This window comes from Hemicordylus capensis, chromosome 1 (assembly GCF_027244095.1).
Source record: "Hemicordylus capensis ecotype Gifberg chromosome 1, rHemCap1.1.pri, whole genome shotgun sequence".
NCBI classification, from domain to species: Eukaryota; Metazoa; Chordata; class Lepidosauria; order Squamata; family Cordylidae; genus Hemicordylus; species Hemicordylus capensis.
Window position 1 is genome coordinate 100,100,988 of NC_069657.1, and position 71,798 is coordinate 100,172,785.

General features: G+C 43.4%; 1 protein-coding gene across 2 annotated transcripts; it reads right to left on the reverse strand.

Annotated features, from left to right (window-relative positions):
* Window positions 1–6,789: 6,789 nt before the first annotated feature.
* On the reverse strand, window positions 6,790–60,383 carry TPCN2 (two pore segment channel 2). Of its 2 annotated transcripts, XM_053286652.1 has the most exons (25): window positions 60,100–60,383; window positions 53,131–53,189; window positions 52,599–52,675; window positions 50,834–51,011; window positions 49,320–49,436; window positions 46,561–46,667; window positions 45,445–45,517; window positions 42,514–42,601; window positions 41,448–41,513; window positions 38,818–38,882; window positions 30,772–30,869; window positions 30,591–30,672; window positions 30,381–30,467; window positions 28,567–28,686; window positions 27,545–27,604; window positions 27,325–27,453; window positions 25,175–25,224; window positions 20,241–20,340; window positions 20,044–20,115; window positions 17,185–17,258; window positions 15,276–15,366; window positions 15,052–15,134; window positions 14,492–14,573; window positions 12,892–12,977; window positions 6,790–12,058 (listed from the first exon to the last, which is right to left on the reverse strand). In XM_053286652.1, the coding sequence occupies exons 1-25, from the start codon at window positions 60,266–60,268 to the stop codon at window positions 11,980–11,982; spliced, it is 2,292 nt and encodes a 763-aa protein (XP_053142627.1). In that variant the 5' UTR covers window positions 60,269–60,383; the 3' UTR covers window positions 6,790–11,979. The 2 variants fall into 2 exon arrangements, with proteins under 2 accessions (XP_053142627.1, XP_053142628.1); XM_053286653.1 differs by lacking the exon at window positions 49,320–49,436.
* Between the last annotated feature and the right edge of the window lie 11,415 nt (window positions 60,384–71,798).

Sequence of the window (71,798 nt, forward strand, 5' to 3'; positions counted from 1 at the left end):
AGCCTAAATTGTTCTTTTTTCTTTTTTCAGAAAAGAAAATATTAATTCTTTTTACATGTTTTGTTTCATAGAACAAATACATTAAAATTAATAAAGATTTGAAAAACAGGTTTCAGTTTCCAGAAATTCTGTCAAACAGTTTTTGAGCAGATTAAATGTTTGAAGCTTCTTGGGTTTGTTTGCTTGTTTTAATCAATCAATAGATCATATCAATTATTTCAATACTGGCATTCATCTTCTGGATTAATTTCATTTCAAAAGTCTATAGAAAAGCTTCATGCACAATGCTACTTCCACATCTCAGAATCTTAAAAAATCCTTGTTCCTTGCATGTTTTATTACTAATTTCAGTCACTGAAATGATGCCAACTGTCCCATTTACAGCTTGGCATTGTGCATAGTATGGCATGCAAGGGCATGTACATGAATGTACTCTGTGATATCAGACTAAATGCCATCCAATGGCAGCTTTTCCTGGTTGCAGGATCAGATTTTTTCCCCCATCTTCTGACAAATGCCAAGACCTCTCCCATTGAGTTGACCCTCCAGGCTCCACCCACATAATCCTGAACACTTTTATCAGTGATGTGGAAAGTTTCCTCCAGCAGAATAACACTAGCATGTAGTCCAGCCCTTACATGCTGGAGTCAGGAAACTTTAGGAAATTAATTAGGAAATACATTAAAGTATTAGAGACAGGTCTGAGCATACCTCCCCATAACCTCCAGCTAAATAGAGGTAGTAGGCTTGTGACCCTGCTTCGAGGAGGATAAAACTTTGGGGGTTACCTGCACAGATTGTTTTGTATAAAAATTAGTCATAATCACCATTGAGGCCTAAAGTGCAGAGGTGTAGATCCTCACATTAATGAGACATGAAAACTTGATTTTTATTTATTTATTTATTTATTAAATCAAATTCTCAGGCGTCTGAGAAGCCCTTGTTATCAAGGTATTGGAACAGTTAAGCATTAGATAATCTAAATTGCCTGCCTGTGTCATCTAGACCATCCTTTACCTGAAGTAAAGGCGTTTGTGCTTTTGGAAAAGAAAAATCTCCAATTTTATGAACTTTACTTGGGATCATGACGGTTTGAATCCTAAGAACCACTGCACAAACAGAAATAATGCTGCATAAGGGAGAGAAGCTGATTTTTGCTGGTTCTGCCTTCCCTCTGCAGCCCCTTAAGGTCCGGCCACATCAATTCTTGGCATTGCAAAATGTACATGGGTTCCAGTATGTATGTCTCTTCTGATGATCTGAATGAACAGTGGGACTCTTGCAGAGAAAGGGGTTTTTTCAGGTAATCTGAGCCTAAGCCGTTCAGGGCTTTAACAGTGATAATCAGTACTTTATATTTTGCCCAAAAACATACTGGCAGCCAGTGCAACTGTTTAAGAATAGGCATTATGTAGTCTCTCCAAGTTATCCCAGAGACCAAGCTTGCTGCTGCATTTTGGACTAATTGAAGTTTCCAGACTAGGTGCAATGGCAGCCCTACACAGAGTGCATTGTAGTAGTCCAGCCTGAAGATTACCAGCTGACATACCACCATGCTCTTCAAGGAATTGGCAGAGATGTCATATCAGCTGAAACTAATGAAAAGTGCTTTTGGTCACAGTCCCAACCCGAGACACCAGATCAGGATCCAAAGAGCACTCCTAAACTGTGTTACCTGTTCTTTCTGGAGGAGTATAACCCCATCCAGAACGGGAGATCCTAGTCCATCCTCCACATTGCAACCCCCCATAATGAGTACCTCCATCTTGCTTGAATTCAGCTTATTATCCCACATCCAGCCCATTACTGCTTATAGGCAGGCACCTGGGGAGTTGCCATTTTCTTCTTGGGCAAGGTCTTGGAGAGTGTGGTGATGTCTCAGCTCCAGGCAGCCCTGGATGAATCCAATTACTTGGATCCCTTCCAGTCTGGTTTCCGATCTGAGTACAGGATAGAAACTGCCTTGATCACTCTGGTTGATGACCTATGCGGGGAGAGAAACTGAACATGTGGATTCTCCTGGATCTCTCAGGGGCTTTCGATACCATCAACCATGGTATCCTTCTGGGTTGTCTCTCCGTGTTGGAACTTGGGGGCATGGTTATGCAGCAGCACCACTCCTATCTGAGGATTGCACTCAGAAGGAGGTGCTGGGGGACACCTGCTCCACTCCTTGGCCTATGAGGTGTCACAGGAATCTATTCTGTCCTGTGTGCTGTTTAACATCTACGGAAAACATCTGGGAGAGGTCAACTGTGGGTGTGGGCTGCCGTGGCATCAATATGCTGACACTCAGCAACATGCTGCAGCACCCAGCAATACGCTGATGATACCAAGCACCATCATCTTTTAAATCAACAGACACCAGGGTGGCAGTGGATGCTTTGAACCGGGGTTTGGAGGCTGTTCTGGACTGGATGGGGGCAAAGCTGAAATTTAATCCAGAGAAGATGGAAGTGCTCTGGGTTGGTAAAACTGAGCATCCGAGTAGTGAGGTAAAGCTGGTCTTGGACAGGGTCACACTCCCCCTGAAAGACAAAGGCCACAGCTTGTGGGGTCTTTCTGGACCAGACACTGACCTTGGGCACAGGTGGCGGTGGTGTGCAGAGTACTTTTTACCAGCTATGACTGGTACGCCATCTGCGACCCTACTTGGAGAAGGTGGACCTGACTTCAATCACTCATGCTTTGATAACACCCGGATTGCACTACTGCAATGTGCTCTACATGGGGCTGCCCTTAAAGATGGTTCAGAAGTTTCAGCGAGTTCAGAATGCTGCTGCAAGGATGCTCATGGGCGCAAGTCACTTCATGAGTGTAACATCCATCCTGTGGCAACTTCATTGGTTACCAATCAACTTCTGGGCTAAATTCAAGGTGGTGGTCTTGACTTTTAAAGCTCTATATGGCTTGGGGCTGGAGTACCTGTTGGACTGCATTTGCCCATATGAACCTGCCAGGGCTCTCCGCTCAGCATCTCAAGCCCTGCTCATGGCCCCATCACTAACAGAGATCTGGTTGGCAAGGTCTAGAGACAGGTCCTTTTTGGTTGTGGCCCCTTGACTTTGGAACACCCTCCCCAAAGAATTTTGCCATGCCACCTCAGTGTTTTTTAAAAAACAATTAGAAACACATCTTTTTAAGAGGCTTTTAAATGTTTTATCTGTTGCTTATATCTGGTAGGTTTTTTAGTTCTCAGTTTTTAGCTTTTTATTAATAACTTTTAATTTGAAACTTTTAAAATTGTGTCTTTAAATGTGGTTTTAGCCTGGTCTTTTTAATTTTTTAATTTTATTAATATTTAACTTTACATTACAGTGGTCCCTCGACTTACGTAAATAATCCATTCCGAACGCACGTTCGGAGGTCGAAATTTTCGTAAGTCGAGGAGCGCACCACGGAAGTCTCAAAACACTCGTAATTCGAGGAAGCCGCATCTAAACATTCGTAGGTCAAGTAAGCTGATTCTAAACCGGCAACTACTTCCGGTCTTTTTTGTCACTCGTAACTCGAAAAAAACATAAGTTGAGTAGTTCGTAGGTCGAGGGATTACTGTATATCTATTTTATCAATGTTGTGAGCCCCACCAAACAGCAGTGTACTAGAGGAGCGAAGTATAAATATTTAAAATAAGTAATAACTAGCTTAATCCGCACAGAGCTTCTGAGCGCTTGTACTTGATTGCTCCCCTCACCCCCTGCCACAGCCCCCCTCACCTCAGAGATCTTTCTACCCTCCCCTGAGCCACACTCCTGCTCCTCCTCCTCCATTCTGTTGCTTCCATCCTCTTCACCCCTCTTGGTCACTCCTCCATCCCTCTCATCCCTCTTGGTCACGGCTGCAGCATTGCTGGCGCCTATTGGTCAAGCTGTAGCCCCCTGTCCCCAGAGACCTCCTCACCCAAGCTCTGCTCCTGCTCCTCCCCGCAGCAACAGTTGACCAGACCCTTCCTCGCTGCCACTACCACCATGGCCGTTCATTTCTCTCAGGCCGCTGACAAGCCCGGTCCTCGGCAGTCCCAAACACTCGGCGGCTGCCAACATGCCTGTTTATCCCCCTCAGGCTGCTGACAGGCTCAGGCCTGTCCCTCACCCTTCCTTCTTTCTCTCTTCCCCCCTCTCGCTCCTCCACTTGCTCAACCCCTCCTGTCTTTCTTCCCCTCTCTTCTTCTTCTTTTTTCTTTCTCTCTCTCTCCCTTCCTGGGTTAACAGATATTGTTCATCTTGTTTCTTCATCTAATTCACACAACAGCAGCCTCCTCCTGAAGGGGCTCTTTCCTCCCTCACGACCCCTCTCTTTGCAGACCCCTGCCCACTATCCTTTTATTTTCTATCTACATATTTATTTCTCTAAGGCATACCCGTGGCTAATCCCGTGCGTGGCAGCTCTTACGAGAGTTTGTGAGCAGAAGCACCTGATTGGGCAGCGGGGATTCCATATGCAGATAGGGAGAAGGAGCCTGAGGCACTGTGATGATTGGGCAGTGGAGGTTCCATATGCAGATAGTGTCATAAACCTGTCAGGTTAGTCTCAAGTTATATGACACCCAGGAGGTTGCCAGCATTGGCATTTAGCTTATCATCTGGTGGAGTGGAGAGTAGACAGAAAGACAAAGTAGGTTATCAGGCAAAGCAGTACAAGCAATCCCACAGCAGAGCCAGTTCCAGTTGTAACGATATCTAAGCCAGTCGACCAAGTCCAAATCGAGTTACACAAGTAGAGTACAAACAGTCTGGGGTCAGTGCTCGAGCAAAGCAAGCAGGAACACAGCTGGGTAGTACAACAAACACAGCGTTGCTTCCAGCACTGCGACTGTGGTGTGGCCGTCTTAAATAAGTGGAAACCATGTGCTTTCAATCATTGCTTTCTGACTCAGCAGTTCTCCTTGTTAGCCGAGTAGTTCTGCGCGTGCGTCTCCTAATCTCCTCCTGTCTCTTCGACTGGTGCCTCTCTACAGCTGAGATCAGCTGCGTCTCCTCAACAGGAGCTGTCATACTAGACTCCATCTCTTCCTCAATGTCCCGTGAATCGGCCCCGCTTGCCTCAGCAACTTCTTGTCTTTGAAGCTGCTGCACTCCCTCCTCCACTGTCGCACTGCCTGTCTCCTCCTCATCTTCAGAGTCTGATAGCATGCCCATGACAGACAGCAGGGAGGAGCCTGTGATGGTTAAGGTCAGTTGGAATGCAACTGTTACTGGTTGGAAGATGTTCTTGATTGTAAAAGAGAGGAATCTATCTATATATAAAAGGATAGGACTTTCGCAACAGCTGCCACGCACAGGATTAGCCACAGGTATGTCTTAGAGAGAGAGAGAGACAGACAGAAAATTTCCTGATGATGACGGCTTGTAGAGATAGCACCCAACACCAAATCCCCTGATGACCTCGCCCAGCCATTTCATGTAGAGGTTAAAAAGCATTAGCGACAGAATGGAGCCTTGAGGGATTCCATATAACAATTCCCATTATAGCAACTTTCACCAATCACCACCATCTGAATTCTATACAAGAGATAGGAGCAGAACCACTGCAAAGCAGTGCCTCCTATCCCCAAATCACTCAGGCAATCCAGAAAGATACCATAGTCGATGGTATCAAAAACCACCAAGAGACCCAAAAGAACCAACAGTGTCACACTCCCTTTGTTAATTCCCTGGTGAAGGTCATCTATCAGGCCGACCTAAGGCCATCTCAACCCCATAGCCCACCTAAAGCCAGTTCGAAATGGGTCTAGATAATCAGTTTCCTCCAAGAACACTTGAAGCTGGTGAGCCAACACCCTCTTGATCATCTTACCCAACCATGGAAGGTTGGAGACTGGCCTATAATTATCCATCACCATGGGATTTAGGGCAGGCTTCTGTTTAGAAGTAAGATTCATTAAAATGAAGCATACTTCCAAGTAAACTGGCTCCCAATGGGTTTCTGGGCAAAATACAAAGTGCTAGTTATAACTTACAAAGCCCTAAATGGCTTAGGTCCTGGGTATTTAACAGAGCGTCTTCTTCGCTATGAGCCCCACCGCCCATTGAGGTCATTTGAGGAGGTCCATCTCCAGTTGCCGCCAACTTGTTTGGTGGCTACACAGAGACGGAGCTTCTCGGCTGCTGCCCCGAAATTGTGGAATGCGCTCCCTGCTGGGATACGAGCCTCTCCATCTCTGGCAATTTTTTAAAAACTTCTGAAAACACATCTCTTCAACCAAGCTTTCTCAGCTCTTTAAAAACTTGTTTTTAAATTGTTCTGATTATTTAATTGTTTTATGATGTTTTAAATTGTTAATCATTGTTTTATGCCTTTATAATTTTTGTTTTAATTATTAACTGATTTTAATGGTGTTTTAATGTAAACTGCCCTGAGCCTTTTGGAAGGGCGGTATAAAAGTTTTAATAACAAATAAATAAATAAAATAAACAAACATGCTGTTAATTTTGAGAGCGATCTTCTGTATATGCAGAACAAACAAGAGGAAGCAAGTTCCTCTTTGAAGATAAAACAATATATCTTGTCCTTACTAACTGCGTTCCCACAATTATAGCAATCCTGGTTTTAAAAAGTTAATCAGGATTAGTGAGCAAAGGTGATAGTGTGAACCCAAAATGCCAGGGCAATCCTGATCAAACCACTCTGGTTAACCAGCACTTAACCAAGACAGATTACCAGAATTGAACTGGTCCATAGGGATCTTTCAAAATCCTTAGAAAAATCACAGAATAGTTTTTCAGACTCAAATCAGTATGGGAGAACCCTGCATATTTATCATAAAAGAAAAACAAGAGAGAACTCAAGTTGTCTCAAAAAATATTTTACTGACATCAGTAATTACATTCAAATATTTGTGCTCTCAATAAATGATTTGTATTGATACATTGTAAGACATTTATGGAACACATTCAATCCAACACATAAAATATATATTATTTTCAGTTGTTTCTCTATAAAAGGTCCCAGAGCATGAGGGAATGGGATTTATATCGTATTGGTAGTCTATACTGGCCAAATGGCACCAGTGCAAAAAAGAAGAGTGACATAAAAGAAGAAAAGGAGCAATGTTGCATACAAATGCTGGTTTTTACAGGTCCTTAAAAAGGATGAAAGCTTCAAGTAAGGAGTTGCAGCAGACATTTGACAACCAAAAGGAAAATTGGCTCTGTGGCCAATTTCCTATTAGATGGAGAGAATATCAAAGTGTCAACAAAGAACCAAAGGGCGGGGGACATGGCATGTCAAAGATTTCTATAGAGATGCAACTCCTTATCTGCAGTCTGAAGTGGAAGGATACTGTCACATGCTTGAGCTGCACAGGTAAGTGCCAACCAAAGTCTCTGCTGAGGCCAGGCCAGGAATAATCTAAATAGTGCTCTTATGGAATATATGCTATAGCAAGTTAACTTGCTAGAGAAGAAATGACTGCCATAGCTAAGATGATGGGGCCTTTCCTCCAGCCCTGTTCAGGTGTTATACCTGAACTCATGGATGAAAGCAAATGGGAGTGCACTAGCAAGCCACAGCCCTGCAACCACGTGCTTGCTGACCATGCCCACCAGGCCTCCACCAGCTACTAGATTTAGCCCAGGAGTATATATGGGACACAGATAAACGAAAGAAACAGGTCAGGACATACTCAGTACTCATTAAAGGAAATTCCAGATTGAATATTACAGAAGGCCAATTGGCAGCTTAAATTGCTTACTGAGAGTTCAGAGAACAAGAAGACACCCCAAAGCAGAAAACAGGGAAGACCTAAAGCAGAACAAGAATTTAATAATCCTTGCTGATAAAATAATTCATAAGTATCAGTAATGAATGTAGGATTTGCTGGATTAGGGCATGACACAAATCCCCTGTATAGAAAACCATTTTCCCATAATATATTGACATATTTGCTGCCCTTGTTTGTTTGTTTATACATTTATAACAGGGCTGTGTACACTGATATGTTTTTCCTCACTACAGCCCTGTCAAGTAGGTTAAGCTGAGAGATAAGTAACTGGCCCAGAGTATCAAGTGAATCGCCCAATGAGTATTCATGGCTGAATGGGGATTTGAACTCTGGTCTCCTTGGTCCTAGTCCACCACTACACCATGCCGGCCATTACAATGTTCAGCCAAGTGGTCAATTCCTTTCCTCACTAAAATCACAGTTAGACGTTTTAGACACTTTAAAGGACTTGCATATCTAGGTCTTGTCCACACTATGTGATGCACAATTCACTCCTACTGTTTATCCTAAAACTAGCCAAAGTGTCAGTCAGAAATGATGGGCAATTAGCACTTTTCAGTAGGACTGCGCAGAACATCCAAAACCAAACAATATGCAGCAGCCCTTGGGAACATGGCTAAACCCATGAAGTACTGTGTGCTTCTGGTATAGAGTGGGGCTCCTTCCCAGGAAGCAGAGTCTTGCACTAGAGATGTACATGAATCAAAATCTGCAATTTGATTCAAGGTTGAATCGAGAGATGTACACGAGCCTGTTCATCACCTCCTCTGGGAAGCGCCAAACTGGCTCACGCGCCAGCATTCAAGCCAGCTTGGCAGGGTGGGGAGTGGTTCCCTTAAAAAGCAGCTAAGCAGATCCTTACCTGCTTGTCCCCACCCCACTGCTCTCCCAACAGCCGCACGGGACTGCGCCACTGTTCCCTGCAGCCTCTATGCAGTGTCGGCACGTGGAGGCTGCAGGGAACAGCGTCGCAGCCCTGTGCGGCCGTTTAGAGTGCGGTGGACAAGCAGGTAAGGAGCTGCTTACCTGCTTCTTAAGGGAACCACTCCCCACTCTGCCCTCAGCTTGCCCCAGCCCTAGTTGAATTGAATCATGAACCCCTCGAACTGATTTGTCAAAATCAGCCAGCTTGGCCAACTGCCTTGACGAATCAGCCCCAAATCACCCAAATCGATTCAGGTGATTCACATGCCATTTTAAGGCCCATTTTGCTGGAAAAACATGCCTAAAAAAAGTGATTTCCACCCCAGGGACAACTGGTCTACCAACTGAGATAGGTGGGTAGACCAGCCCTCTGCTCTGGACATGGCATGTCAGCCCGCTTCAGAGATCAGGTCTACCTGGGTAGACCTGTCCTCCAAGGTAGGCTGACATGCCAAGTCGAGAGTGGAGGGCTGGTCTACCCACCGATCCCAATTGGTAGACCAGCTCTCCCTGAAAAAAGCACCATTCTGAGGCTCGTTTTTTTTAAGCAAAACAAATGGCATTCAAATCATCCAAACCAATTCGAGTGGAAACAGGGGTGATTCTCCTCAACCCCGAATCATGTCTTCTGTTTTGAAGGTGATTCAATTCTGGGTCAAAATTTGCGAATCACCCAAATTTGACCCAAATCAATTTGATGGCAAATAGAGTTGCACACCGCTATCATGTAGTGCCCTATCCTTCTTGTAAAAGAGCCCTCTCTCTCTCTCTCTCTCTAACACACACACACACACACACACCAGAAGTGTGCAATACTGTGAGGAGATGGCTGGCCTGGGAGTGGCCACCTCAGAATGGTTCCAAAGGGCTGCTGCATATTATTCAGTTTGGGATGCTCCGAACTACAGTTGTCCTCTTCAGACAATCTCAATCTTTGCTGCGGGTCTACTTTGGAGTAAGGAGCCTTGAGGGAAAGTCAACCCCCTCACTCCTGGCCTGGCTTTGCACACTTCTCTTCCCTGCTGTATCCTAGTTTTATTCCAGAGCCTTGCCTCCCTCCCTCTGCCTTCCTGCAGATGGAGGAGGCACATGGGCCCCAGAGGTCTGCTGCTCTAAGGTGGCTGCACATCTCTTTGGCCCTTCTGCAGCAATTTGAGCTCCACCTTGGATGGCAGCATCAGGACTACCTGAGTAAATGATTCCTGCTCAGGCTCTGTGATGTTGTAGCAATGGATCAGGCAAGTGGATCAAAGTCACGGTAGATGCTGGGTGGCAGGCCCTACACTTGCGCCAGCATCATGGAGCCCAAGCAAATGTCATCGGCCAGATAACCTCCAGTGCTGCCATTGTCCAGCTGTATTTCCAAAACGTTTGTGTGCCAATCAGCTCCCCACCACTTGATGTATTCCTGTAGCAGCACCTGCCCCTCCGGCTAAGAGAAGATGGATAGAGCTGGGAGCATGGTGACATCAAACATAGGAAAATTGGTGTGTGGACATTCAGGGAAGGGGGTGGAGCAACAGGGCAAAGCCTGGATGAGCTATTCCTCCACTGAAAACAACAGTGCTTAATTTAAGACAATTAAAGCTAAACAAATGCCTGAGATGATCAATTTGTGTACAAGGATGGCATGCCCTCCAGTTCTGAGTTTTGTAAATCCTTCAAAATATCCCAGTAAATGAGGTGGGGAGGGGTTTTAGAGCGTGGATGACCAAGCCACATACACACAAGCTTGTAGGATGGATGGATGAGCCAATGACCATATACATTTCTAATTATTACAATTTAAAAGGCTGAGATTTACTGCTGCAATCCTGTTTCTATTTGGTGGCACCACAACATGTTGAATTCTACTTTTTAAAAACAATACAAAATATAACTGCTTTCACCTTTAACAGGATTTGAGAACTCACAAATCCAGATACTGATAACCTCTCTAGAGGTTTTACTTTATGTTACCAACTATCTCAAGAAGAGTTCAGCAAAGTTTTAAGTACCAATCTTCATAAACATGGTATAGTAGAAGTTGTAGCTTTGAACAGTCTCAAGATCCTGAATGCAACTTTCTAGCAAAAACCAGACTCTTAGAAGGTTGGCAATGCTAATAGTCAGAGATACAGTAAGAGAATGCAATTGGAAACATTCATACGCACAGAATTTCTGCATTCTGTGAAATATAACTTTACTTTTACACATCTGGGAAGCACAACCCCAAAGTGCACTAAAGTGGTCCTTCCCATTTTCTACGGATGTGTAAGAACCACAGTGGCCCAAATCCAGAAGTGGTCATGCTCAACAGGTGGGGATGTGCATTTCCTTCCAGATAACAACAAAGAAGTGCAACCTCACAGAAACTGCACTGCAATGCAGAAGTTTTCTTAAATGTGCATCCAGTTGTGTGCTCGGTTCCCGAACCGTGTGCAATGGCACCTGAGCATAAAAACCTATTTCTGCACATGTATTTCCTTTGCCACTTTGGCATATGCAAATACAGTGCAATAAAAAAACAATACGAAAACAAGAAGGCATGATCCAACTCACTCTAGTTGTATAACAGCCAGTCATTTCAATAAGGCATGTGCAAGGAGCTGTTTAAGATTCACTGAAATGGCTATGCAACAGCAGTGACCACAGGCCTGTAACAGACGCCCCTTACTTCAGAACCGTTCCAAGGGCAAAACCTACTGCTTGAGATCATGCTCTGACCAGTGATAACTGGCACTGTATTATTCTCAGCAACACAGGTAATCCACTTTGGAACGGATGATGATGTAACTGAATTACTTGAATAATGGGGACCTCTTCTTTCAACTTCAAAACTTAGTATTACATATTTTCTCATTACTTTAAAAAAAGCTCAGCATTTTACACAGACCTTTTGATAACTTTAAGGCACTGTCCTTGGCATAGCACACAACAAATACCAGAAAAGACAATTCGGCAAACAAAGTTTGCTTTTTAAGAAAAAGAAAACTGAAAGCAAAAAGCCAGCATAGTGGCAACATAACTTCCACAGTTTCTATTTTAAAGTGCAATGTAGTAGTAATACAGTTTTATTTACTTTCTTTTAAAAAAAAGTTAAACTCTTTGGTCACATTGTCTTTCAGATTTTTAAAGTGACTACTCCATGGTCTCATAAAACCAACTTAAAATAAAGTCACAAGAGGATTTTTTAAAAAAAAGTTTAAAAATGAACAGCTGGTAATCTTTAAAGACTTGGCATAGTGGGCAAGCAAGATCAGATGAGGTTCTTTCAGAAAGATTTGCAGGATCTTTCTTGCAGCTACCTGCATGCAGGCATGCTAAAATGGATTGCCATTTCTGCTGATGTGTCATCTACACAGATGCATATGTGGATGCTGGTGAAGTTTTGCAATCAGCTCTTCCTCTGTAGGTTCTTCCAAAACATCCCTAGGAGGACAAAACAGAAGCCAAAAGAATCAGCAGAGCAGATGTGGATGCAGGCTGCAGATGTGCAATGCAGATTTTGCACATGCGTATGCACGCACCCACCTTTATTTATTCCAGATACAACTTTTGCAATCAATTCAATATCAGTAACCTCTATAGTGGGATACATTTAATACAAATCTACTGTTGCACATCAACAAGTGCAGTTTCCCCCCAGAATGGAGATGCAGTGATTGGGGGGAAACTGTACCTGTTGCTTGTTTTACTGTCTAGCTTGCTCAAGATTCAAAAACCCTGTCAGAAGAAAAACTAGCAACTCTTACCTTTGCAGAGGAACTAATCTGTCATGTAACAGAAGATGGTCAATTTTACTACCTAAAGGCTGTTCTCATGAGCAGCCTATCCCAGCCTGGATTAGGCTGCTGATGTGCAGCAAGCATGACTTGTCCCCATAGCTAAGCAGGGTCTGCCCTGGTTGCATATGAATGGGAGACTTGATGTCTGAGCACTGGAAGATATTCCCCTCAGGGGATGAAGCTGCTCTGGGAAGAGCAGAAGGTTTCAAGTTCCCTCCCTGGCTTCTCCAAGATAGGGCTGAGAGAGATTCCTGCCTGCAACCTTGGAGAAGCCGCTGCCAGTCTGTGAAGACGATCCTGAGCTAGACCGACCAATGGTCTGACTCAGTATATGGCAGTTTCCTATGTTCCTATGTACCCACTATTCACATTATCTTGAAGGCTGAGCCATTCACTTAGTTCTCATTGAGTTTCTTCTCTCAGTAGAGAGTAACACCCCAAAAGAAATACGCTTGCTACTTGTAGAGCCTGGCTCACCTGAACATGAGTTCTACAGTCATCTGGTATTCATCTTCTGAAAGAGATGACCGATGGCAGCGACGATCCCATTTGTGAATAAAATTCTGCAATTCAAAAGGGGGGGGGCTGAAAACGAGGGCCATTCAAAGTGGCCTCCCCACCACACCACACCCTGATATTGTTTTTCATAAAAACTCCAGACAAGCAATCTTTTTGTGAGCAGTGTATCATCAGATAAAGCTACTCATGGAAATCCCAACAGCTGCGTCTGTAAATGGGGTGCACTTAGAGGTGAGGAAGTCTCCTGATAACTGAGCAAAGAGGCACCATTTTAAAGTGGTGATTCTCTTTACTGAGCAGGGGGAGAGCAACTGGCCCTATCCATCCCCAGCACAGCATCCCTCCAGTGGCTGTTGCTGGTGTCTATCTTCTGTTTCTTTTTTAGATTGTGAGCCCTTTGGGGACAGGGAGCCATTTTCGTTACCTATTTATATCTATGTAAACCACTTGGGGAACTTTTTGTTGAAAAGCGGTATATAAATATTTGTCATGTTCATATTCTCATGGAAGCTGCTGCTGGAGCTCCCAGAGCAGCAGACAAGCAGAATTTCTGTGCAATCGAGCTGGCAGGAAGACCATCTGAACTGGCTCAAACATAAGGCAGCCTGGACACAGTCATCGGCACTAGTGATGCTTGAGACACTGAAATTCATCTGAATATTGACTGGTAAGAGTTACATGAAAGCCTGGTCTGAGACTTTGGGGTGGTTCTCATGATCACGGCAAGCCCAGAGAAAGGAGAATCAGGAGATCTGCATGGTATGTGCACACTTGATTTCCAATAAATTTCCCAGATGAACAATAAAATCCCCAGGAATTTATGTCGATGCTGGGTTGGCACTGTGCCAACCCAACATGGAAAAGAGATTGGTAATCTGGGATTTGATCAAGGATAACCGTAGATGTTGGTTGCATGTTTCATGTGGTTTCTGGGTTCTTATGATCAAACTGGGAGCATGCATGTCATGCAAGTCTCCTGATTGCCGTGGTGACTGTGAGAACCAGCCCTTTACTTTCTTCCTTAATTTCAGCCCTTTAACATTCCTTTAAAACCCAGAAGTCTAGCAAGTCTTTTAAAAAAAATAAAAGAAAAGGAGTTTCACCTGTAACCTCATCAGCAAGGGTTTAACCAGCATCCACCTTGCAGGTCACAGGCTTCCCATTCCTGATATAGCCTCAGTTTTCCCTGCTAACTGAGCAAAGAGGCACCTTTTTAAAGTGGTGATTCTCTTATATATAGCAGGGGGAGAGCAAATGGCCCTATCCAACCCGAGCACAGCATCCCTCCAGTAACTGTTGCTGGTATCTGCCTTGTGTTTCTTTTTAGCTAGTGAGCCCTTTGGGGACAGGGAATCATCTTATTTATGCATTATTTATTTTTCTATATAAACCGCTTTGAGAACTTTGGTTGAAGAGCAGCATATAAATATCCGTAGTAGTACGCGCCACCTACCTATTCCATTTATCCATCAAGAGGTTTTCAAGTCCAACTAGTATAATACATGAATTGTATAGAGCGAATAACTCCCCCTGCCTTAAGCTTTGACTCAAACATTACCTCCAGAAGAAAAGCAATGAACAGATTGACCCAGATAACAGCAGAAATCAGCCACCAGCTGACAAAGTACAATTTTGACCACCTGGAAAGAAAAACAAATAAGAAAATTACATTATTCCAAGTTAACATGCTTTGATGATGTGAAAGAACACAAGTGATCTAGTAAGTGGGCAGTGTAACCTTGGCAGAGAGAACTCACAGAACACTGAATTGCAAATTCCATGACCAGGGCACACTCCAGTCCCAGAATTCCCTGCCCATGACATGTGAAACACAGTGCTCTACAAATTCCCTCCTCTATTATTTATACTGCCAGTCGGACAAGACCACTTGTGTGAGCTAATAAATGTACAGGTCTGCCCGGATAACTAAACAGCTGGGTTTCTGCCACTTGGGAAAGAAGCACTTGGACACTCTCAACACTGTAGAGGCCTATTTGCCTTCCAGAAATTGCAAATATTTTCTTGACTTGGGGGACCTACTCTGACAGAATTTGAGAACTTCTGGCTAAGGAGACAATGGGATGTCTGCCAAATATAGAGTCTTAGCCCATCACTTACGACGATGAATATTTGGAAAACGCATCCAAGAAAACTTGCCAGTTGTTTACAGTCATCACATCCCACAGAGTCACCAGCGCTGCCTGAGACAAAAGCAAGAAAGAGAGCTGTAGCGGATATTACTTGAACTTGATATTTTTCAAAAACAGAGCAAACTGGGAGGCACCAAACCAGTGAACTGGTAACCAAAAGTAGTTACAAACATTATGAATGAATAGACTCACAGCGAAGTCATCAAAGTTGTTTGGCCAATATTGCAGCTGTTCATATGTGCCACAATGGCTGGAGGCGTTGCTAGCTGTCATGTTTATGACACTACAAGAGAATGATACATGTAAAGTTATTTCAGAACAGTCTCCGACAGCATGTTGCACAGATCCGGTGTTGCTATGGCGCTGTATACTTTTGCCATGGTATCCCAAAGAGGGACAGTTTGAGATACTGTCAACAAAGGGGGAAATCGCACGTGGCTCTAAAGTTTGTAAATATGTGGCCTGGTCAGCAATGTGCTCAAAAGGGAGAATAAGTTACTGCATCTGTTGAACCTTCTTGTAAACAACAACAAACATTCACCATGCTCCTCCAAAGAATCTGACAAGAAGCAATGGTTTTAAACTCCATGGAAGTTAATATTGGCATATACAGGGTGGAGTTAATTTGGAGCAGGCACTGTTAGGATTCAGCCCCAGAAAGTCATACTTTAAAAAAAAAAAATGTCCCTGACTAGATGTGAAGTACCTTTTCTTCACCACGCAGCCAGTGATCAGATGACTTCACTTGCAGGCATGCTTGAGGCCAAACATCTCTAACTGTGAGATCTAATTGTCAATTGAACAAGCTGCCCAAGGAGGCTGCGAAGTCTTCTACTTGAGAAAAGGCCAGGGTCCACATACTTTGGCCATGTGGGAAGCCAGGCAACATTTGTGCTTGCCAAGATCATGCCCTTGAGGGCCAGATGTGCAACACACAGTTAGGGATGTAACAGTTAGTTACCTCCAAAGTATGTAACAGCATGGATGGATATAACAGTTAGGTGCCTCCAAAGAGCAGCACACCGTTAGGGATGTTCCCCCTTCCCTCTGTTTACCTCCAAGCTCAAAAAGTTGATGGGGGCTCATTCGTGTCACTTGGGAGACACCGTCCAAAGTGCAGCTGCACAAAGAAGACCTCCAAGCTCTGCCTTCCTCCTAGCTTGGAGCTGGAAAGCCCTCACCCCCACCCACCACACAGAGCTTATGCTGAACTTCCTATTCTTTCCTTCATTTGTACTTCCTATTCTTTCCTTCTGCAACGGCTCTCACCACGGCTGCCACCTTTATTCCTCGGTGCTTCCCTTTCTTTCTTGCAATGCCAGCACCAGCTCATGCTGCTGCTGCTGCCGCCCACTCCCCAGCAGCCAGGCTGGAAAGAGGATGGAAGTGCTAGCAAAGGGCCATGGGCTTGGTGATACTCAGGACAAAAGGGGGAGGACACGGGAGCCACATGCCACATAGCTCAGTACGTGGATCAAGGCAGCAGCTTATGTTTGTCAGAAGGGAAAAGGATCTTTGCCCTTATTACTAGATTTAGGGACCCCCTGTTGAAAAGCATCTGCCAAGCATGCTTCTATTTATTTAAAATATTTATACCCTGCCCCTCCAGTACACTACTGCTCGGGGCAGCTCACAACCCTAAAGTCACAATAAAAGTAAAATTAACCAAACCGAACAAACAAGTTAAAAGTCAGATTAAAAACCACAACCATTAATAGGTTCAAATTAAAAGTTATTTTAAATGCGAAAAACTGAAAATTATAAAAAGCTAAAGAACCTACCAGATATAACCAAAAATGGAGCATTAAAAAGCCTCCTTAAAAAGGTGTGTTTTAAGTTGTTTTTTAAAAACACTGAGGGAGTTTTTTCTAGTAAATCATACCTAGGGGTAAGGGACTGATCTGGTTCCAATGGGCCTCATTCAACATTGGACTGATTAACTCAGTGAGACAGACCCACAGAAGTGGAAATACAGGTATCAAAATTCAGGAAGCCTAGGACTGCTATATAATGTTCTGCTGGAGGGGGAAAGGAATCCTTGTCCATAATGCACAAGTATTATGGCTTCTGTCCGTACTCCATGTTCACATGAGAAACTTACCTGGAATTGCCCATGGGAACAATAGCACCCCTAAACAGCACTATGCCAATTATTGCAAATGCATAGAAAGCCACCTGAAAAAGAACACACTAGCATCAATCACTTTCTACTGCTAATTTAGTGTAGTGCAAAATAACTGGCAAAAACAGTGGCTGGTCTGATGTTCAATGCAATGCAATGCAATACTGGCATTACTGGTCGGCTGGCATTGCTGCACACCAACATCTACTGTTTCCAGCGTAAATTCCATTGCACAAATGCACCTGCACAACCCCACTGGAGCCGACTTTCACATGTGCAGCAGCACTGGCCAATCAGTAACCCCAGCATTCCATTGCACATCTTCATCAAATATTCAAGTTTCTATTTTCCAGCAGACATTAATGCTTGTTAAAGTTTGCACTTTAAATCAGTCTGGTGAAGCAGGAATGGCAATATGATCTCCAAGCACTTGTTTTACCTTTTGTTGCCCAAAAGGTAAAGTGTGCCATCGAGTCGGTTTTGACTCCTGGCGACCACAGAACCCTGTGGTTGTCTTTGGTAGAATACAGGAGGGGTTTACCATTGCCATCTCCCACGCAGTATGAGATGATGCCTTTCAGCATCTTTCCTGTATCGCTGCTGCCCAATATAGGGGTTTCCCATAGTCTGGGAAACATACCAGCAGGGTTTCAAATCAGCAACCTCTGGCTTGCTATTGAAGTCATTTCCCTGCTGCACCATTAGGTAGCCCTGCTGAAGTAAAATACACACCACAGGAGAAGATTCAGATATTCAAGGAGCACACGTAACAGGGTCATTGTGCAACCACCCTGCTTGTGCTCTCTGACATGACACAACCCCATGGGAGGGTAGGACCAAGTGTTATTCTTAAACATTTCAGTTGTCTCTCAGTTAAATGCTTTGAGGATGGTTGTCAAAGGTACTAAAAGCTAATTACATCAATTTACAAAAATACGCATATATAAAGAGAGGCTTGGCTCATGTAGCCCTCAGCTGTGTTTCTCTGATGGAGGTGACATTGAGAATCATAATAATTACATTTTATCAAAATAGGCACTCTTTACCTTGCAGTTCCTAAACCTACCAAGAGGTGGAGCACCACCCTTTATGCATTATTTATTTTTATTTAGATCTGTTAAAGAAAAAGAGAACTACAAAACAATGGTATGATTCAATAATTACGCAAATCATTGCATGAGCTCCCAACTGAAAAAGAAATTGTGCAAATGAATTTCAGTCTCTCTTTATCTGATGCTTGCCCATAACAAATAGGACTGAAACTCAATAAGGGGAGAAGATGATTGTCTGGCAAGTCAGGTCTAATCAAGATCAGGTATTCTTTATAGCAGTTTCCAAAACCAGGGATGTTTCCATTTAGGGGTGTTTTATATCAAATCAATAATCATTGCAGTCAGTAAAAGTTATAATAATAGTCCAGTGCAATACAAATTGAAAAGCTGAAAACTGCATAGTACATTCATTTGATAGCTGCAATGTACATATTCTATGCACCATTCCTCTCCTAATCCTATGCCCCACATCTAGGATACTATAAGCTATTAGGGGCTCAAACTAGACAAGTTGTTCACAAATACTCCCATCCCCATAAAGATGCAATTTTCTTCCCCGCAACCCCTCTAACATTGTGTGGCTCCTAAAAGCAACGAGTCTGTGCAGTCCTCATCAGGACATTTTTGTTTTTGTTTCCCTTTTAAATTTACAACCAAATACTTTCCTGCATACCCTGAGTATGTATAAACCCTGCCTATAGGGTCAACCTGTTTCACTGCACAACTTATATACAAGGGACCATCTAGTTTACTCTGTGTGTGTGTGTGTGTGTGTGTCTGTATGTATTTTGTATATACGTACTTAGCATTTGTATAGAGCTTTCAAGTGTTCAAACATATATTATCCGGTTCTAAACCTTACAACAAACCTATAAAGCGAGTAGGATTATATGCATATTGCAGCTGAGAGGGAGTAGCTTGCCTAAGGCTACCTAAAAAGCTTATGGCAGAAGTGAAATGGATTTATCCTGCTTGATGTCTTAGTTGCTACACTATACCACTTAGTGCTACACTTAGTCTTAGTTGCTACACTATACCAGCTTTCATATAGCAATATAGATAATAGGTAAATGATGAATGGATGGGAAGACACTATGGACCAGTTTGACAATACTTTGTCCTCTGACCAATACAATGGGACAAGGATGCCTTTAGAAAAACAATTCAGATAGACTGCTCCCCCTCCCCACTCGGTTAGCGAAAAGCACCTGTACATGCCAGGAGTTGGGGAAGGATATGTGCAATCACAGCGCACACACATATCCCAGAGAGTCTAGGGATGTGCACGAACTGGTTCGTTGGCTCCTTAGGGAAGTGCCCAACTCACTGGAGCACCTGCAGCCAAACCGGTTCAGTAGGGTGGGGAGCGGTTCCCGTAAAAAGCAGGTCCTTACCTGCTCCTACTTTTCCAGGCGTGGTACTCATTGTACAAAAGGCCCCACGCAGCTACGGCACTATTCCCTGCAGCCTGTGCGTGGCATTGGCACACACGTGGCCACACGCACATGGCATCCGCAGCAGCAGGTAAGGACCTGCTTTTTAAAGGAACAGCTCCCCACCCCACCCACAACTGCCAAAGCCTGTTCGGGCTCATCCCTAATAGAGTCATGCCAGCAGATGAAGTATTGCCCCAAAGAACCCTATGAGTGGAGCATCTGATAAACCAACAGTAGTCAGCCATACTGACTCCACTCTGATTACCAAACTTTGCGTGAATATATTCAATTGCCAATATCCTTTGATAAAACTATTTCGGAGACATGCATCACTCTTGATTTTCACTTACCACCAAGATCCCAGCAAATGCTCTTGTGTTTTTCAACAGATCCAGAAGTGTACTGGCAACTAAGGACATGAACTAAAAAAGAGATAAATTCTCATTAGCACTTTTTAATATCCCTTCATATGCTGAGGGGGCGGGCGGGCAAGGAGAAGAAATCATCCTCATCAAACTGAAAAAGATTATGTGCAAAGCAAGAGTACCTTCATGTTGGGAATGATCCGCAGAAATCTGAATACAATCAACATATTTGCTATGCGGACCATGTCCCACAGAGACAGCAAGCCCAGCATTTCAGGTCTCCTAGGAAAAAATAAATGGTTAATGCAGCAAACATTGGGAGACAGAACCAGTCCAGTGATATAAAGTGTGCCTGCAATTCTAGCTAAGGGCATAATATCAGTCATGGAACATGTACACGTCAGTGTTCTATTCAGTGGAAACAGAAACTCAAGACCATGCTTATTGTACAAGGGAACTGCTCATTATACAACACCTTTGTTATCCAACTCTTTAACAGTTATAGGCTGAAAACTGGATGGAGAGTACTGAAGGACACTAACTAGTTCACTGCTTTTCATTGACTCTACTATCTAAAAGGTAATGGTAACTTATACTCTAGCAACTACATTGAAATAGTTAATTTGTCTGAACTTTTTTTATAGCCATTCCCTCCATTTAAAAAATGTTTCAATTTAAAAAACGTTTTTGTTAAATAGGTCACACATTTCACTGGAGTAGAGAGACTTTAGAAGTTTACTTCACTCAAACAACCTGTGCAAATTGTTCTGTATGAGCGGAACTTCTTTCAATATTATGTATATGAAGTAAAATATAACAATATAAATGAGATATGATGTTGTTTCAGCAAAGGTTCATTCATACTTTCTAGTACTGCTCACTAGTATTTGTAGTATCTCTCACAGATAGGAAGTAGGGATGTGCACGAAACAGATTTTGAATTTTGTTTCAAGCTCAAAACAAAACGTAAATGGCTGAAACAACTGATTGAAACAGTGGTCAAAGCAGTTGTTTTGACGGAACAAAACTTGAAGCGTAGTGTTTCAGCAATAGGGAACAATAAGGAAACTTGAAACACCCCATTGTTCCCCACAGGTAGCTTCTATGGACACCAAAGTGGGTTGTGTGGTAGGTAATAATGGGTGCTACCTACTACCCAACCCACAAAAGAAATGGGCAAGAGGGCAATTTTCAATAAATGTTTAATCTTTCCGCAAACCACCACCCCCCAGGGTGGGCAGGGGGAGTTAGCAACACGCATAGCCATAAGCTCAACTAGAGCAACTTCCTCCTTTGGGCTCCCTTATCCCTCCCCTCAGCCAATGGGAGCACAGTTACCCATGACAACACTTGATTTGTATGACAACAAGCCAACCAAGAAGCAAGATCACAAGCCAATCAGAAGCCAGTGCCAGAAAACCAATCAGCAAGGGAAAAACAAGCCTCCAAAATGGCACTCAAAATGTTTCAGCTTGAAACGGGGCTGTTTTGTTCCGAGCTTGAAACAGGCCCTTTATTTTATTTATTTATATATTTGATTTGTATACTGCCCTTCTGATTGTAAACTGCTCAGGGTGGTTTACAATTAAAAAACAGAAACCATTAAAACCAACAATTAAAAAAGAAATATAAATATGAACAAACATCTTTAAAAACAATTAAACTATCAGAACAATTAAAATCCTGAAAACTAGGTTAGCATTAAAGCAATTAAAACTAATTAAAAACCCTGAAAGGCCAGGCCAAACAGATGGGTTTTAAGGGCTCTCTTGAAGATCAGTAAGAAATTAAGATTGCAAATTTCTGCTGGGAGTGCAGTCCACATCCCGGGAGCAGCTACAGAGAAGGCCCGCCTCTGAGTCGCCACCAAATGAGCCGGTGGTAACTGGAGACAGACCTCCTCAGATGACCTTAACGTGCGGTGGGGATCATGTAAAAGAAGGTGCTCTCTAAGATATCTCGGACCCAAGCTGTTCGGGGCTTTAAAGGTAATAACCAGGAATTTTGCCCGGAAACATAACGGCAGCCAGTATAACCGTTTCAAAACAGGCATAATATGGTCTCTCCAGGTTGCCCCAGAGACCAATCTGGCTGCCACATTTTGAACTAACTGAACTTTCCGGACTACATACAAAGGCAGCCCCACGTAGAGAGCATTGCAATAGTCAAGCCTCAAGGTTACCAGCTGATGCACCACTGTTTTGAGGTTATCCTCTTCAAGGAATGGGTGCAGCTGTCGAATCAGCCGAAGCTAATAGAAAGCACTCCTGGTCATGGCCTCCACCTGAGATACCAGGGTGAGGCCTGGGTCCAGGACTACTCCCAAGCTGCGCACCTGCTCCTTTTGAGTGATTGTAACCCCATCCAGCACAGGAAGATCTAACTCACCCCTCAGATTCTGAGCCCCCACAATGAGCACTGTCTTACTTGGATTCAGCCTCAATTTGTTATCCATCATCCAGTCCATTACTGCCTGTAGGCAGGCATTTAGAGAATGAGTGCCATTTCCTGAAGATGAAAAGGAGAAGTAGATTTGGGTGTCATCAGCATACTGATAACACCCAGCACCAAACCTCCTGATGACCTCACCCAGCGGTTTTATATAGATGTTAAAAAGCATTGGTGACAGAATGGAGCTATGAGGGACTCCATATAATAGCTCCCATTTCGAAGAGCAACTGTCACCAAGCTCCACCATCTGGAATCTACCCGAGAGATAGGAACGGAACCACTGCAAGGCAGTGCCCCCTATCCCCAACTCCCCCAGGCGATCCAGAAGGATACCATGGTCGATGGTATCGAACGTCGCCGAGAGATCCAGAAGAACCAGCAGAGTCACACTCCCTCTGTCGATTCCCCGGTAAAGGTCATCCATCAGGCCGACCAAGGCTGTCTCAGCTCCATAGCCAGCTCTAAAGCCAGTTTGAAATGGGTCTAGATAATCAGTTTCCTCCAAGATTGCCTGGAGCTGGTTGGCCACCACCCTCTCAATCACCTTGCCCAACCAAGGGAGATTGGAGATTGGCCTATAACTGTCCATCACTAAGGGGTCCAGGGAAGGCTTCTTTAAGAGTGGTCTAACCATTGCCTCATTCAGACAGGGGGGCACAGTACCCTCCCTCAGTGATGCATTTATGATATTAACAAGGCCACCTCCAATAATCTCCCTGCTGGATGGAAGCAACCAAGTTGGGTAAGGATCCAGAGAACAGGTGGTAGGCCGCACCGCCCCAAGCAACTTGTCCACATCTTCAGGAGTCACTGATTGAAACTGATCCAATCTAATACTGCAAGAGGGATCACTGGACACCTCCTCCATAGACCTTGCAGAAATAGTGGAGTCCAAGTCGGCCCAAATACAGGAGATCTTATTTGCAAAGAACCCATTAAAGGCATCACAAAAGCAGAGCACCTCCAGGGACTGACCGGAAGTCGAAGGAGCAGAAACCAAACTCCTCACAACCCGGGATAGTTCCGCCGAGTGTGAACCTGCAGCCACAGTGCGCACAGACCAAAATCTCTTTTTTGCTGCACGCACTGCTACCGCATAAGCCTTCAAATGGGTTGCATGCTGAATCCTGTCAGATTCGAACCGAGTTCTCCTCCACTTGCGCTCTAGTCGCCTACCCAACCAGGGTATTTAAAGAGTGTTTTTTCCCAAGCTCAAGACATGTGAAATGGCCTGTTTAGGGTCTAAGCATTTCTATGTCAAAGATTTTGCATATCCCTAAAAGGAAGTCCTAGGAATGAAATGTCCAGTAGTGAATTTAAAGTGATTGCATAGAAAATCTGAGAGCAAAATAATGTTGTTAGGATAACTATTTTTTTTCCAAGCAACTTGGCTTAAGTTTTACACCTTCTTGGTGTGAGAATGTGTCCTGCCAAACTTAATACAACCTTTAACAAATGCATTGCTTGGCAAAAACTCTGATCCCAAGACACTCCTCTAAAAACAGCTTCTCTTACTCTTCTGGAGCAACTACTCTGTTCCTGAGGATCTGCAAGCTCCCTTCCAGCTCTTGAATTCTTTAGGCCAGGCTGGACAGCCAGAATATTCTGAATACAGCCAGCCCCTTAGAAATGTTACATGTTACAGACTGAACATGCTCTTAGTAGAAGAACATAACAACAGCCCTGATGGATCAGTCCAAGACCTATCTAGTCCCGCATGCTGTTTCACAGAATTGCCCACAAGATGCCTCTTCCTACAGGCAAGAGCTGAGGGCATGCTCGCTCTCCTGCTGTTTCTATTGGTATGTATATGGGGTTTTCAATAGGGTGATGAATATTTTAAACAATACTTTCCCCCTAATGAATGAAAGTCATTATTACTGCCTGATATCCAGACTAACCTCCTACAAATATGCCAGGTTCTTCTGTGCAAGGGGAAGGGGTGATTTTTAAGCAATCTCTCCATCCCTCTGCAGCCACTTGTGCCTCCCAAAACTATGTCCCTGACAGCTGGGGGCCCCCTAATGCATCTGTAGAAGGTCAGTCTGGCTGTCAGTCACTGTTAGGGGTTAAACTGAAGTAATGAACTACCAACAAAAGTGGTTTTAACAATTATTTCGACAACTTTTCACAAAAGAGTTGGAATGACCATTCAACTACATGAAAAGCAATTAAACTACTTGTAGTTTAACTATTGTCCATCTCTGATGAAGAGTCTCTCAGACCTCACACTCACGTGAACATTTCGAGATTTAGCATGGGGCAGGAGAGATTACAGCTATTCATAATGATCTCCCAAGATCTACAGCCTTCTTATCCTACTTGATTTCAGATTGTTAAAATGGGTCATGATTAAAGCACTGACAAATATAACATATTGAATATGTTGCAAAACCTCAGTCTTGTAGACCTGCTTTTTAAAAAAGAATTGCCCACTGTGCATGCCAAATGTTTACCTGTAGAGCTCTGCAAAATCCAGAATATAATACACCATTCCTCCCTCTCTCCACCTCTCCCATTCAAAAAATGCCTGCTACAGATGGAAGAGGCCCGCCTAAAAGAAAATCACATGAACGTCCCCAAACACCCACTTTTCAACACAAGTGATGGTGGGAGCACCATTTCAGATATCTGGGCAGCTATGATTGCTTATGAAAAAGCATACCAGCCTTGATGAGGAAATCCATATACAGCAAATGTTGATACCTCCAGAACCTTTAAGGAAGAGGAAAAAGGCAAAGCTATAGCAATTCTAACAATAGCTTATGAACTTATACAGTAACAGAGCTTTTATTTATTAGAACATAAGCATCCTTTTTAAGAGTTTCCCAACATGGGGGAAAACACATCATTAACAAGCATGATCTCAAAGTGTTTTCTTTCCTCTCCATTCGGTAACACTCTGCTTCTCATACACAGTTCCACATTCTATTGTAAGCGCCAACATTCAAATGAGGTTCTTTAAATGAAGACCTATCTCTAAATCAGAGTTTTCAATATGTATCACAGTAAGCATCCCCACATACCGAAAAAAATTGTTTGAGCATCCTTAACTCTAAGATAAAACCATTCTCATGCCTTTCAACTACTCCTATGGAGAGCTTCCCAATCCCAGCAACACTTAGGAGAAACCTTAAGCCAAGCGGAGCTTCTGTCTGTGGGCCCCACAAAACTTTCTGCAAGCCTAAGAGGGGAAGCAGTTCAAATGATCCCACAGCTGGGATCATTTTTTTCTGGGAAGAAAGATCAAGTTTAGCAGTAAGCAGGCTAGGCCCACGCCCGGAGTCCTGAAGTGTTAAGGAAAAAAGATCTAGAACAAAATTTAGCTGAATATAACGTATGCATAATTTTGATTCCCTTTGCACCTAGGAGAAGAGAGGGGAATTAGCTCAAAAGGTAGAGTGCTCGCTTAGCATGTGAGAGATAGTTAGTTAGTTAGTTAGTTATTAGATAGTGGGATCAATGCCCACATTCTAAAAAGAGGAGAGCTGGTCTTGTGGTTGTTGTGCTGTCAAGTTGGTGTCGACTCCTGGCAACCACAAGAACAGCCCTGCTGGATCAGGCCCATGGCTCATCTAGTCCAGCATCCTGTTTCACAGAGTGGCCCACCAGATGCCACTGGGAGCCTACAGGCAGGCGTTGGGGGCTTGCCCTCAACCACAGAGCTATGTGTTTTCTTTGGTAGACTACAGGAGGGGTTTACCACTGCCATCTCCCACACAGTATGAGATGATGTGATATAGGTGTTTCCCATAGTCCGGGAAACATAACAGCAGGGATTCAAACCAGCAACCTCTTGCTCCCTAGGCAAGTTACTTTCCCGCTGCACCATTAGGTGATTCGGTCTTGTGGTAGCAAGCATGAGTTGTCCCCTTTGCAAACAGGATCTGCCATGGTTTGCATTTGCATGGGAGGCATCTGTGAGCACTGTAAGATCCCCTTAGGAAATTGGCTGCTTCTAGGAAGAGGATCTCCATGCTTGCATGCAGAAGGTTCCAAGTTCCCTCCCTGCCATCTCCAGATATGGCTGAGAGAGACTCATGCCTGCAGCCTTGGAGAAGTCGCTGCCAGACTGTGTAGGAAATACCAAGTTAGATGGACTAATGGTCTGACTCGGTATAAGGCAGTCTCCTATGTTCCTAAGCCCATATAGAAGCTCTCTGTCTTTATTGGGACTTTACCTGGCAGCTCTTCGCCCTAAATCAGTGACAACAAGTTAGAATTTGCAAAATACAGTGGTTCTCAAACGTCAAATGAGTGTTCCTTTTCCAAGTGCATGTCTCCAGCTTCCAGGTATGACCAGGAGTTCTACCCTCCGAGACATACTTACAACTGTAGTCACCCTCAAGCCAAATTATGAGTGCTCTCCCCACTGACTGGAACACATTCTTATTCTGCAGTGAGGCTCACATTGAACATAATGTGCCTCTGTCAATGTAAAGCTCGGAAAAAACTAGAGGGTTCATTCAATGACATTACATGTTCATTCACTGACCATGCTCCCCACCCCCCCAACCCACCCCCCACCCCACCCCAAGAAAGCAGAATACAACTGTTTTCATGATTCATAAAGCTATCCTCACTATAGTACTGCAACAGATGGAGTGGGAATTGGACTGTCCTAACACTGCCGACAAGAAGTTGTTCTCAGATTAGGCAATGTTATATAAAGAGCATGGCCAATGTGAAGTCATATTTCCAAGCTCTTATCCTTATTTTACCCTGTCAACTCTCAACCAGACAAGAAGTCGTCAGGTTGTCAGCAGCCCACTTTATTGTTCAAGGACAAAATGGATGTTATTCAGCAACACTTACCAGCAGAACTATAGTCAGAAGTCCATCAAAGATGTTGCTTGGATAGGATAAATATCTTTTTAACCCCAGTGCCAATATTTTCAACAACATTTCCAGCAGATAGCAGAGAACAAAGAAACAGTTTAAAACCTTGAAAAGACAGAATTAAAATGTAATTTAAAAATTGAACTTTAAAAAAACCAAACACTGGAAGAGTCATACCAAGTTGTGCGTTTCTTACCCCTAAAAGGAAGTCATCCTGCTCAGCAGGAGACTTATCTGCATCTATCACCAAGATGACCTGTGGGGGGAAATGGTCACTGGTTATCAGGTGTCAACAACTTTGCCCCTTCCTTGAAGAGAATAACCTGAAAACAGTGGGGCACCAGCTGGTAATCTCCAGGCTGGACTACTGCAATGCACTTTAGGTAGGGCTGCCTTTGTATGTCATTTGGAAACTTCAGTTAGTTCAAAATGTGGCAGCCAGATTGGTCTCTGGGGTATCCCAGAGAAGCCACAGTTGTACTGGCTGCCGATACGTTTCCAAGCAAAATACAAAGTGCTGGTTATTACCTTTAAAGCCCTGAATGGCTTGGGTCCATGGTACCCAAGTGAGCACCCTTCTCTACAAGATCCCCACTGATCACTGAGATCATCAGGAGGGGTCTGTCTTTGGGTGCCACCGGTTCATCTGGGAACGACCTGGGATAGGGTCTTCTCTGTTGCCACCCCTAAGTTGTGGAATGCACTTCCTGTGGGTATGAGAGGATCACCTTCCTTACAGGTCTTCAGGAGAGCCTTAAAGTCTCTCTTTAAGAGTCTAAAAACCCATCTATTTAGCCTGGCTTTTAATGATATCTAGTTTTAGTTTTAATTTTAATCCGGTTCAAATGTGTGTGTGTTTTAATTTTAATCGTTACGTATTTCTGATTTTAGTGTGAACCGCCCTGAGCCATTTTAGGAAGGGTGGTATATAAATCTAATGAATGAACAAATGAATGAATGATCAAGGTGTCAAATATCAGGTGTCAAGTCAAGTTTAACTATAGCATTATAAAGTGCTCATTCATCCTATCCAGGTATCAACTATATTTCCAAGGGATACTGTGTAATGATGGTTTGTCAAACTGATCTCCTGGAAGGAATGGTTCCTAGTACACTTTGAGACGGTCTTCAAGACCACAAGGAAAACAGCAGAGAAAAATGACCAACACGGGAGGTTTCTAAAAACTTTCAACACATGGTGAATAGCGTGTTACTTACACAGACACAGAAAATGTTTGCGAGAGCTACAGCATTCCCCAAATACTCAAAGTAGTGATGACCAAAGATAAACTGAAGCCTCTGTAGAAAAGGTGACTGGTAATCTGGCCTGGGAGGATGCTGAAGGGAGGGAAAAGGCATATAAAACCCTTGTTGAGATGGCCTATTGTTTCATGATGTCTTCAAGAATGCAGAGGCCGGAGAATTAACTCAGTGCATACACATCATGGAGGTCTGTTAATGGATGTTCTCATAGCACGCTTGCAGCCCCTGCTTTCAGGGATCTGAAATCTCTTTTCAGACACTGAGGAGGAAATGGTAGCCTAGCAGCATGACAGAACTAAATGCAGGACAGCCTCCCAATACCCACAAGCACAGTAAAAACACAAACGAGTTTGAAATACAGGAACACAAGGAAGGACCAGAAAATGAAAGACAGCTACCAAGAGCACAACCAATATCTTGCCAGCAGTTTGAAATCTCCCTGTTGTATTCCAGAATTCAAAGTGCCCGCCCTTTAAAGACCTGCATGGCTTGGAATCAAGCCCATACACTGCAGTCCTGTTCAGAAGCTCTCCTCCGGGTATCCCTGCCAAGTTGAGGGTCTTTATTCTTTGTAACACCCTGCCACAAAAACACCATTCCCTAGGGCAGCTCACCTGACACTTACTTTGATGGCCTTTTGCCAGCTTTGTGTTTCCCCAGTCCCTTTAATCTTTTATCATCTGGCCAAGTTGTTCTTAACACTGTAATCCTGCTCTTTTGTTCTGTCCTTAATTGCCACTGTATATTTCATTGCAGTTACTGGCCAGCTTGCTGACTGACCATGCAGAGGTGCTGAATGCAAAGCACCTCCACAGCATTTAGTAATGCAGAGTCCAGCTGAGGGTGAAAGGGGCATTTTCACCGATCTTTCCTTCATCTGGAAGTGCTCTTTAACACCCCTAAATATACTTCTGAGTGTCACACAGCCCTCAGGGACACATTTATAGGTGTTAAAGGGTGATTACAGGGAAAGTAGAGATGGACAAAAATAGCCCACACCCCTGCCCACACAGCAGGAAAACGTCACAGTAGCCAACATGCTAATTAACAGTGCAGAGGAGCACCTCTGCAGGGTTTAGTAATCTTTACTAAACACTGCAGAGATGCTCCTCCACGCTGCTAATGAGCACATTGGCCACTGTTTTTAATATTTGTCATTGTAAGCAGCCCTGATAATATACATAAAAGTGAGACTACATTTTAAATCAAAAATGAAAATACAACTGAGAAGCCTGGAATTGCGGAGCCTTATTCATATTTATTCCCATTCATTACACTCAAGTTATTTTTTGGAAAAAGAATGGACGCAATCGAAGACTCCTCTGCATTATAGTACAGTGCCAAATTCGATGCATTTTTTAGAGTAAGCTTTTCAGAAGACTGAATTTACCACCTACTGAAGGTGGTAAAGCAGGAGTGTGTGTCAGGTTTCTGCTACCCTCCCTCCACTCAACATATCATATGCTGAATGTTGCATTTGAACTGAATTGTGTGTGTTTATCTATACACAGGATATCCCAAACTCATAATTCATTTCCAGTTTGGAAGGGAAGGGATGACTGTGGTGTCAGGAAGATAAAGTATAAAATAATCCGTCGAGTTCGGTTTGAATTTACATTTTAGACTGGTAAGGGCAGAGAGAATGAGTGCAAACCTCAGACTTGCTCAACTCCTGCTACCACACGACTGTACTCTCAGCAAAGTAGTGTCTAAACAGGGTTCACTTTGTCTAACCATCATAAATATGTAAGGACCAGCCAAGCCCATACCTCTTTAACTTTAGGTTTGCCAAGTTCATCAAAGAGTGTCTGGAACTGAGCAGCTGACAATCCTCCCTGAGGACACGACTCCAGCTTCTGAGTATGCAAGAGAAACAAGAAACAAGTTGTTAAATACACATATTTCATGTGTCAGTAAAATTGACAATCTTTAAACAGACAGTAAAGACAATTTTATTTAAAAAGAAATGCCATTCCTACCCTAATGATTGCTTCCTTGCAGTAGGAATCCATTTTTACTTTCTGCAGTAATTGCAATAGGGTATCAGATTGGACACACAAGCTAAGTAAACAAAGGCAAAATGAGTGAGAGGGGATAATTAACTTTCTCCCCAGATGTGCGACTTACAGAATGGTGCTATGACGGTAGCTGTTTACTTACATATTCTTATTGAGACATGTCTCCTTCAGAGAGCAAAGAACTTCAAATGCAGCTCGGATTCCTAAGCATCTCCGAAAGAGTGAGGATTGAACTGATTTCTAAACATGAAAGAAACAACAACAAAATAGCAGAAAGATGTATGCACAGGAACAAAGAGAAATTGAGAGGATGCATCGTGTCTCAAAACTCTTACACCAAGCACACTATAAGCTAATGATCTAGGGTTGAGGCAAGCAGTCACTATGGAAATCACCATCATAAGTACCTGACAAAACACCACCACGCTTTATTTATTTAATGGATTCCAGACTTCCCTTCTTGTAAATGGCTCATGACAACAAATTCATGGACTATAAAATATCACAAAACAACATTAAAACTCTACTAAAAACAGCACAGAAGATCAAAACACACTGGCTGTTATAACCATCAAAATTAAATGACTTTGTGAAACAAGAATGTTTTCTATTTCTATTCCAAAACAAAGAGACACCAGCCTCTAGGAATGGCATTCCAAAGTGGAGGTGTCCTCACCAAGAAGACGACCTTATCAGTGTGCAGCCACCAAACAGATTTCACTGAAAGGCAGACCAAAAAGAACCTGGTCTCAAGGCTCATAAAGAAAAAGGTGGTCCCTGAGGTGTGGTATGTTTACATGTTGCTGTACTTAAAGATAAAGCTACATAAGATAAGATATTCTGTTGTCAGAGAAGGTGGAGAGCAGTTGAAACGAAATATGTGAATCTTGCTATGGCCAGAACTGGCTGGTTAGTAACCAGAAACAGAAAAGAACACTACCCAATCCTGTATCTATCAATATACAACATGTTCCACCAGATATCATGGTTAGGAATTACAGTGAGAAATTAGCAATTATCTTGGTGAGACAATATGGGTGAGTTCATAGATACAAGTTGAGATTAGTTGAATGTGTTAGGCATTGATCACAAATCAGAGATGAAGCTCTCTTATCACTACAAACACACGCATTAGACACAGTTCACACATTCATCAGAGAGCTGACAACTGAAGAGACAAGTGAGTAATGTGGTATTTAAATAGTGCACATGCACTGGGGATGTGCAAAACATTTTGAAAAGTTTCAACTCAAAAGGGACCATTTAGAATGTTTCGAGCTCAAAAGAAAATTCCCTTTAAATAAAGGGCCTGTTTTGAGCTGCACCAAAACAACTCTGTTTCAAGTTGAAACATTTCGACGTTTCAAGCACCATTCTGGAGGCATGTTTTCCCCTTGCTGATTGGTTTTCTGGCACTGGCTTCTGCATGGCTTGCAGTCTCCTTGGTTCTTGGTTGGCTTATTATACAAATCAAGTGTTGCCATGGACAACCGTGCCCCCATGGGCTGGGGAAAGAGGGAACCCAAAAGGAGGAAGTTTCAAAATGTATTCAAGGGGACCAGGAGGTAGAGAGAGCTCTTATAATTATTCTCATGGTAAGAGTCTAGAAGCTTTGTTTCTTGACATACCATTAGTCGAGCATGAGGGAGCATGACTCTGTTGCTCCTCCTGGACCTCTCAGCGTCTTTCGATACCATCAACTACAGTATCCTTCTGGGTCATCTTTCTGGGTTGGGACTTGGGGGCATGGTTGCACGGTGGCTCCGATCCTACCTGGAGGGTCATATTCAGAAGGTAGTGCTGGAGGATGCTGCTCCACCTCTTGTCCTTTGGCATATGGGGTGCCACAGGGATCTATTCTGCCCACTTTGCTGTGTAACATCTATGTGAAACTTCTGGGAGGGGTCATTCGTAGGTGTGCGCTGCCGTCAATATGCTTATGACACCCAGCAATACCTATCTTTTAAATCAGCAGACATCAGAGAGGCAGTGAATGCCTCTGGAGAGGGGTTTGGAGTTTGTTCTGGACTGAATGGGAGCAAACAAGCTGAAACTAGGTAAGATAAAAGAGCTCTGAGTTGGCAAAACTGATCATCCAAGTCCAAGTAAAACTGATCATCCAAGACCAGGTAAATCTGGTCTTAGATGGGGTCAAATTCCATCTGAAAGACAAAGTCTGCAGCTTGGGAGTGTTTCTGGACCCAACGCTGTCCTTGGAGGCAAAGGCAGTGGCAGTGTGCAGAGGTTCTTTTTACCAGCTATGAATGGTACACCAGCTGTGACCCTACTTGGAGAAGTCGGACCTGACCTCAGTCACTCATCCGGATTGGACTACTGCAATGAGCTCTACATGGGGCTGCCCTTGAAGATGGTTTGGAAGATTCCGCTGGTCCAGAATGCTGCTGCAAGGATGCTCGTGGGCGCAAGTCACTTTATTATTTATTTATTTAGTGCATTTTTATACTGCCCTAACCCAAGGTCTCCGGGCAGTTCAAAACAAATAAAAACAAAACATTAAAATCAATTAAATATTAAAAATAGCTTAAAACAAATCAATAAATAATCCAAAATTTACAAAGTTACAAAGTTAAAAAGCTAAGAGGCCTGGGTGAAAAAATAAGTCTTTAGAGACTTTTTAAAAGCTGCTAGAGATGGGGAGACTCTTATTCCCATGGGAAGCGTGTTCCAAAGTCTCAGGGCGACAACAGAGAAGGCCCGTCCCTGGGTGGCCACCAGATGACATGAAGGTAGCCACAGATGAGCCTCCCCTGATGTACGCAGTGGATGATGGCGATCATGCAGAAGAAGACGCTCTCTTAAATACCGTGGGCCTAAGCTGTTTAGGGCTTTATAGGTTATAACCAGCACTTTGTATTTTGCCCGGAAACTTATTGGCAGCCAGTGCAACTCCTGTAATATAGGAGTAATATAGTCTCCTCAAGATGACCCGGAGACCAACCTGGCTGCTGCATTTTGTACTAATTGCAGTTTCCGGACTACGTACAAATGCAGCCCCACATAAAGTGCATTGAAGTAATCAAGTCTGGAGGTTACCAACAAGTGTACTACTGTTTTGAGATCATGAACCTCAAGAAACGGACGCAGCTGGCATATCAACTGAAGCTGATAGAAAGCACTTCTGGCCACTGCCTCAACCTGGGGAACCAGGGAAAGGTGTGGATCCAGAAGCACTCCCAAACTGCGTACCGGTTCCTTCTGAGGAAGTGTGACCCCATCTAGAACAGGTAGATCAATATCGCTTCCCAAGTGACAACCCCGCACAGTAAGTACCTCCGTCTTGTCTGGATTCAGTCTCAGTTTGTTATCCCTCATCCAACCCATTACTGCTTCCAAGCAGGCATTCAGGGAGGATATGCCTTCTCCTGATGATGTTGACAAGGAGAAATAGATTTGAGTGTCATCAGTATGCTGATAACACCCAGCACCAAATCTCCAGATGATCTCTCCCAACGGTTTCATGTAGCTATTAAAAAGCATTAGAGACAGTATGGAACCCTGAGGGACCCCATATAAAAGCTCAAATTTTGAAGAGCAACAGTCTCCAGGCAACACCATCTGGGATCTACCAGAAAGATAGGAGCGGAACCACTGCAAAGCAGTGCCTCCCACCCCCAACTCCCTCAGATGATCCAGAAGGATACTATGGTTGATAGTATCGAAAGCTGCTGAGAGATCCAAAAGGACCAACAGAGTCACACTTCCTCTGTCAAGTCCCAACTGGAGATCATCCATCAGGCTGACCAAGGCAGTCTCCACCCCATAGCCCATCCGAAAACCAGTTTGAAATAGGTCTAGATAGTCAGTTTCCTCCAAGACTGCCTGGAGCTGGGAGGCCATCACCCTCTCAGTTACCTTGCCCAGCCATGGAAGGATGGAGACAGGACTATAGTTGCTTAACTTTGAGGGATCCAATGCAGGATTCTTCAGAAGAGGTCTAGTGATTGCCTCCTTAAGACAAGGAGGAATCCTGCCCTCCCTTAGAGAAGCATTTATAATATGGAATTATAATAGTATAAACTCGATAGTATAAGCCATGTTGGACAAGGGTCAAGAGAACAGGTGGTAGGCCACACTGTTCCAAGCAGCTTGTTCACATCCTCAATAGTCACAAACTTTAACTGATCCAGCTTTATCACATGAGTTATTGGGGAACACCTCTGCATCAGACACTGCAATAACTGTGGCGTCTAAATCTAGATCGACCCGTATACGAGAGTCTTTGTCCACAAAAAACTCATTAAAAGCATCACAGCGGGCAACTGATGGTTCCAAATTCGAATTCAAGGGAACAGGGGGCCCTTCTAGCCCCCTCACAACCCTGAATAGCTCTGCTGGACAAGAGCCTGCGGAAGCATTATGGGCAGAAAAGAAACATTTCTTTGCTGCACGTATAGCCAAAGCATAGATCTTTAAATGTGCTTGTGTCGCAATCTGTCGGATTTGAGTCGAGTCTTCCTCCACTTGCGCTCCAGTCGTCTACCTTGCTGCTTCAGCTCCCGCAGATCTTCTGTATACCAAGGAGCCATTTGTGAAGCAGGTTGGAGCGGACGCTTAGGAGCGATCATGTCTATTGCCCTGGTGAGCTGATTATTCAAATTCTCCACCAGGGCATCAACCGGATCGCCAGCAAGGCCAACATTAAATCCTTCCAAGGCTTCTTGGAATCCTATTGGATCGAATAACCTTTCTGGACAGACCATTCTAATAGGTCCCTCACCCCTACAGAGGTGGGACGCAACTGTGAGTCCGAACTTAACCAGATAGTGGTCCATGACAATGGGGAAATCACAGGAGTCCCCACCCACGGAACACTACCCTGATCAGAATGAAAGATCAGATCAAGAGTATGACCAGCAACATGTGTCGATCCAGAGACTACTTGGGATAGGCCCATAGTTGCCATGGCCGCTATGAACTCCTGAGCTGCACCAGACAACCCGGTCCCGAAGTGGATACTGAAGTCCCCCAGCACCATAAGCCTGGGGGACTCCAACGCCAAACCCGAGACCAAGTCTGCGAGCTCAGTTAGGGACTCTGTTGGGCAGCGGGGTGATCGGTACACCAACTGAAGTCCCAATCTATCCCTGGTCCCCAAACGTACGTACACACATTCAATATGATCAGACACTCTGATAGGGATCCTGGTAAGGGAAATATTATCCTTAAAGACCACAGCTACCCCACCTCCCCACCCACACTCCCTTACTATCAGTATCTGGCCACCTGGCAGGGAAGTTCACAGTATCAAACGGAGCTGCAGAAACAAGATACGGCTCGGACACAGTTCTTCTTTATCAGGCTGGGCTGCAAGCTGTCGACACAAAAGTTGACAAACGTTGCTTTCCAGCAGTGAATAGAAAGCTGGTGACGTAATTTATAGTGCAAGCCGAGAGCTCCCAGCTGGCAGGAATTCAAGGCTTGTCAGCCCTCTGAAAGAGGCGTTTACTCCTCCTGATAGTTTCAAGCTGAGTTCTTCACCTTGTAATACGCCTCTGTTGTGGAGTCAGTGGAGGTTGCTTGCATAGCTCCTCTTCTGATTGGTCCGTCACGGTTTCTGCTGTCTCAGGTTGTTGTGCCTGCTCTGAATCATCTGCCTCAGCCGTTTCTTGGAAACTGACAGCCAGGCTCTGCCCCTCAGACACCCCGGCATCGGCTGGAAAGTTGACAGCTTCCCCTTCCTCCTCGCTGTCTGAGATCGAAGGCGTGACACTTACCTGCTCCTCTACAGAGTACCCTGGAGGGAGAAGCCGGGCCCAAACTGGGCCCCCAGCCTCTCCCAACCAAGTCTCTGTAATACACACCAGGTCAGCCCATTCATCCCTGAACAAATCATGGATTATTTCAGATTTGTTTTGGACTGACCTGGCATTACAAAGGAGCAAGACAAGGTTCTGTGGGTTGTTGGCATTGCTCTCCAAGGTCAAAGAGCTGGCAGGGCAGCCGGAAGGAGAAGCCGCTATTAAGTTTCTGATTTCCCTTCCCCTGCAATGGCCTGCTGACCTGCCAACATAACTTCTTCTATTCCCCACCACCACTGGAATAGCTGCACCGAGACTTTTATCTGCTGCTTATATCTTGTAGATGTTTTATCTGCTGCTTATATCTTGTAGATTTATCTATATCTATATCTATATCTATATCTATATCTATATCTATATCTTTTTAAATAACTTCTAATCTGAAACTTGTTTTTAAAATGTTATTTTTAAAATTTTAAAAAGTTTTAGCCTGGTAGTTTAACTTAACTTGTCTTACAGTTAGTCTTATTTTAAATTTTATCTGTTTTATTAATGTTGTGAGACACCCCGAGCAGTAGTGTACTGGAGGGGCAAGGTATAAATATTTTTAATAAATAAAATATGCAGTTATTTCAGCACTGAGAACAAAGCATGCTGCTGGCTTTCTTGCAGACACAGATTACTGTTATTTAATAGTAATAAATAATAATAATAAATGATTATGATGATGATGATTACAAATTACCAGCAAGCAAAAATTAGTGGAATCATCCGACTGAGAAGGTCACAGAAAATGAAGAGGCAAAAATTCTTTGGGATTTTCGAATACAAACTGATAGGCATTTAGCGCACAATACCCATGATCTAACAGTCATCGAGAAGAAGCAGGTTCTGATAATTTATACTGCAATCCCAGAGGATAGACAAGTTGACGAAAAACAATTGGAGAAAATAACTAAATACAAGGATCTTCAGATTGAAATTGAGCAGCTTTGGAAAAAGAAAACAATAATGGTGCCAACAGTTGTTGGTGCCCTTGGTGCAATACCAAAAGAACTTGAACACCATCTCAACACCTTGGGCATCAATAAAATTACAACACATCAACTACAGAAGGCCACACTACTCAGAACAGCACGAACACTATCTTTCATTTTTCTTTAGTTATCCTAGACCCTTGGAAAGGGCCCAATAGTTAGAGTACCAAATCCAGTCAATAACATCTGGTAGACTGTGTGTAAATAGCATAATAATAAACTTTATTTGTCAGCCACCCCATAACAAATTGTTCTTTATGCGGCTCATAACACAGTACAGGTCTTATCTAGACTGCTTGGGACCAGAAGTGTTTTGGATTTTGGAATATTTTCATAATGCGATATCTTGGGCATGGTAGCCAAGTCAAAACACGAAAGGTTACTGTATTTTACATTATGAGCATGCACTCTTTGCTCTCTCTTGCAACGCAGGGATGGAGAAGCCCCCTTTGCTGCCTAATGCCAGCGAAAGGCCACTTTAAGGGTTAACCTGAGGGAGTCCAGGTTCCTAGAGAGGCGACTGGGAAGAAACATTCGGCACAGGTGCCTTCCCTTCCGCCCCCTCCCCCTAGAAAGGAGCCTTTGTGGCTTTTCCTGACCGTGAGATCTGCAGCCCCACCTTAAAGAAGAGAACTGCTGCCAATGTGGTTGGAGTGTGTGGGGACCCCAGAGCTGTGGGTGGAGGCGATGCAAGGGAGGAAAGCAGGGAGTGGGCTTGGGATGAAAGAACCAGGGAAGAAATGTCCCGGGTGGGCAATGAGGGGGATGTGTGCAGCCTTCTGAAATAAGGAAGTTTTGACTGCATGTTTATAAGCAGCAAAACTAGGAATCTGCGAGCGAGCGAGCTGAGGCGTTTTGTTTTTGTTACAGCATGGTGTCTGGATTTTGCAGCATTCCGGATTTCGGATGTCCGGATAAGGGACACTCAAACCGTATGTTCAATTTCAGTTTTTCTATTAGATAGTATCTCCTTTACTAACACAGTGCCACATGGAAGTCATTTCCCTATGATGTCAAATGATCCAGCTGCAATTTGTGCGGGAATATCACAACCAGAGGCAGGATGAGCCAATCATTTGAGTCTTTCCCACTCAAATGGCCCTCTCTAAGGAGTGAGAAATCATGTGAAAAAGACACCCACAATGCATCCCATCCATGTGATTAGTGTTTTCAAACAATAGAGCACACAGTGTAACCGTGAAGTGGCAACCATGTGACAGTGTGCAAGTGGTATGGGAGCCAGTGTCAAAGCTGTACTTGCCTATGCCACTGTCCAATTGTTCTACCACTCAAAAGACCCTCAGGAATGTGGCCCCCAAAGTATGTATCTAGTGCACATTAGACTGAATTAGGATTCAACATTTACAGAAAACATACAATGGCTTTACTCACCAGAAGATATCCACGAAACTGATTGTATATTATTGCTATCAGCAAGTTCATCAGAAACAAGTTTCCTTTAAGAAAAGAAGTTTTTTTCATTTTCTTTTCACTAACATATGTTTACTCAAGTGTACACTGAACAGAGGGGACCACCTGAACTCCTTATCAGCCAAGAATTTGAGAAGAAACAACAATAATAGAAATTTCTAAGGGGAGCTGGTCAAATAGGAATGTACCAAGATTATCCCACCATCTTAAAAGCTGTTGGTTCTGGTTTGTTTTTAGAATAATAGGAACCTTATTCAGTTTTAAAAACTGGCTTGGATGCATAACTATCGTAGGACTAATTTAAAATTTGTTGGATTTGAAGTGACTAACATAGAGTAGAAGATATTTCCTTTTGCCTTGTCCATATATGCCTTCAGTTCCTTCGTTGGCACAGAAACCTTCACCAGCTCCCACCACAACAGTAGGAGATATTCCCTACAGGTACTAGGATTCTAGCATTTGGTACCATCTTCTGTTGGAGCTAACTCCCAATTTTTAAAAATAAAAATTTCTTTCTATCCTTCAAGCAAGTTGTTTAGCCCTCTTTTAATGTGTAAAATAGAACAATGACTTCCAGAATCGAGCAAACGCGTTTCAATGTCCAAACACCATTATCAATACAGCATTGATAATGGTGTGTGGACAATGAAACGTGTTTGCTTGATTTTGGAAGAGCTGTCACTGTTTGTTTTATTCTATTTTACACATTAAAGAGGGCTAAAAAAAACTTTCTTGAAGAGCAGAGTATTTGTATATCATCACCATTATATTGTCTTATTCAGCGTTTCTATTTTAATTTCAACGATTATCCAGTATTCTGCACTACAATCTCTTCCCAGAGATTAATGAGTTATCCTCCTTTAAACAAAATTGGCTTCACGTACACATTTACTTGCATTGGCCTGGCTTTCTTGCCAGCTACTTTTTATGGTTACCAGCAGCCCTCTCCCTCTTCTAAATTCCCTAAGCCTGCCAAAGAACTGTGGTCAGCAGATCAGTCTCATTTCATCTGTGCAGGAGGCTATGAAAAAGGCAAGAAGCACAACATCACCTTACTTTCTCCATAGCCCCACACAAAATACAACAAGACCCTTATCCCTCCCTCAAGTCTTTTACACATGCCAGGCGGCCAAGGGGGAGGAAATGGGTCTGATCTCCTGTGACCACCTGCAAATGGCCTAAGATAAGAGGGAAGTGGTTGTCACCAGCCATGTGGCCCTTCCATTCTTCCCACTCTTCTCCTGAGCAGGAAAAATCCTTTTTGGATGCTCTCTTCTTTTCCTTTGCAAGCTTCCAAATGAACTCTTTCACTGGGTATTCCACACACACACACACACACACACCCCGAGAATCTAGGACTTGCAGATCTCTGCTGGTTCTCATGCCACATCACAAACTGCTTTTGAAATTCCCTTTCACTTCCCAAAGCAGTCTCCCATGCAGCATGCTGGGAACTGCTATTTGAGGAAAGCAAAACAAAAGCCTCCTTAGGAACATGCCTCATTTACCCAGGAAACCAAGCTTCCTTTCCTTGATGCAACAAGTGGGCTGTTGCATCCAGGGTTGTGTATGGATTCTGGTGGTTTGGTTCGAATTCGAACAGAATTCTAACCGGACCGCAAGCTGGTCCGAGTCAAACCAGCTCCTGGTTCGGTCCGAGGGTCAAACTGGGGCGAACTGGTTTGATTCGGCTCGAGAGACATGTTTGTAAAGTGGAATCTGATAAGGATTCCCCTTTACAAACAAAGGGGTGAACCTGCCTGCCTTTAAAATACACCTAATGGGGGTGGCAAGAGGGCACCTCGGCTGCGACACGGCTCCTCCGAACTGGGTCCGGCACTCCAGTGCTGCCCAGTTCCGGCCTCTGGGCATGCGCAGAGACCATTTGTGTGGCCTCTACACATGGGTGGAGGCCATTTGCGTCATCATGCAAATGGCCTCCGTGCATGCCATTTGTGTGACCTCCACAAAGGCATGCATGGAGGCCAGAACTAGGCTGTGCTGGTGCACCAGATATGGTTCAGAGGAGCCATACCATCTCCACTATCAAGGTGCTCTCTCAGCCCTACCCACCCACCCCCAAATCAGGAGTATTTTAAAGACAGGCAGGGTTTTCCCCTTTGCTTGTAAAGGGGAATCCTTACCAGATTTCCCTTTACAAGTATGTTCCTCGAACCGCCAAAATAGTTCCAAACTTTTTCCAGTTTGGCTCAAATTCAGATCAGCATCCCTTTTTTGGAGTCCAATCTAGTAAGTCCAAACCAGTTGAACTGAGCTGGTTCTATTTAAACCGGGTTAGAACAGAACCAGTTCTATAGTTGCATCCCACCAGAGGCAGCAGCCTCACTTAATAGATCTCAGTTGCCAGAGCAGCCAGTAGACTGTATATGTTGCTGCTGCTCTGCTACAACCTGTCTGTTTTAATGCATCTTTGCATTTAATGTATCTGTGTCTAAAACCAGTGTTGTACTTTTAATACTAAAGATCAAATTGTAATCATAGAGTTGTAATCAAACAAAATAAAAACAAATGTTAGCACCCACCAACTTGCTTAGCCATTTGTATTTTATTCAAAGAAGCATTCAACTCACCTATCACAGTGAAGAGTATAAAGAAGATGCTATAGGCTCGATTCTTAGAATATGCAGGAATCATCACTAAATAAGAATTTTAAATATGTTAGAAATGTGCCTGAAAGTCATAAAGTATAAACAAAATCATGAAAGAAGAAGATGACAGATGTACATAGCTTCAGTGGTGAGCATGCTCTGGAAGATTTTTCACTGCTGTTTAGATACACATTTTTACCCGGACTGGGCTAAGGGTAAACCTGTTCTTCTAGTTTTCAGCAGAAGCTGGTTTGCATCAATCATTTACAAAGCTGGATTACCCAGCGCAAAGGGGTATTAGCTTTTGTAACTGTATTTTTAGTGCGACAATTTTAGGAAAGCGCACTATAATACAAATATCAAAAAAAAATTTAAAAAATGCACTCAGATTACAAAACTACCTCCCCTTCCACGTATGGCTATTCTGTTAACTGGCCTTTGTGTCAATCACAAAACCATCTTCCTCCCTCTCCAAACAGTGTTTAAAAACCTGTGTGACTTTTTTAAAAAAATGCAAAAGGCAGCACACAAGCATTTGATCAGATAAACATGCTAGGCACTCGAGGGGTGTCCATGTGATTGGATAAACCAGACAGCATGCCCAAAGGGGGAGGAAATCCAGACAGCAAGCATAACATGGGAGGGAGGGTGAACAGAAATATTCATAGTAATAGTACAGGCAATTAGGATTTGATCCACATGTTGTTTTTACAGGAGCCAAGACAAGAGAGAGCCGAGCTCGCTCCACAGCCAACAAACCCACAACTGTTCTTGTTCCCAGGTGTGTCTGTCTTCACCCAAAAGTTCTTTAAAGAGTGAGGCACATATGTGGTGGCGGAGGAGAGTGCCTCCCATACTTCTATAGTAATGGATGAATCAAGCCTGTGAAAATGAAGCAATTTCCACCTACATTTCCAGGAAAGAGAGGCAGAAATATACAAAAATGTATAAGCCTCAAGAGTTTACCCAGTAATTTAAATTTTTTGACCAATATTCATTTTTATTATGTTAACTATTGGGGTAAGGGGGAGGGGGAAAGTATGCTTACCATCTGGATTATTTGCAGTTGTCAGCAATACCAGTAATGAAGTCAGTGAATCTGGTAAGTTGTGGAAATATCCCTGCCACTCCTTGTCCTGCCGATAGCCAGAAAGATTCAATAAGCAAAGTGATACTGAAGAGTGAACCAAAGCACTTAACAAGCAAACACAATCCCCAAACTGATGTTACTATCTACTTCAAGCACATGATGCCGCACAAGACTATGAGTCAAAGTAGGTTATGACTCCAGTAACTTGTGTTGCTCTAGCAGTCTTCAGAGACACAGGTGACTGCATAAGAAATGGTTAAAGAGAGAATCAAAAATGAGATGCAAATAAAGCACGGTACACAGCTATTTCTACAAGAGATACATGAAGTCTCAGTTTACACTCGCTTAGCAAGTCAAAGCAATTTAGAGGAGCAACAATGTGCTTCCCCTTAATGCTCACAATATGAGCATCTTCCAATAGTGTTCTGCTGTTTGAATGACAGGAATTAAGCTGGGATGGGATAATGTGACATAATATTCTATTATATATTTTGAAGAATTTGTTTGTGCAAAATAAAGGCACACTTTCTGATTGCCTAAAGGTAAAGTGTGCCGTCAAGTCGATTTCAACTCCTGGTGCCCACAGAGCCCTGTGGTTGTCTTTGGTAAAATACAGGAGGGGTTTACCATTGCCACCTCCTGCGCAGTATGAGATGATGCCTTTCAGCATCTTCCTATATCGCTGCTGCCTGATATAGGTGTTTCCCATAGTCTGGGAAACATACAAGTGGGGTTTCAAACTGGCAACCTTCTGCTTGTTAGTCAAGCAGTTCCCCACTGCGCCAGTTAAGGTGACTTTCCTGATTACCTACAAATACCAAACTTTGTGTGAAAAACCCCTGCCAATTAAATTAGCTGAATGCATTACTTTTTACATCAGAAATGCTTGGGGACATGTTTTTCAAAAATTGTAATTTTTTAGCAGAAATTCTAAATTAATAATCATATTTTAACTGTTATTGTTCTCAATTGATTTTTAGACACTCAGTATCAATAATTTCAGATCAATAATTCCAATACAAGATAATGCCCAAGAAAAGCAGATCTTTCTCAGATTCAAATTTAATTCATTTTAGATTTACCATATACATTTTATTGTATAATAACCATATAACATTTGAAGTTTAAATCCTAAAAATTTAAAACTGTTGTTTCACTTGCCTTTTGCAAGCACATTAATAAAAAATTCTTTTACATATATTTAATTTTTTAATTCTTCCTAGAAGTTCAATATACACAAAGTGATTTTGCCCAATCAATGATGGGCCTCACCTAAGGGTATTTAATATTTACTAGCTAATTACCAATTTGAGCATAGAAAAGTTTATATTTAAAATTTTACCGTAATAAAGTGGAAGTTTCAAAATTTCAAATAAATAATAGATTTGCAGAAAATCTCCCAGATATTTGAGATATGCGCTGAAGAATATTTTTCTAAGAATATTACTATGTATCCCACTAAGAGTTCAAAAATTAATTTTGGGGGATATAATTAGAAATTCAAACTTCCTCTCTGTGTGGAAAAAGGAATGGGAGTACATAAGCCTGAGGCGCAGAGGTATCCTACCATAACATGATTAAACTATGATTTATCATGATGTCTAAGCTAGGGGTGTGTAAATTAAATAAATAAACAAACAAACAAACTCTGATTAGTTTCTGAACAGTTTGCTAATGACTTCAATAGGCAAATTTCAATTCATTGTAAAATTTTAATTTCTTTTCAGAATCAGATGAAATTTGCAGGGATTTCATCTAAATAGGTTCTGGAATTTTCATTCTGGGGAAACTGATTATTTTCAAAGGTTTCAGCTAGTTCTATATAAGAAAAAGACAGTGATAAAGACACTTCAATTTTACGTAACTAAGGCCTGAGTCACACATTCATTTTTGAGTGTGGTGGTTTCTGTGTGATCAATTTACCATATCAGTTGTGCCAGGAGTGCAACTTATATAAAAATTTACCACACTGGACGGGAGGTTTTATGTGTGTAGTGTCTCTTGCACACATAGTCTGGTGGGGGCTTAGGATCAGTTCTACACAAATGAATCACTATGTAAAAACAAAGTGATAAACATCTGCGCACAGGATTTTTGTTTTTGTTTTTAAGAAGAAATTAGCCCTAAGTTACAAGATGATACAAGGGAGTAGGTTGAAAATTTACTGTTTCAGTCATAAAACCTTGATGTACTCTTGAAAGAGCACAGACAACAAAGCCTGGGGGGATGGGAAAGGAAAGGCTATAGCCCAGTATTTTAAGAATTGCACAGACTATACAGCAAAAAAATGGCAGAGAGATTTCTTGGCTTCACCTCTTAGCTCTCTACTGCACAGATGGAAAGCAAGACAGGGAGGGCTGGTTTGGACCATACTTTTCCAGCCCATGAGGGATACACTGAGCATGCCCACCATATTGTCTTCAGCGGATCCTGGCAGCCTCCTGGCATGTTCCTTTATCGCTTGTGGGGTTCTTCATTCAAATGGAACTCTACACTCAATCCAAATACTAGTTAGAGTTGCATGTAGAGCAGCTGTTCAAATGAACAGCCTTCCCCTTACAATAAAGGGATGTGCTGGGAGGGTGATGGGACATCCACAAAACAAGTTATGATGGGCACCCTCTCGACATGTCCCTTCTCAGTATTCCCTGAACCAGACCAATGGATGATCATGATCAATTTGCAACAAAGGTGTGCAATATTATGTTTAGGGCTAAGAACACACACAAAATTTACCCAGACCCATGAGAAAATACCACCAACCTAACACACAAGAAAAATAGTGACAGTTCTGACAAAAGAAGAAAAAGGTCTGATTACATTTGCCCTTGTTCCTATGTCTGTTCTCTCAGTAAATCCACCACTATATCAAGCATCCTTGTTAGTTACCTTTGTTCGAGCAAACAGCAGCATGCCAAATATGGTAAAGAGAAACAGGTGAAGTGCTAAGAGCAGCATAACACTATTAGAAAGAAAACACAAATGCCAGCATTAGTTTTTTTATTTCATTAAAACACAAGGAGGGTGCGGGTGGCGGGGCAGAGTGGGATGCTTTATGCCAATGCTCAAATAAACCAGAAGAAATCAGTTTTTAAAATCACTCATCAGTTCAGGAAAACATCTTAGCTTGAAGAAGTTTTCATGAATTCAGTCAAAAATGGTGAATAAGTTGGAGAAGCCACTCTGCTGCTCAATTCTTATGAAAATGCAAAACTTTTCACTGACAGAAGCAAACTTATCCCTTCCTATCTCAACAAAGGCCCTATTCAGACATTACACTTTGCATGAATGACTTTATATTCATTTTAAAAATGAACTTGGGTATAGGCCCCCAAAATGCAGGATTCAGGTAGGATTCAGATACATTAAACTTAGTGTATAAGTAAGTATGGTTTATAAGCAATGCATGTGCATACACAGTATGTTGAGGGGGGTGAGGGGAAACATTAAAACCCTCACACAGCAGAGTATGCTCTGGTGGTAAAGAAGTTCAGCCCAAGAGATTAACTGGAGACATTAGGCTGAGTTCAAAAAATAAATACAGATTTATTAAAAAATTAAATACCACATGCAGAGAGAGCCACTGAACAACATACACAAGCAGGCACTAGCCTTCAGCAACAACTGAATAGTTCTAACTGACCAAGACAAACCTATTAAAATCTCACCATGCCTCTAGTGGCCAGAAGAGGTTACTGTTGTGCTAAGAGCAATGCTTTCTCAATTCTAACACTATACAGTACATAAACAGGACGTGTTTTGAACTTGAGTGCAGCTACATGTTATATAGACACAAATCCATCCTCAATTTTCAACAGTTGTCCAGGAGTCTGTCCTTCTAGATTCATCCCTCCTCCCAGCATTGGTCCCAATCTAACCAATTATGCAGGCTTTCCCCTGCTTCCCCCCTCCAAAATGGTAACATAATGTAGGGGAGGAAAGGCGATATTTTTCACTACATTTACTATCTACTGGCAGATGGGTAATTGCTACAAAACATCCCACCTTGCAATTTCTGGCAGTGTCCTTTTGATACATTTTAGTGTCTTTTTCATCATTGAAGAGTTCTGAAGGAGGAAGAAAGGTCGGAGGATTCGTCTTATCCTCAGTTCCTAAGATTTTAAAAAGAAGTTATATCTGGTTCCGAAAAACAAGCCAACATCCAAGCAAGAGAAACAATTATTTCTAAATGCAATGTCTGCTTGGTTTGATCAAACTAAACACTGACGCTGAATTTTGAAAAGGCAATGCAAGCACATAAAAACAGAAGTCCAATGAGAAGGGAATTGCCATTAAATTAGAACTAGACGCTGCTAATGAAATTCACATACAGCAGGTTTAACACAAACCTATAAGTGGTGAGCAAGTTTGCAACACTGAAGTTTGAGAGATGTGCTTCATCCGTACAAAATTTGGCAGTAGAAATTACTAGAGCAATTTTTCCGAAAGACCTGTTTAGATCTCCATGAATTATAGATAGTTGTGGATGAAGGTGATTGGTTTTCTTAAGATTTACCTTGAGATTTCTCCGCTCTTAAGTTTTTCCACTTGATGTATATTGACACTTACTCTGATGAAGAACTCAAAAATATTGTTTAGCGCTACGCGTTTATGGTCTCTATTCAACATTCCATAACTTATTGTATCACTATCTACAATATGGTTCTTATTTTGGTTTTCATTTAACATTGTATTACAATGGTTTCTATCTGTGGCTCTTACTTTATGGCCTCTACTTAACATTGTATTACTCATTGTATGACTATAATATGGTTCCTGTTTTGGTCTCTATTTTATTCATTATATGGTTACAGATTCTGACATCGTTGGGAATATATTTTGATCTTCTTCATACAATAGTACTCTGCTTTCTTCTTTCTTCTCTACCCAGGCTTGGGTAGCCCAGCCCTTCTACCCAGGGTTTTACTACGGTTAAACCTATGGTTCTTTTTAACTCAGTAGGCAATCATGTACACAATTGCCCTTGGGTAACTGGGCTTCCTGCCCACCCAGCGCCATTTTTGGCAGTGAAAGAGTGGTCATGCAGTGTGGCTGCAATACTAAGAGCAGACACTCCACTGCTCATGCACAGCATTCTGGGTCCATAGAGGACCCAGCAAGAGCTTTTCCTCTCCCACCAGCACTCTGCCAATTGCCACCCTGATGCGTGTGGGGGCGTGCAATCGGGGAAGATATGATGTTGGTTGTTTGCGGGGAGGCAGGTCGGAGCTTGCCTCCCCGCCTGCTGTCCCCACCGCCCAGGTAAGAGGTTGTGTGTGCTATAGCCCTCACACAATTTATAAAGTTCTAAAGGATAGTTCTGACAGGAATCGGCTAATTGAGGGTTCAAGAAGCTGGAATCAATAGATCATTTGCTTGTTCCTAGAAGACTGTTTTCAATTACTTGTATTTTAACGATCTAGGAACCAGACCAGCAAATGTATCCAAATAATCACTAAACTATCAAAGAATGAGATACAGGATGTTGATATTATAAATTTGGCACAAAATTCTGCAAATAATTAAGCATAAAACTCTTCTCCATTTGTTTCCTGTAAATTTAAATAAATAGTTCTGTTATCTTTGTTTCCTGTCTGAGAAGCACATGTTTAGCAGCAGTGGTGAAGTACAGACATGTACTGAATAACACTTGTTTAAATGCCCTACACAGAGAGGGAGCTGAAAGTAACACATGAACTACTGAATGAAAACTTCAGACAACACAGTTGCCCTTGAAGATTCTGAGTATTTTTAATTACAACCACAGCCATTTTTTTTAAAAGAAAGTTAATTTTCTATCTAGATACTGAAATTTCTGCTATATATTCAGGTTTTGCTATAATCCATTACCCAACTTTAAGAATAATGATTTAGATATTAAATAAATTACAGATTTCATTAATAAAAGCTTTGGAGATATTAGATATTAGTTCATCATAATAACAATCATAATCCTGAGCAGTAATTGCTCAGGCTGCTCCCTCCTGCGTACAAACTTAAAACTTCGAGCAAGTCACCACACAACTGTACTCTTTTTTAACCACACCAAAAAAGTAGATCTTACTAGTAGTACCAGCGGCTCCCATCATCTGGGATCAATTTCCCCGATTATATGGGGCCTTGTCCCTCTCCATGTGTATGCACAAGGAACTCTAGAACTTGTAGTTTTAAAGAGAATGTGTCAGAAGGATAGGGGTGTACCTTGGATTTGCAGCCCTAACTTGTTCATTATCAGTCTGATCTGGACATACCATGCATCAAATTATAGGTAGTGAGATCTAACAAATATATAATAGGCTTGAATTAGCCATGTGGGAAGGTTAGAATGGCAATGCAGATTGAAGCCCTAATCTCCAGGTTTCTAAAAGCTCTTATAGCAAATTACCTGTAAAAGATAAAGTTTCACTACTATGTACATGTTTTGTAGTACAGCTCCTAACCTTCATTTTGATGTATAGTATGTCCAGATTGATTCCGTGATTTCAGAGCTGAGACTGTTTTTCCAAAAGCAACCTAAGCCATGCAGTGCAGTCATTTGTGACCTTGAAAATGACCTTAAAATTAATTTTTGAGGATGGCATTACCCACATCTTCTTTGTCACCCTCTGTACAATAGATGTGGCATGAGTGTTGATTTTAACATGCTGATGCCAGTAATTTACTTTCTAAGGCATTTTGTGGATGTTGGCAGGTCTACTAATAGAACACTTTAAAATTTGTTCTTATACCCATCAATTACACTCTCTCTCTCTCTCTCTCCTTACCTCACTACAGGATAAGCTCATTGAGACAATCCAGTCTACAAGTGAGACTATTAGAATCAGGATATATGCCATCAGCCACTTGGTTTTCCGAAATTCTTCCCATCCTATTAGGTAACTCTGAGGAGGCAATCCATGTTTGAACAGCAGTTAGGACATTGTAAGATAAAGAAGACCTTTCTAGGAAAGAAAATGGCTTCAACATGTAACTAGCTTACTGCAACTGGCCAGACCACCACCTTTTTATTTTTAGCTGCTTTTTAAATAACATTTGTCAAATACATATATCATATAATGAATTGTATTTCCCCAAAATTTATTAGGGAGCTAATAGAGCCAGCGTGGTGTAGTGGTTAGAGTGCTGGACTCGGACCGGGGAGACCCGAGTTCAAACCCCCATTCAGCCATGATACTTGCTGGGTGACTCTGGGCCAGTCACTTCTCTCTCAGCCTAACCTACTTCACAGGGTTGTTGTGAAAGAGAAACTCAAGTATGTAGTACACGGCTCTAGGCTCCTTGAAGGAAAAGTGGGATACAAAATGTAATAAATAAATAAATAAATAAATAAATGGGAAACTGAACTTTTGCCTTGATGCTGGTTTTGCAGCATCTTGTGTCAGGTAAAATACCACAAAAAAGAACACTCTCTTCTTTGTTTCTCTATTAAAGTCATGAAAAAAAATAGAATGTGTGTGAATATTCACTGTATAAGGCTGAATCTTTGAAAATAGAAATCTTTTGAAGCTGTTTTACCCCCTAGCCATTCAATTTTAAACCTTACAAAAGCCACATAGTACTTTTATTTATTTTTTTACATTTATATCCCGCTTTTCCTCCAAGGAGCCCAGAGTGGTGTACATGGTTACATTTATCCTCACAACAACCCTGTGAGTTAGGTTAGGCTGAGAGATACATGACTGGCTCAGAGTCACCCAGTGAGTTTCATGGCTGAATGGGGATTTGAACTCGGGTCTCCCCGGTCCTAGTCCAACACTAACCACTACATCATGTGTTCTTGCCACACACCCAAGTCAACAATCATTTGCAGACATCTGATGGGTCCCTTCAAAATCACACTAAGCGACTCTATAGGTATGCATGGTTCAAGTTCAGACAGTGGAAGGTTCAGACAGTGGAAGTTATCAACACAAAAAGAGCAGTATCTTATGATAAGTAAGGGGAACAGTTCCGTTTTGTCATGCATCTATGAGATGCAACCCTGTTATAACCTACTACTATATATGTGTTGCACACTCCTATGTAACATTGACAGTTTCCAGCACAGAAGCAACAGCTCATTCTGCTGTACCAGCCCAGGTCCACTAGAAATGCCAGTCAAGCACTACAAGTTGCAGTACTGCATCAGTCACGGTGTGTGAACAAACATTTAAGAGCAGTGACACCGACTCGACGGCACTTTTTTCCTCTTAAAAGAAAGGACCCATAATCTGAAGGCAGAGAACTTTAACCCCATCCATGAAAATGACTTTAGAAACATGCCCAGGGCATCACTAACCTTTACAGAGACATCCAGTATAAAGACAAGGAAGCAAAGCAGTTCAACTATCTCTGTCAGGCCACAAGGAGGCTCCCAGGCTTTAGAGCGATATCGCACATCTGATGTGATGGTAAGTGAAGAAGGCGTTTCAATGAATGCAAGAGCCAGGATTAGTGTAATTGTGGCAATCAAAACCCTAGGAGAGCAAGAGACTATGAATGTAGCAATTAAATGAAAACTGGTCCACAACGTTAGTTTACTAAAAAGAACTATGGAACTACAGGTTGAGTATATCTTATCTGGACTGCTTGGGACAAGAAGTGTTATGGATTTCGGACTTTTCTGGGTTTTGGAATACTTGCATAATAAAGGTCCTCCCTTTCAGTCTCTAGTCTCCCCATTGGCACTGAAGGAAGAAGCTGACCAAGAGAATCAAACAAAACAAGTCACCAGCCCCTAGAAGCAGATCCGCTTCTGCCCCCTCCCCTCCTGTGTGTGTGTGTGTTTTGTTTGTTTGGGCAGAGAAACCTCCAGCCAAGCGTGCCACTGGGCTGAGAGGAGGAGGGGAGGAAGCGGTGGTTACCAGAGCACCAGGGAGCTTGCTTTTTTCTCTTCAGCACACTGCCACCCTCCTCTTCGACCTCCTCCTCCCTCTGCCGCCGCTGGAGAGTTTCTGCACAGGACTCTTTTTCCAGGCAGAAACAAACACACACAGAGGAGAGGAGGGGGGCAGAAACGGATCCACTTCTTGATGCTGGAGTCCTGTGTAGAAACTCTCCAATGGCAGCAGAGGGAGGAGGAGGTCGAGGAGGAGGAGAAGGGCAGCAGCATGCCGAGGGGAAAAGCAACATGCATCATCAAAAACATTAAAAAGCTTCACAATAAAAACAGAGCTGCAACTAGAGAGAATTACAGACGAAACCCCTGTCACTAACAGCCTTCTGAAATAAGTAAGTTTTGACTGCATGTTTAAAAGCAGCAAAATTGGGAATCTGTGAGCGAGTGAGTTGAGGCGTTTTATTTTTTGTTTTTGTTACGGCATGGTGTCCGGATTTTGGAGCATTCCGGATTTCGGATGTCCGGACAAGGGATACTCAACCTGTACAGTCATACACATCGGCCAATATCCTGACTTAACCAAACACGGGCATTCCTAACAGTGCCTTCTCAGCCCTAGCCCCTGCAATGATCTCCACACTCTCTGAAGCGTGGGCACAATATATGGTTGGAGCTCACCCATGTTCTGAAGCCACTCTGTTAGCGCGAAAACACATCACTTGACCTTCAGCAACATGTTTCCACTCTAACAAAGCAGTTCTAGAGCACAGCCATGCTTCATGCTGCACCCTTGCACAAGAGCACCCATGTTTCAGAAAGCAAAGAGGGGCTAGCGCTACGTCGGCACTGTTCACCTGACGAACATAGTATGGTTGTCAGCCATTATCTTTAGGAGTAGCCAAAACTTATCTTTGAAAATAATAATTATAAGCCAAGTAGAAAAGCTGACTTCGTCTGTACATTAAAATGAGGGTGTGTAATAGCGCTCTTCCCAAATGTTATAGTGTAATGGACTGAGATGAAGACACTTAATCTCTTCAGACTAAAAGTCAGAGAAAGTCCAGAGGAAGCTAATCCTTTTTACAGGGAACACTGAGAGGCTGTAAGGGAATATACAGACATCTAAGATGGGAAGCAAGTATGTGTGGAACTACCGACAGGAAAAGGTTGTAAGAGGCAGAAATAACCAAGGAAATACAACAGCAAAGTGAACCCGGTTTCTCACCATTGGCAAACATCTGAATAATACCACCGATACAGCCATAAGGAGAAAGAGTCCACACGGTGATTTATGGAACGATACTAAAGAAGTGAAAAACAAGAGAAGTCATTCAAGCATCACACTTGCTCGGCTCCAAATCGGGCCGTATAAAAGTTACAGGCAACTATTCATTTATTTAATCTGTATGCCGCCTGACTCCGAAGGCTCTACTAATGCATCATTCAAAGCAAATATCTACTAACAACTAAACATTATCTTCATACCAGAAAGTTCTTAAGAGGTAATACGATATTCATCTTAACCCAAAAATCTAGAAGTACAAATATACAACAAATATACAACAAAAAGTTTTACTACAATTAGTAGGATACTTCATTACCGCATAGAAGGTAAGAGTAAATCACAGAGCTCAAAAGTAATTAAAATTTATACCATATGCCAGTAGCTGAACAAGAAACCCAATACTAGATACAAAAACAAATCTCCCAGTTTGCTTGTGCCACAGTCTGATAAATGAGACATAAGCTGAATGTACCTGAATTGCATCTTCAATGAAGACTACAGCTTGGTTGAAGTAGAGGTCATGATCAGTAACTGCAAAGTTTAAGCATGTGATAGTCATTTCTGAGGTCCCATCAAAGCTACTAACTGGATTTAGAAATTATGGCAGAAGAGAGTACTGTTTGAAGTAAGCCTTGATGCCACCACCTTCATGTGTGAACCGGGCTGTGAATTGGCACTGTCAAAGAACACTGAATTTGAGGTAATGTAAAAGGATGCAAATGCTGACCACAATTGCAGGCTCCTGAACTGTATGTTGCATTTAGGTTCAACAGATCTATATTTTCACAGATATGATAAATGGTTTAACAGGAGAAATTGTGTTTAAAAAGAATTCTCAAATATAAAATAGGGAGATTCCATCATAAATTTTAGCCAGGAAAGTTAGACAGCCTCGACATTAGTGAATTCTAACAAGAAATTAGGAATGTGTCAAGAAGTTATTAGAAGATCTGTAGAGTTTCTCATGCTTCTCAGCTTTACAGGGCAAGTTCAGACAATACTTTCCAACCAGCCCTGCACCCATGTAATTAAGACATGAATTCACGGAGAGCATGCATGTATCTCTGCCCAGCCAACCCACCATTCCTCAGTCATACAGGGGATGGTGCATCCCAAACTGCCCCTCTACTAAGGTTTCAAATACTACTTTAAAGTAGTATTTGGAGCACATGTAGAGGGGCAGTTCAAAGGAACCATGCCACCATTCAATGAACAGGGCACAGTGGGAGAGATGTGTGTGCTCATGTCTTAATCATATGGAGCAGGCCAGCTGAGCAAATCATCATCCAAACCATACCACAATTCACTTGTCTGAAGAAAAATGGAAATAATTGTTTTACTATGATGTGTCTAGCAATGTTGCTTTAACATAGGACACGTTGCCAATAAAATATCTGGCACCCAATGAAAGAAAGTCAGAAATTACACTAACATTTATTACTTAGTATGACTAAAAATATATAAACATCTATTACACACACACCGCCCAAGTCAAAATCCTGAATACTGGAGTAACTGACCAAACTACAACTTATTTGTTAAGATCTGCTGGGGAGACCCTTCTCTGCAACTTGCCAACATCTGAGGCGTATTCGATGGGACGCGAAGACCTTTTATGTAGTCACACACAGACTCTGGAACTCCCTTCCTAGGACATCTTGTCTTGCCTCCTCCCTATTAACTTTCTATCATGCTATGAAGACATTTTTCTACTGGCAGATTTTTTTTAACATTCATAGTGACTAAACATTTATTCCTGCTGCTACTGTGGTCATGTTAGGCTTGACTAATCCCTGTGCATGGATATCCATGGTAAGCCAGACAATACCTTACCAGCCCACAGTTAGAAAAGGGATGCACTGAAAACATGCCCACTGTGACACTTCTGTGGACCTCCTGACATCTTTCTAGCATGTTCCTTTATTACATGAGGGGGCTCTTCCTCCTAATGTCTTCTTCACCATGCTCATGTTGCTCTACATAAACAGAGGAGTCATTCAGATAGAGCCCCCCACACAAACACAATAAAGAGACGCAATGGAGGCATCAGCACATCTGCAGAAGTCATGACGGGCATGCTCTCGGCAAGTCCCCTTTCTAATTGTGTGGGCTGGGAAGATATTGTTTATGTCCCTTGCTAACTGGGCAATGAGGCACTTTTAAACATGGTGGTCCTCTTTATTTAGCAGGGGGAGAATAACACGCCCTATCTAGCCCCAGCAGAGTACCTCCATTGACTGTTGCTGGTGTCTGTCTTATGTTTCTTTTTAGATTGTGAGCCCTGTGGGGACAGGGAGCCATCTTATTTATTTGTTATTCCTCTATGTAAACTACTTTGGAAACTTTTGTTGAAAAGTGGTACATAAATATTTGTGGTTGTGTTTGTATGTATGTATGTATGTATCATATGTATATACCACCCAAAGCTTATGTCTCTGAGCAGTTTACAATACAATAAAAATTAACAAAAAATCAAAAAGGGTTGTCAGAGATGGAGAGGCTTTTATTTCAGCAGGGAGTGCATTCCAAAGCCTTGGGGCAGCAACAGAGAAGGCCTTTCCCTGAGTAGCTACCAGACGAGCTGGTGGCAACTGCAGACAAACCTCTCCAGATGATCTCAGTGGGTGGTAGGACTCATGGTGAATAAGACACTCTCTTAAATACCCAAGGCCTAAGCTGGTTAGGGCTTTCTAGGTTATAACCAGAACACTGTATTTTGCTCAGAAACTTATCAGCCAGTATAGCTCATTCAATACAGGATTATCTCTCCGAGATAAACCAGAGACCAACCTGGCTGCCACATTCTGTACCAACTGCAGTTTCTGGGCTATGTACAAAGGCAGCCCCACATAGAGCGCACTGCAGTAGTCAAGTCTGGAAGGTACCAGCATATGTGTACTACTATTCTGAGGTCATTTCTTTCAAGAAATGGATGCAGCTGGCATATCAGCCAAAGCTGATGAAAAACACCTCTGGCCACTGCCTCATCCTGGGACACTGGGGATAGGTTTGGATCCCGAAGCACTCCCAGACTGTACCTGTTCCTTCTGGGAAAGTGTGGCCCCATCCTGAACCGACAGATCAAAACAGTCTCCAGAGTTCCAACCCTACACAATAAGTACCTCCATCTTATCTGGATTCAGTCTCAGGTTGTTATCTCTCATCCAGCCCATCACTGTCTCCAGGCAGGCATTTAGGGAGGTTATGCCTTCTCCTAATGATATGGGGAAATAGATTTAGGTGTCATCAGCATACTGATAACACCCTGCACCAAATCTCCTGATGATCTCTCCCAGCAGTTTCATGTAGATATCAAACAAATTGGAGACAAGATGGAACCCTGAGGGACACCAAATGAAAGTTCAGATTTTGAAGAGAAACCGTCTCCAAGAGACAAACCTCTGCTCAAGAAGTAGGAGAGAAACCACTGCAAAGATGCTCCCACGACCCCTCAGACACTCCAGAAGGATACTATAGTTGATAGTAACAAAAGCCGCCGAGAGATCCAGAAGGACTAGCAGAGTCACACTCCCTCTGTCAATTCCCAATTGGAGATCATCCATCAGATCAACCAAGGCAGTCTCCACCCCATAGCCGGCCCAAAAGCCAGTTTGAAATGGGTCCAGATAGTCAGTTTCCTCCAAGACTGCCTGGAGCTGGGAGGCCACCACTTTCTCAATCACTTTGCCCAACCATGGAAGGTTGGCGACAGGCTTATAATTGTTTAACTCTGAAGGATCCAAGGCAGGCTTCTTCAGAAGCGATCTAATGATTGCTTCCTTAAGACAAGGAGGCATCCTGCCCTCCCTTAGAGAAGCATTTATAATATGGAATTATAATAGTATAAACCCGATAGTATAAGCCATGTTGGACAAGGGTCAAGAGAACAGGGGGAAGGCTGCACTGTTCCAAGCAGCTTGTTCACATTCTCAGGAGTCAAACTTTAACTGATCCAGCCTTATCACATAAGAGTTATTGGGGAACACCTCTGCATCAGACACTGCAGTAATTGTGGGGTCTGAGTCTAAGTTGGCCCCAATAAGAGATATTTTATCCACAAAGAAATCATTAAAAACATCACAATCGGTAATTGATGGGCCAAAATTCTGCTTCTAGGGAAGAGGGACATGCACTACCCCTCTCAACCCTGAATAACTCCACTGGACGTGAGCTTGTGGATGCAATATGGGCAGAAAAAAAACACTTCTTTGCCAAATGTATAGCCTGAGCATAGATCTTCAAATGCTCTATGTTGTAATTTGTCGGATTCGAGTAGAGTCTTTCTCCACGCACTCCAGTCGTCTACCCGATTGCTTCAACCCCCGTAGTTCTTCCATGTACCAAGGGGCCAATTTTGAAGCGGGTTTGAGAGGACGCTAAAGAAAGTTCATGTCTACTGCCCTGGTTTGCTGTTTAGTTTGCTGTTCTAATTCTCCATCAATGCATCAACAGAAACACCGGCAGAGCCAACACTAAATCCTTCCAAGGCTTCTTGGAATCCTATTGGATCCAATAACCTTCTCATGCAGATCATCCTAATAGGCCCCTCACCCCTGTGGAGGTGGGACATTATTGTGAGTCCAACCTTAACCAGATGGTGATCCATCCATGACAATGGGGAAATCACATGGAACACAACTCTGATCAGAGTGAAAGACCAGACAAGCATGTGACCAACAATGTGCATCGGTCCCAAGCCAACTTGGGATAGGCCCATAGTTGTCATGACCACTATGAACTCCTGAAACGCCCCGACAAATTGGTCCCAAAGTGAACATTGACATCCTCCACCACCACAAGCCTGGGGAACCAACAGCAAGCATGAGACCAAGTCTGTCAGTTCAGTTAGGGACTCCGCTGGGCAGCAGAGTGATAGGTACACCAACAGAAGTCCCAGTCTATCCCTAGTCCCCAAACTTAAGTACCCACATTGGATATGGTCAGACACTTCGAAAGGAATCCTGACAAAGGTTCTTATAGACCACAGCACATGCTCTCACCCGCTCCTTAACAGAATACCCTGGAGGGAGAAGCCAGGAACAGGCTGGGCCACCAACTTCCCCCAACCAAGCCTCTGTGATACATACCAGGTCAGCCCCTTCATCCGTAATCAGATCATGCCTAATTTCTGATTTATTCTGGACTGACCTGGCATAACAAAAGAGCAAGGTGAGGTTCCAAGGTTGGTTGGCACTACTCCCCAAGGTCAAAGAGCTGGCAGGACAGCTGATATGGCCCGTCTCCCCATCTCCAGATAAACCCAGACACATTAGAAACAAATCTCACCCAAGACTTAAAACAACAGAAGTAAAAAAATATCCACCCACCACTACCACACACAAGTTCAGAAAGCCTGGCCCTCACCCTTGTCATCCCCCAAAGTGGCTCCCACCAAGGGGCAACCCCCTTTGGTGTTGCCCCTTCGGTGGTGAACCCACTGCCACAAGCACCGTCCTTTCCTATATAGGCCCAGAGTTGCTAGTCTGGGCAGGTGCTGACTCACCCTGGGCCGACATTAAGAGGCAGAGAGTGGTGAGGGTGAGAGGAGGCAGGCAGCAGAGCTGCGGAGAGGAGGAGCCCAGCCAGCTGCGGTGAGGAAGTGGCGGCGGTGGGTCCAGGCCGGCCATGGTGAGGCGGTGGCTGGGCCGCCAGGAAGAGGGCGGCGGAGGCCTGGCGGGGGTGAGAGGAGGCAGGCAGTGGAGCCACACCCGAAATGAGTCCGGGCAGGCGCTGGAGCCGCACTGTGCCTGGCCAGCGGGAAAGGAAAGCATGATAGCGGCGCAGACATGGGCAGAAGGTTGGGGGGAGGTCAAGAGAGACTGGGGCAGAAGGTGGGGGGAGGGGGAACTGCCGGCCCCAAAGAGCACACAGATGCTCTGTGCAGGGTCGGCTAGTAATGTGTAATTCACATGATTTGCTTTCCTACCAATGCATGAACTACGGAATTACAGTTGTGCACATCCTAGTAACCTCCCAACTAGACTACTGTAATAAAGTCAATGTGAGGTGCCTGAGTATTGTTCTGAATTCACAATTCGTTCAGAATGTGGCAGTCCAATTTATTTTCAGTGTGTAAGCTATAGCGAGCATGTATGAGTTTCATTGATTGCCAACTTGTTTCCAGGCAAAATTCAAGATGCTGATGATGGTTGCTTGGTCTGGGTCTACAATTACAAAAACAGGGACTAGATCCCTGGAAAATGTAGTGTGTACTACAGTTTGTGTATGTACAACTGTACAAAGCATACGGGTCAACAAAATGTGCAATCTATCTAGATTATACATATGAATAGAATATCTAAAACAGTCCTGAGTGTGTGGAAAGAGGCTTGTTCCATAAGCCATCATTATTGATGTTGTGACTCTATGGACTTTCACAAAGCACTCAACTACTGTTTATAGGCTTGAACTCCTATCCTGACAACCATTAGTGTAAGTTCCATGAGTGATTCTGTGAGCTCAACAGCTAAATTTATCCTAGATCTTTTTAGTTACTCCAGCCCAGCCAATAATATGTTGACAAGGCAGCAAATACAAGTACATTCAAGGGGACACTCCCATACCTTCCTAACCAGCAGAGATCATCAAAATCAAGCTAAGGTTGTAATTCTCTTATGAGGACAATACTGATGTCAACCAAACCTTGGTTTCAATGCCTGCTCTGGAAATCTCAGATAGTGCTTAATTTCTCACTAAGGCTCCAATCCTATACACCAGGGGTTTCTCAAACATGGGTTCCCAGATGTTGTTGAACTACAACTCTCAACCACAGCAGACACAACAGCCTTTGGCCATTGTGGCTGAGGATGATGGGAGTTGTAGTTCACGTTTGAGAACCCCTGCTAATACACACTTTCCTGGGAGTAATCCCTTCAGTGGACATTGCTTCCGGTTAAACGTGCAGGAACTGTAGGGGAACACTGTAGGGGAAGTAGAGGCTCACGGCTGAGACAAGTTTCACTTTCTGCTCTGGAGGCCCTCCTCCAATCCCATATGCGCGCTTGATATTATTATTCAGCAGCGAGGAAAAGGCAATCTGTTAATGTTCAGAGATTCTCTTCTTTATAACTGCCCATTCCACGCAGACTTTAAAGGAAATGCTCAGCCCCGGTATCGGTTTGCAAAGAAAGAACTTAGAAAAGGCATAATTCGGCAGAAAGTGCCTTTAGGCATGCATCGATTGCCATTTTCTATTGGTTAAACACAATCATTCCCAACGCATCGGTGGTTAAAAGGGGAAGGGCATCCTATGTCGAAGGCTGTAGCTGCCCCCGACATGGTTTAAGGCACGGCTGCACCCCCTCATTTCAGACAAGCCCTGGTGTTGAAAAGACGTCGCTGGGTCCAATCTCTGTCCTAATAATATATGTCCTGCACAGAGTGGTAACCCCGTCCCCATAGGGAGAAGCGGCCAGCAGACAACTCCGATTTCCCGGCTCACCGTTCCCTATACTGTAAGGCAACGAGGCCGCGGACTCGACGCAGCATCCATCGTCTCTGAGGTCAGTGCTGTCCCCGTCCGAGTAGAGGCGGCTCAGCGCTCGGGCCGGCCGGCCGGGACGTCCTGGAGACAGCAAAGGCTCTGTTTCGGCGCCGGCTCCTTCCTCCATAGATCACAGCAGCGAGCGGAAACAGAGCCAAGCGCTGCTCCCTCCAGGCAGGCGGCAGCTGAGCTCGCCCGGCAAAGAAAGAATCAAGAAGAACTCGGTCCTCCTCCCGGGCAGTCGTCGCTTTGCACCGCGGGGGGGAGGGGGGGGAGCTCCGCCTGCTACACGTGATGGGCGGTGTCTACCGGGACCAGGCAGTTGTTGTGTGGCAAGCCTTTCCGATTGGAAGCAAGTGCCCAGGCGGGGAGGGACTGTGGCGTTGGCCGGTTTAGGAATTGAGTTTGCAGAGTTCCGCATTGTTGCTAAGCCGCAGGCAAGGGCAGAGAATGCTGCTGCAGGACCGTCGCCTGCATCGTCGTGCCTTGTTTCTGAATTTCCCAGGAGCAGCTACTGTATTGCCTCTACTTGGAAACAGAATGCAGAGGGCTCCCTAGTGCAACAAGACAATTATCATGTTTAAAAAAGCTAGAGGAGGAGGTGGAGTTCCCTGCAGAAGACTACAGTACACCCTGCCTCCCTAAGGCGGATGCGTACAGGCGCGCTCTGTTTGAGCTTTTCCTGTTTTTACACACTAGTAAACGCTCGGCTAATAAAAGGAATCATGGGTGATGAGCTTCTTTTTAAAAAATCCTATCTTCCTGCTTTACATAAATATGGAGCTGTGTTACCTTACACCTGCTCTTCCCTCCTCCAAGAGTTTGATGAAGTTGAAGACATGAGGGAGTGCTGTATCATGACAAGCACTGTTTTCCCCGTCATAAACCAAAGAGAACCGCCTTCATGTTATTAGGCGCTATATTATGTAATAAATAAACAGAAGGAAGGGAAAATGAGAAGATGCAAAAAATAAATAAATCATAAAAGACATAAAAATATAAAAATAACTTTATTTAATTTATTTATTTTTACATTTATATCCCACTCTTCCATCAAGGAGCCCAGAGCGGTGTACTACATACTTGAGTTTCTCAAGTATGAAATAGGTTGTGAAATAGGTTAGGCTGAGCCCTGTGAAATAGGTTAGGCTGAGAGAGAAGTGACTGGCCCAGATTCACCCAGCTAGTTTAATACAACTGGCTCGTTTAATTATAATCTAGTTTGTTCAGCCGAGGGAGAGTCAGTGGCCTTGCTGCTTCACAGCATGAAGCCTCCTTCATGCTGTGAAGTACAGCCTGTGTCGTCAGCTGTGCTTAAGACTGGGAAACTGCTTGTCAATTGACTGGTCAGATATTTTCAGTTGCCCAAACTATTATTTGACCCAGTCAATATTCATTGTGGTCAAGAATGCTCTAGTGGCTAGCTGGTAGCTGTCCTCCATGGTGGTGTCACCTGAAAGCAGTGGAAGGAGTAAGAGCTTCTTGTTCCCCAACCTTGTAAGAATCAGAGTCACACATGCCCTTCAGTTAGAAGCACCTATTCCTGCCCTGAAAGTCTCCCCTGAAAACACCTTCCCTCTCCCTTATTCCCACTTAAGTTCCGCCATGGCTTAGCTGCTTCTGCATGATTGATTGATTGATTAAGTGCCATCAAGTCGGTGTTGACTCTTAAGTGACCACACAGATAGATTCTCTCCAGGATGATCTGTCTTCAACTTGGCCTTTAAGGTCTTTTAGTGATGCATTCATTGCTTTCGTCATCGAGTCCATCCACCTTGCTGCTGGTCGTCCTCTTCTACCCTCTTGACTGACTGCCAACCCTGAATTCTACGCTCTCAACTGACTGCCAAAATTAAAATCTAGAAGAAGAAACGGGAGTGGGGGTGGGCACAGCCCAGGATTTTTAAATATCTTGACCTGGATCAGACCATTGGGCTCATTTAGCCCAGTATTATCTACTCTGTGGGCTCTACAGGTCCTAGGCAAAGGTCGTTTTCATCACCTGCTACCTAATCCTCTATCTGGAGATTGAACCTGGGACTTTCTGCAAGCAAAGCATATGCTGCTCTACCAAAGAGTCCCTCCAGACTAATAGTTATGTTATTTGTTATAAGGTGCAAGTGTACCCTATCATAGTGCTCACATACACACCAAGATGTCACATGGGAGTGGTGACTGTATTTTAATGTGTGTGCTCTGAAGCCTCTGTGCTCAGAATGTAAATGCATTGTGCAGTACATGTTCTACCTCTTAATCAGAATGAACTATAGAGGGGGCTAGAACAAGTTTACAGGGCACATTTGACAAAACTGCATATGCAAGTGTTTTGGACTCTCACTTGCATGCATTCAAAGCAGCTATCCCAGAGAAGGGCCTAGTCCTACAGTGGATGCTTCCAAATCCAAATCCCGCAGTTTTTAGATACACGACTAGCTTAGCTTAGCAACCTTCCTAGTGCCTGCCAACCTTAATCTCTTTCAAGGGCCAGGTGAAGGCTTTTCTCCCTTTTCCTTGACCTTTTCATCATCTGATGTGGCTTTAAAACTGGGTGATGAAATTTCATGCTACTATTCTTATCCTGCTAATTGCAGATTTTATTATGTATTTTTCTTGATTTTGTCCAATTCCCTTTTTTGACAACACCTTGGTAATTTTGATTGAAGAGCAGCATTCAAATTATATACATAAATAAATGCATACATAAAGTATATTGAAATGAATGTACCGGGCAACTTGTTCCCTAAAGCTCTGTCATTTATGGATGCCAGTGAGTCCACGAGTAACTGCATATTCAAGTCTTAATTCAGTTGGCAGGATTTCCTGTGGTTGATTGAAGCCTTCCATTCACAATGGTGACCTCCAACCAGAGATTGCACTGGATTTAATATATATATTATCCATTTGTAGAACTCTGCATACCAGTTTCTGCTGTTGCTGCTACTGCTGCTGCTACTGTGCAACATTGTGAAGCATTACTTATCTCTTAGGAATGTGTCCCATCAGCACAATATAACACTACAGCAATAGGAGTCAGGGATTAAATACTCCATTTTCTGCAGAATCCAGGCAAAAGATGAAGAAATATAAATGCCAAAAAAAGTGCAAGAAAAAGCAAAACTAAGCCATTTCTGTCTCCATGCCAGCATTATGGAACCCAAACAGACAACCATTTTACCATACACCTTATTACCTATCTGCAAGTGATGTGTAGTGACATCCTCCTTATTACTTGGCAGGATAATATACAATTTGCCCACCATGAGCCTTTCTCCTTCTCCTAATCACTTAGGGGAGGATTGTCTGAACAATCCCTTCAGACACAATTTAAATATCACATGTGGCTGCTGTGCCAAGGATTTGAATGCAGCCCAATGGGTCAAGAATTGTAAAACACATTATGCTACAAATAATTAAAAATAATAACAAAACAACAACAATGCCTTCAGGATACAGTGAAGAAAGTTTTAATTCTTCATTTGTGATTCAGCCGTCTGAATTATTCCTATGCAGCCAAAAACAAATGCCTTTTTAAAAAATAGCTCAGCTTTTAAATAGTTGAAATGTTGTGTGATCTGCTAATAAAAATGTTGTTAGCTATGAAATTAAATCTCATTTCACTTCCTAACACACAGATAAATAGCAATTTCATTGACAACCAAGGGCTACATTTGTATACGTAATAAAACATAATTTTCCTTGTTTAAGTTTTATGTAGTATGGAAGTAAATAAGTAGAGGAATATAAGAAAGCCATTCAATGGAAGAAATCAGGACCATAGTTCCATATCAGGCTAGTGAACGTTGCCAATGCAATAACACATAAAGGAGGGGTGTGGTAGAAAGTCCCACTGGTTTTCCTTTCTGGCATTTTGAGTGCATTTTCATACACAGAATTTTGAAGCCAACAAACTATTAAAATTTTGTGTGGAGTGATTTCATCCCATGTGATAATAATAGTTTGGCTATTGGTTTATAAGCTTGACTAAATCATTGTTCCCATGCTCACTAAAAAAAATAATTAGGAGGAGGAAAAATCTTACTGCTGGCCTTGGGTGATATTTTGGGAGTTCATTAAGGAGTTTTCTTCCTTCAGTATGCAATAAGTTATAATTAGATGTTACGGAGGAACAGTTCAGTCACAGGTCATATTCCACAATAATTTCCAAAACCCCAAAGTCATAGTACAGCTATGAATGCTAGGAGGCAATCCTTTCTTACTCAGAGGGTTTGCTAATAGTCCAAAATGACTGGTTAATATTCCATCAATGCAAATTAATGGTTAGAACTTGGAGAAGTTGTCATAGGAACATAGGAAGCTGCTGTATACTGAGTCAGACTATTGGTCTATCTAGCTTAGTATGGTCTACCAGGCCTGCTCAACTTAGGCCCCCCAGCTGTTTTTGGACTACAGCTCCCATAATCCCCAGCCACAGTGGCCAATAGTCAGGGATTATGGGAGCTGAAGACCAGCATCTGCAGGAGGGCCGAAGTTAAGCAGGCCTGACTAGCAGCGGCAAGTTTGCAGGCAGGAATCTCTCTCTCAGCCCTATCTTGGAGAAGCCAAAGAGGGAACTTGAAACCTTCTACTCTTCCCGGAGTGGCTCCATCCCCTAAGGCAGGGGTGGGGAACCTTGGCCCTCCAGCTGTTGTTGAACTACAACTCCCATCATCCCCAGCCACAGTTATTGTGGCAGGAGGGCCAAGGTTCCCCACCCCTGCCCTAAGGGGAATATCTTACAGTGCTCACATGTGGTCTCTCATTCAAATGCAACCAGGGCAGACCCTGCTTAGCTAGGGGGACAAGTTATGCTTGCTACCACAAGACTAAGCATCTCTCTCTGGCTTTTAGAATTTAATACCTATCAAAACTAAAGAGATGACTTCCTCCATGAATGAAGCAACAGTTCAAACAGTTTGAATTTTAAACAAATTGGCAGAGGCAGAAAGATCTGTGAATTGGCCAAAGACTCATTAAGATCCAATGGCTCTCTTTGGGGACCATGCCGGATTAGAAGCTGTGTCTGTTAACCCCAATCTGCTCTTGTCTGTATATTTGTAAATGGACTTCTGTTGGTGTACCTGTATATTTGTAAATGGAGCTAGAAGAGCTCCAGGGCAATCTGTGGGGAGAGCGGGTTTTACTTACCCTCCCCACAGATGATCATTGACCCTTCCCTGGGCGGGCAGATCGCCCGTCCAGATGAGCACCGGCTCATCAAATCCAGTTTTGTATGCTTGTGTGAATAGCCTCAATAAGTCTGCAGTGCTCTCTCATCTGAAGGAAATGAACCCTGTAGCATGTATGCTGGCCTTGGGCCGAAATAAACCAATACATACATACATACCCTGTAGCATGGGCCATGATAGTTGTCACTGCTTGAGAAACTGTGGACCAGCCACAGAATAAAAAAGTACCAACCACAGAATATTTAATGTTCTAAAGAGGCAGCTTTTTGATGCTAATTAGCCTTGACTGAAAATTATTTCTTGGAATTAGGCCAAGTTTGAACCATGATTTGTGGTATGCTTAGGCTCTCTCAGCCTGACCTACCTCACAGGGTTGTTGTAAGGATAAAAATAAGCAAGTACACTGCTCTGAGCTCCCCGAAGGAAGAGCGGGATATAAATGTAACAAACAAACAGACACACAAACAGTAAACTCAAGTATGGTGTCATGGGCCACCATGACACCATACATGCCTGTTTCAGAAAGGCAAATCTAAAGCCCTGCAAATGGTGGGCCACCATTCAGAGATCACCAGAATTTGCAGGGTTTCAGGCTTGCCTTTCTAAAACAGCTGCCCACATTTCATACAACAACAACCTAAAACTTGGGAGAGTGGCCGCACTCGAGCTCTTGGACTACTAAAGTAGCTCTCTTGTTGTGGATCATTACTTTTTTGCTTCATTAAGAGCACAAAGCACCTTTGTGTCAGTAGCCCATTTAGCCTATAATTTTTTTTCAGCATCAGATCCAACCATCATTCTGGATGATTGGATAATACAATACTTAGGCATCAATCCAGAAAGGCCTCTGAAGAGCCTGACATGGTAGCATCTACTACAACACATATAGTGGAGCTTCTTTTCCCCCCAGCTGCCTTCTGGAGGTATGAAGGCAACTATTGAGGAAACAGCATAGGACGAAAGGGTTAAACTCCATCTCCCTAAACATCACTTTCCTGGGAGCTGCTAATTAGCAAAACATCCTAATCATGTCTACTTTGGCCCTCCATATTCCATTCCTTACTCTTTATTATTGGGACACCTGAACCAATAGGATAGAGACCTAATTCCATTGGCTGGCATCCAGACTTACTCCTGAATAGCCTTGTCAAAATTAAGTAGTCCTTTAGACTATTTCCTGACTTGCACTGTCCAGTAAATTAATTTGGATGTCAGCCATTGTATGCAACTATGATGTGTGTACAAGTAGACAACTCATTCAAGAGATGTAAACTTTCCTGCAATTAGCCTGGATGAGTGTCTTGTGAAGTCCAGATGATTAGTTTATTATTCCGATAGCATAATCAGTAGACTGTATATGGCACCTTACAGAGCAAATCAATACAGGTCCCTGCTCAAGGAAGCTCACAACATTCTCTGAATGAACATTCAGACCCTGAATGGCTTAGGTCCAAGTTATCTTAGAGAGCGTCTTATTCTGCACAATCCCCACCACACGTTAAGGTCATCTGAGGAGGTCCATCTTCAGATACCACCAACATGTCTGGTGGCGACTCAGAGGCGGATGTTCTCTGTAGCTGTTCCTGGGCTGTGGAATGCACTCCCAGCAGAAATCCGTAATCTGAGTTCATTATTAGACTTTAGGAGAGCCCTTAAAACCTATTTGTTTGGCCTGGTTTTCCAGGGTTTTAAAAACTGCTTTGTTTTAATTAATGGTTTTATTTTGTTTTTACAGTGTTTGATTTTAATAGTTAATTGATTTTAGTTTAGTTTTAATGTAAACCATCCTGAGCTATTTTTGGAAGGGCGGTATAGAAATCAAATAAATAAATAATAATAAATACCTCACTGAGGGAGGGCAGGATGCCACCTTGTTTGAAGGAGATAGTGGCTAAACCCCTTCTTAAGAAGCCCACTCTGGATTCCATGGTGATAGATAATTATAAGGCAGTCTCCAACCTTCCATGGTTGTGTAAGATGATTGAGAAGGTAGTGGCCGACCAGCTCCAAGTAGTCTTGGAGGAAACTGATTATCTAGACCCATTTCAAACTGGTTTTACGGTAGGCTATGGGATTGAGACAGCCTGATAGATGACCTTTGTCAGGGAATTTACAGAGAGAGTGTGACTCAGCTGGCTCTTTGGATCTCTCATTGGCTTTCGATACCATCGACCATGGTATCCTTCTGGATCGCCTGAGGAATTTGGGGATATGAGGCACTTTTTTCAGTGGTTCTGCTCCTGTGTCTCGGGTGGATTTCAGATGGTGGCGCTTGATGACAGTTGCTCTTCAAATCTAGAGCTACTATACAGTATGTAGTCCCTCAGGGCTCCATTCTGTCACCAACGCTTTCTATTTTTTTATTTGTTTGTGTTTGTTTGTTTGTTTGTTTAATATACTGCCTTGTTTAAAAATCTCTAGGCAGTGAACAGAATTAAAAACATAAAACATAACATTTTAAATTCATAAAAAGATAAAATCATAATAGATGAAAACACATTAATAACACATTAAATTTTTAAAATTTGAGTCTCAGTTGAAGGCCTGGGAAAACAGGTACATCTTCAGGGTCTTCCTAAAAGCAAACAGAGAAGGAGATGCTCTTATTTCAGCAGGGAGCGCGTTCCAGAGCCCTGAGGCAGCCACAGAAAAGGCCCGGTCCCAAGTCGCCACCAAATGAGTTTGCAGCAACTGCTCCAGATGATCTTAATAGGTGTCAGGGTTCATGACAGAGAAGGTGCTCTCTTAAATACCCAGGACCTAAGCCTTTAAGGGCTTTATAAGTAATAACTAGCACTTTGTATTTCGTTCAGAAACATATTGGCAGCCAGTGCAAATTAGAATTGTTGTTATATGGTCCCTTCAGGTAAACCAGAGACCAGTCTGGCTGCCACATTCTGTACCAACTGTAGTTTCTGAACTATGTACAAAGGCAGCTCTGCATAGAGTGCATTACAGTAGTCAAACCTAGAGGTTACAAGCATATGTGCAACCACTAGTCTACAAGAATGGATGTATCTGATGTATCAGCCTAAGCTGATAAAAAGCACTCCTGGCCACAGCCTCAACCTGAGAGACTAAGGAGTGTTTGGGATCCAGGAGCACTCCCAGACTATGAATTTGATCTTTTAGGGGGAATGTAACCCCATCCACAACAGGCAGATCTAAACCATCTCTTAGATCCCGACCCCCTACAGACAGTACCTCCATTTTTGTTTGGATTCAACTTCAGTCTGTTATCCCTCATCCAGCCCAATATCGCCTCCAGGCAGGCATTTACGGGGGTCATGCCATTTCCTGATGAAGTTGGTATAGAGAAATAGATCTGGGTGTCATCAGCATATTGATAGCATCCCAGACCAAAATTCCTGACAATCTCTCCCAGCGGTTTCATGTAGATGTTAAAAAGCACTGGAACAGTATGGAGCCTTGTGGAACCCCACACTTTAGCTCTCGCTTTTCAGAGCAATAGTCTCAAAGTGACACCTTCTGGAATCTGCCAGAACCACACTGTAAAACAGTGCCACCTCCTTCAGGCAACCCCGCAGGATACCATGGCCAATGGTATCAAAAGCTGCCAAGAGATCCAAAAGGATCAGCAGAGTCACACTCTCTCTGTCGATTGCCAATTTGAGATCATCTATCAGGCTGACCAAGGCAGTCTCAACCCCATAACCCACCCGAAAGCCAGTCTGGAAAGGATCTAAATAATCTGCATCATCCAAAACTGCCTGGAGCTGAGAAGCAACCACTCGCTCAATCGCCTTGCCCAACCAAGGAAGATTAGAGATAGGTCTGTAATTAGCTAACTCTGAGGGATCCAAAGCAGGTTTCTTCAAATAAGGTGTAATAATAGTATCTTTAAGACAAGGAGGCATCCTTCCCTCCCTCAGTGAAGCGTTTATAATATTTACCAGACCCTCTCTGATAATATGACTATCAGATAAAATAAGCCAAGTTGGGCAAGGTTCAAGAGAGCAGGTGGTGGGGTGTACAGTCCGGAGCAGTTTGTCCACATCTTCAGAAGTAACAAACCAAAAATGATCCAATTAAATCCTATAAGAGGTGCTGCTGAGCACCTCTACTATAGACCTTGCAGTAAATGTGGAGTCTAGTTCAGCATGAATACAAGATATTTTATCAGCAAAAAAGTTGTTAAACACATCACAGCAAGTGACAAGATGGTTCCAAGTTCAAATTCAAGGCAGAGGGGGCATGAACTAGCCCCCTCACAACCCTAGACAACAACAACAACAATTCGATTTCTATACCGCCCTTCCAAAAATGGCTCAGGGCGGTTTCAACTCAGCTGGACGTGAATTTGCAGAAGCAATGGAGGCAGAGAAGAACCGCTTATTTGCTGTCTGCACTGCCAGAGCATAGATCCTCAAATGAGCTCTGTGTTGCAATCTATCAGATTTGCACCAAGTCTTCTTCCACTTGCGCTCTAGTCATCTGCCTCGCCGCTTCAACTCCCACAGTTCATCTGAATACTACAGGGAAGACTTTAAAGCAGGTCTGAGAGAACACTTAGGAGCGATTGTGTCTACCATCTAGTAAGTTCATTATTCCATATTTGCACCAGAGCATCGACAGAATCACTAGCAGAACCAGCTGGAAACCCTTCCAAGGCTTATTGGAATCTTATTGGATCCAATAAGCTTCTTGGGTGGACCAAACTAATTGGTCCTTCACCCCTACAGAGGTGGGTTGTGGCTGTAAGTCGTCCCTTAACCAGATGGTGATCCATCCATGACAGTGAAGAGATAATAGGGGGCCCCACCCATGGAGCACCACCCTGGTCAGAGCAAAAGACCAAATCGAGTGTGTGGCCTGCATCATGTGTCGGTCCAGAGACCACTTGGGATCAGAGGCGTAACTATAGGGGGGGCAGGGGGGGCACGTGCCCCGGGCGCCATCTTTTCTGGTCACGTGGGGGGCCAAAAATTTTTTTTAAATTTTTTGTTAATACAAATGTTTCCTGCTCGGTGCAGCAGTGCTGCAGCAGTCAAGGGAGCGCGTCGGCGCCCCCTCCCCTACGAGCAGTCCCTTCCGCGCCGCCCGTGCCCCCCCCCCCATTGCTTTGCTGGTGCCTGGTGGCCAGTAAGTGGCCTGGCTTGGCAGCGGCTTGTGAGGAAAAACCTAAGTATAATGTAGTATGTGGGGCGGGGGGCGCCATTTCAGTGCTTGCCCTGGGCGCTGTTTTCCCTAGTTACGCCTCTGCTTGGGATATGCCCATAATCGTCATGGCCACTATGAACTCCTGAGCTGCCCCTGACAACCTGGTCCCAAAATTGACATTCAAGTACCACAACAACAACCTGGCCCACTCCACTGCCAACTCAGCAGCCAGGTCTGTCAGCTCCGTTAGGGACTCCGTTGGACAACAGAGTGATCAGTACACCAACAGAAGTCCCAATCTATCCTTGGTCCCTAGACTTAGGAACACGCATTCAATGCAGACCAACTCCCTGACAGGGATCCTGGTAAGGGAGACAGTATTCTTATAGATCACAGCCACCCCACCCCACCTCCACATCCTCTCACCTGCTCCACCATAGAATAAGAGAAGCTGGGACCAAACCGGGCCACTAGCCTCTCCCGACCAGGTCTCCGTAATGCACACCAGGTCAGCACCTTCATCCAGGATCAAATCAAGGATGATCTCAGGCTTATTTTGGACCGAACTAGCATTACAAAATAATAAGGCATGGTTCTGTGAGTTGAAGGCACTGCTCTCCAAGGTCAAAGATGTAGTGGGCCTGATTGAGGGGGAAACAATGATTAAATTACTAAATTCCCTTCCTCTAATATGACCTGCTGATCTATCAGCACCAAATCTTGGTTGATTCCCCACCACCACTGGAATGGCTGCCCCAGAGATGCCCCCGCCTCCCCATCCCTGAACAATCCAAGACACTTACCTACACCAGGCACAGCTAAACACAGGGTAGCAAAAAACAACAGAAGGATCCCTAGCAGGGGTCTAGATCAATGCATTGGCCCCAATCCTGAAGGCCACCACCAAAGGCTGGCCCCCTTTGGTGGCCAGCTTCAGCAGCTACCTGCAGGCAACCTGCACCAGAGGCTGTACCTCCAGCAGAGGCTGGCTTCTTTTAAGGGCCACAGAGTTGGAAGAGCCCAATCTGCTGTCTCTCACACAGCTTTAAAGGGCTGAGGTGGCTAGCTGCTTGATGTTAGAGCAATTAAGAAGGACAAGCAGCCGGGTTGGGGGGGCAGGGGAGGGAGCCTTCAGCAAGCCTGGGGCTGGCCTGACCCCCCCACCCCCAAACAGGGAAAAGGGGGGAGGCAGGCAGATGGAATACACACTAACCTCCTCCCGATGTCTGCTGCGAAGTGTCCACGGCAGCTTCTAGCAGAGGCTTGCTTCTTTTTAACATCTACATGAAACCTCTGGGTGAGGTCATCCAGGGAATTGGTGCTGGGTGTTATCAATGTGCTGGTGACACC

Coding starts and splice junctions, on each gene's coding strand:
- TPCN2 (XM_053286652.1), bottom strand. CDS start 60,268: ATGGAGGAAGGAGCCGGCGCCGAAACAGAGCCTTTGCTGTCTCCAGGA. Junction 49,437..50,833: donor TACTGGATGTCTCTGTAAAG/GTTAGTGATGCC, acceptor TTGCCTCCTCAG/AGTTACCTAATAGGATGGGA. Junction 42,602..45,444: donor TGCTGTTTGCTCGAACAAAG/GTAACTAACAAG, acceptor GGCTATCGGCAG/GACAAGGAGTGGCAGGGATA.